Raw genomic sequence first — 67842 nt, forward strand, 5'->3', positions numbered from 1 at the left:
GCCCTGGATGAAGCCGCACCTCCTACACAGAGAACAACTCAACAAAGATGGCGACAACTCTGGCACACACTTCAAACACGTTTTCTCCAGCGGTGCTCTAGGTGTGCCGAAAGACTGTGGAGAAAATCTAATCTGGCCGAAGATTTCCTCCATTATAAATTTATGCTTAAAATCTATAACTCCGCCCTTCACCTCTCCAAACAAACCTACCTTAACAACCTCATCATCTCACTGTCCAATAATCCTAAACGCCTCTTTGACACTTTTCAGTCTCTCCTTAATCAAACAACAGAGGCCCAGACCACCGACCTCAGGGCTAACGTTCTAGCCAATTATTTCAAAGAAAAAAATGACCATATCCGACAGGAAATTTTCTTCCAATCCCCAAATTTTATTCATGCTCCTCCCTCCCACAGTGCATCTTGCTCAATTTCTTACTTCGAACCGGTCACGGAAGAAGATGTGACAAGGCTTCTTGCTTCCTTTCGCCCTACCACCTGCACCAGTGACCCTATTCCCTCACATCTCCATAAATCCCTTTCTCCAGCTGCCACGACTCACCTAACTAAAATATTCAACCTCTCCCTCTCATCTGGTATCTTTCCCTCCTCTTTTAAACACGCCAGCATACATCCATTACTTAAAAAAACATCCCTGGACCAGAACTGTGCTGCTAACTACAGACCTGTTTCCAATCTTCCCTTTATCTCTAAACTCCTGGAACGCCTGGTCCACTCACATCTAATCCACTATCTCTCAGATAATTCTCTTCTTGACCCTTTACAATCTGGTTTCCGCTCTTCACATTGTACTGAAACTGCCCTCACCAAAGTCTCTAATGATCTACTAACAGCTAAATCTAATGGTCATTACTCCCTGCTGATTCTCCTAGATCTCTCTGCAGCATTTGACACTGTGGATCACCAGCACCTGCTCACTATGCTTCACTCTATTGGCCTCAAGGACTCTGTTCTATCCTGGTTCTCCTCCTACCTCTCTGACCGCTCCTTCACTGTGTCTTTTGCCGGCTCCTCTTCCTCTTCCCTTCCCCTTATTGTCGGGGTCCCTCAAGGATCAGTCCTAGGCCCCCTTCTTTTCTCCTTATACACCACTCGTATTGGACAAACAATCAGCAGATTCGGTTTTCAGTACCATCTGTATGCTGATGACACCCAATTATACACCTCTTCTCCAACCATCACCCCTGCATTATTACAAAATACCAGCGATTGTCTTTCTGCTGTCTCTAACACTATGTCCTCCCTCTATCTAAAATTGAATCTGTCAAAAACTGAACTACTTGTATTTCCTCCCTCCACTAACCTACCTGTGCTCGATATTGCCATTCCCATTTGTGGCTCCACCATTACTCGCCAGCAACAAGCCCACTGTCTTGGGGTCATACTCAATTCAGATCTTTCCTTCACTCCTCACATCAAATCACTCACTCGCTCATGTCATCTACACCTCAAAAACATCTCTAGAATCAGAAGTTTTCTTACCTTTGACTCGGCAAAAACTCTTACTGTAGCTCTTATTCATTCTCATCTGGACTATTGCAACTCTTTACTAATTGGGCTCCCTCTTTCTAAACTTTCCCCTCTCCAATCCATCCTGAATGCAGCAGCCAGGATCATATTCTTCTCCAACCGATACATAGATGCCTCTTCCCTGTGCCAGTCATTGCACTGGTTGCCCATCCAATACAGAGATCAATATAAACTTATCACTCTTACCCACAAAGCTCTCCATGATTCACCACCACTCTACATCCCCTCCCTCATCTCAGTCTACCACCCTTCCCGTGCCCTCCATTCTGCTAATGACTTAAAACTAAAATCATCCTTAATCCGAGCCTCCCACTCCCGTCTCCAAGATTTCTCACATGCTGCGCCAATTCTTTGGAATGCACTACCCAGGACAATTCGATTAATTCACAATACCCACAGCTTTAAGCATGCCCTATCGCCTTAACAGACTTGTCTAACTATCCCAGTTTGGCCCATATCAAAATTTTCTTCAAAATCATGTTCATACCATCCATGCACTGATTAGCCTCTGTCTGTACTGTACACATACTGGCTGGCGACCAGTTCATGTAGTACTATGTACTTACCCCATTTAGCATATTATGGCTGTATTATACAATATTTGTACATTTTACCTTTTGTGTTCCCCCCTATTTCCTCATAGACTGTAAACCTGCCAGCAGGGCCCTCACTCCTTTTAATATCTGAGTTATGCTTATTTGGTAATGTCTTCTTGTCTGTTCAAGCCCCACCCCTAAAATTGTAAAGTGCTGCGGAATAAGTTGGCGCTATAAAAATAAAAATTATTATTATACTTCGCTATCCCTAAATATCTGAAGCATCTGTCCAACATGCCGCCGATGTGTCTCAAAATCAGATGAGTAAACCAAAACATCATCCAGATAGACCACCACAAACCTGCCCACCAAATGATGGAAAATATCATTAATGAAATGCTGGAACACCACAGGTGCATTGGTCAGACCGAAAGGCATAACCAGACTCTCGAAATGCCCTTCAGGGGTATTGAACACTGTTTTCCATTCATCCCCCTCTCTGATTCTAACCAGACTTTAGGCTCCCCTTAAATCCAACTTGGAAATCACCTTAGCACCCACAACCTGGCTGAACAAATCTTGAATCAGAGGAAGAGGGTATGGATGCCGGATGGTAATTTGATTTAATTCCCGGAAATATAAACAGGGACGTAGACCGCCATCTTTTTTCTTCATGAAGAACCCTGCTGCCACAGGCAAAGATGAAGGTCTGATATGTCCCTTTTCCAGGCTTTCCGCAATGAAATTCTTCATGGCTTGTCTCTTAGGGCCAGAAAGATTATACAGTATGGACTTTGGCAGTTTAGCTCCGGGGGTCAGGTTAATAGGACAGTCATATATGCACAATGAGGATGCAAATCCTTACACCCTCTCTCAGAAAAAACGTCCTCAAAATCAGATAAAAATGCAGGTAAGATTTCCGAAGAGACTGTAGAAAGGGAAATATTTCAACAGTTCTCATGGCAGTAATCTCCCCACTCAATGATCTCCCTGGCTTGCCAATCCACCAACAGATTATGTTTCACCAACCAGGGTAGACCCAATACAATTGGGGTGGGAAGACCGTCCAGTACATAGCAAGGAATTATCTCACAATGAACCAACCCCACCCTCAGTCTCACATTATGTACAATCTGAGTCATATCTTTCTGTGCAAGTGGCGCTGGTGAAAAGTCGATGGTGAAGATGGGAATAGGCTTAGCTAAAGTACAGAAAGCAAGACCATAAGTTCTCACAAACTCAGCATCAATCCTGCTGACTCCAACTCCACTGTCAACAAGCACAGAATGTTTCTTGGTTTTGCTCTCGAGCAGAACCTCTGCTGTCAGAACAAACTTGGAACTCCAGGATGATGATAAATTCACCCCTTGCTTCTCCAACTCCAGACTACCAAGTGTTAACAAGTTTCCTTTTGCAAGGACAGGACCCAATAAAATGTCCCTTTTTTCCCACAAAAAAAACACATGCATTTTTTTTTTGCGAAACTCCGGGGAAATATACGATGCAAATGCACCCCTTAACTGCATGGGTTCCTCCACCTCCCACAGTACAGGTTCACCACCAGACCGCTCCCCTGGCAAAGGGGCATAACCCTAACAAGAAGGTCTCAGAGAAGGTAGTCTTACCCACCTATCCCAAAGGCGTCTATCAACACGAATGGCCAACGGCATAGCAGCCTCCAAGGACTCAGGGGTTTCATACACTGCCAAAGCATCTTTCAACTTTTCAGTAAGGCCCTGACAAAATTGGCTTCTAAGAGCTGGGTCATTCCATTTTGTATTAGTTGCCCATCTACGGAATTCAAAGCTGTACATCTTCACTGACTGATTCCCCTGATGAAAGCGACGCAACCTGGACTCAGCCAAGGAGATTCGGTCAGGGTCATCATAAATGAGGGCTAGGGCCCCAAAAAAAACCTCCACAGACTGGAGACAAACTGAAGACTGTGGCAAAGAGAGAGCCCAGGATTGAGGATCTCCTTGCAGCAGTGAAATCACAATTCCCACTCATTGCTTCTCATTTCTGAAGGAGTAAGGACGAAGTTTAAAATACAGTTTGCAAGCTTCCTTGAACACAAAAAACTTTTGCCTACCTCCTGAAAACCTGTCCGGGAGGGCAACCTTGGGTTCGAGCTGGACCAGCCTACCTGCAAAGACCCCAACATTAGTGACCTGCAACCGCTGTTGCTGCTGCTGAACCCCATGGCGGAGGTCAGTCACCTCCAGAGACAGACAGCGCAGCTTCTCTGCCAGCTCTGCGACCGGATCCATAACCAAGGGAGAAATAAAAAAAAAAACACGCCCTAAAAAAACACATAAAACCATGTGTCAGGTTTTTTTTTCTAAATATGCACGGCCGGTGATAATGTCACTCACAGTGTGGGAAAGACTAAGTGTAACATGAAGGGATGAGGGGAAGGAAGCCCAGACACTAGGGAAAGGGGGAGTGGAGACCCCCTAGGCAGATCTAATATCACCCTGCCTGCCCTACCGTCCCTATATTGGTTCCACACTAATCACCGAACAGGAAACCTAAGCCCTGTATATCCCTAGAGCTAGGCCCTAGATAGGGAAGCGGGGGGTGAGCACTGGTCAGTCCCCACTACAAACTAAAGACAACAAGGGAGACAAACAAAAGGGGATAACTTAGCTTGAGCAGAAACCAGGGGAGAAACGCCAACAGTCTTCCAAGGGCACCAGAGAGGAAATTGCTAGTATTCCAGCCACAGCCAAGAAACATAGAAATATCACCGGTGAGTCCCTAAAGCAGACTTTGAAGTTTTAAACACCCAGAACAGGATGTGTTAATTAGAGCAGAAGGGAGGTAGCCACTGGGTCCTAGAAGCAGATGGATTAAGAAGGTGTCTGCAATGCCAAACTAAATGACCTTCTGCAGCCAGCTGCAAAGCGACTGTCTGTTACATCTGACACACCCGTGACAGCTATGTGCTTGCTAATTTCCAATCCATAATGCAGGCATGGATGTCTCCCACCCTGCACCTGCTGTTGCACATTTGCAAGCATCATCAGCAACCAAGTCCAATTCCTTGTCCCTGTGCAGCATTCAACTGTCCCTTCCCCAGGCCTTGGAACGCAAGCATACTTATCCAGCCACCCATCCACAGGCCCAAACACTAAACTAGAACATTTCCAGACTGTTTGCCCTGAAAATGTTGCCATTTAGGCTTGTGCCTTTCTGCAAACTCATGACAGCGGCTGTCCCTCAGTACCCAGCCACCACTATTTTTCCCGGCGTGCTATCCATGTCTTTCACCAGCACATGTACCATAACATCACCCGTGCCCAGACCAACGCAATTACTAGGAAGGTCCACTTAACGACCTACACGTGGACAAGTGCTTGTGGGCAGGGACGCTACATTTCCCTGACGGCACACTGGGTGTGATGCGGGGGGGTAACCCCGCCCACAACCCAGCAGCCACCTCGAGGACCTCAGCGCTGAGTCACGCCTCACTTGTCCTGGCGTCAGCTCGGGGTCACGTCATACCTGCTCACAGGCAGAAACAGCAACGTAAGGTATTTACAAGAATCCTTAGGGCCCCGGGGGGATACATTGAGGGGGGTAATATAAAGTACTGGACAACTTCTTTAGATGCCTTATGCCTTATATATTTTTTCCTGTTGATGATTTCCTGTTGATAAAACACAGATTTTATCATTAGAGGGCTAGTTGTATTTTGCCATGTAGAAACCATACTCTCATCATTGAGTTTTCTACCAATTTTCACTGATTAGAAATCAGTGGTGTGAGTGGGGTAATACTGAGCTCAGCGTTAAGAGAACAGGTAAATCTGCAGCAGAGGAAACAGTGATTTTATCTAAATGACAACATACAGACCAAGTGACACATTGATGGAATCAGGATCTTTGTCCTTATATCATGCTTCTCTCAGATTTCATAGCAAAAAGCTTGTGACAGATTCCCTTAGATCATTCATATTTTTTATTATACCTAAGAACCCTTTAATCCTCTTGGATATCCCATGTACACGGCGGCTTCCATGTTTATACTTTTGCACTCACAGCTTTGACTATAAACCTTTTCACACTTCTTTTGGAGTCATTGATGATAAATTGATAGCGTAATCTATTCTCTTCATATTCTCAATAACATTTTTTTCTTACAAAAATGACTTAGTTTAATCCAATCAATCATTATGTTTCTTTTTAAGAGAGCAATTCCTTCTCTTTGGTCATAGTCCCTTCCTACAAACTTACTGACATTACACCCAACAAATTCTGAAGTACAACAATATAACATGACAGATGAAAAAGCATTATTATGCTGTCATCTGCAATTTCTAAACCAGGTAACTCCACCTGTGATATAAATACACACTTGCTACAAAGAAATTTGTCTGCAACATGTGTTATTTAGCTTCTGGTGGTATCAATACCTTCAGAAGCTCAAGTCATTCAACTGTGGTCATCAAAAATTGGGTCATCCAACTATGTGGGTATTTATTAAAAGTAAAAATATACTTTAGGATGGGGTTACTCAGCAACTTTGGCCAAAGCCAAAAACCATTGCTATGTCTCAGCATAATGTAATTGAATGGGATCTAATTGTGACCCGCAAGGTGCAGTTATTTGGATAAGCAAGTCACAAATTTTCAAGTAGTTACAACGTTTTGTGACTTGCTTATAAGGAACCTACACAAATATGACTGAGACATTTCAATAGAAAATGACTGGGTCTCTCTGGTCAACTCTCCACCATAATCAAGACATAGGACTACAACTGTTTAGGGATGCTGGGGGGGGGGTCTCACACATTTAATACCTGTCAAAATAACATGTTTAACTTGAATCTGTCATTTAAACCAATTAACATGCTATGGGGGAACAACTGTATTACCAATACAGCGGTAGGTGTAATTGACAGCCTTATGGCTATGTGCAGGATTGCAGAAAACTTAATCTTTTATCCCTTACTATGGCTTTCTCAATATTGGTTCCACCAACATAACAAGTGAGGGGGGCTGCCTTTCCATATAGATCAGCACTGGTATTCTGCTGAATTCCATTAAAGGTACAGTATATTCTCAAGTTTTAAAGTCATCCCCCATCCATTGGATAGGTGATAACTTACCAATCGCTGGGGGCTAACCTCTGGGAACCTCACTGATCCCAAGAACTAGTGCTCTAAAGAGCCCCATGTGGAAGGAGATCATGAGCACTTCTGCTCCAATGTGCCCACGATGCATACCAGCCTGCGGCCCCGACGCTGTGGAATACCCGCCGCCAGCTTCCGATCATTATGCAAATGAGTGGCGTCATTTTTTTTTTTCACCTGCGGACTTTCCTCATACAAGTTAGTCTATCGGGAAAGTCCACATACGCAAGAGAAATTGACATGCTGCGGTTCTGAAAGATGCACCACATATCAGTTTCCACGGGTGAGCCGCAGGTGTCCAGAGACGCATAGTGGACATGGGATTTCTAGAAATCCCACCCACTATGCTGTAACATCTGGACGCTGCGGGTTTGACGCTGCATAAGCAGTGGCTCCGGATCGTTTGCACATACCCTTATGAGAGCGCTGAAGATCAGTGCAGCGCTCTGCTATCTCCAGGGAGCCCATTAAGAATGAATGCATCGACAGTGTACACAATTGACCATCGCTCCATTCACATGAAGCTCCTCAGAACCTCAGCAGATCAGTGGGGATCCCAGTGGTTGGACCCCCAGTGATCGGGAAGTTATCCTCTATCCATAGAATTGGAGATAACTTCCAAACTTCAGAATACCCCTTTAAATAGCTTTTCCACCTTTATTTTTTTTATTTTAAGGGCTTTGTAATAATACAACAAAATGAGTCTTATTTGCCCAATACCACTTCAATGCTGTCTCTCTGCTGCTGCTCCTGACATGAATACAGAAACAACGTCACATCTACAGCATGTCAACACTGCAGCCAATCACTGAGTTCTGTAAAATGAAATAAAAAAAAAAGTTAAAAGTAGAAACCCCTTTCAAAATATATTTACTAATGTCCACTGAATTTATAGATATATTTTTAATTGCCACATAAGACAATTGATAAATAATTCTAGGAACCTAATCATTATATTTTGCTTCAACGCCTGCTGTGTCACGCAAATGACTAGTGTGTAGTATCAAATTAGCTAATGACTACCGTACTTATACAGAAAGTACCTCAGTCTTACACCTTAGTGACCGACATGTCATTTTTGAACAATGACCAGTGTAAAATACTAAGTGAATACTATGACAAATCCAAACAGGTTTTCAATTACCAAGAAATAAGAACATACCAGTAATTGCTTTTTGTACACTACTCACAACATACGCAGCCGATGAACAGAATCTTAAAACCAAAACATACAGGTTTCAAGAGTGCAATCTCATAATATTTCCTACTTGTTCAATGTCTGCACAGAAACTTTCTCTTGGCAATTTGCATCTTATGAATAAAAAAAGTTGCCTAGATGTGATTATACCCTTAGGCTGCAGGTATATGGCAACCTTGGCTGCGACACCATGTCATGCAACCAAAGATCACTATGTATGTGCAGTGGATTTGATTCACAGCGGATTTTGCAAGTTTTCCCACCTACAAAGAATGGAGAGATCTGTAATTTTTATCATAGGTACATCTCAACTGTGAGAGACAGAATCTAAAAATGAAAACCAGAAAATCACATTGTATGATTTTTAAATAATTAAATTGCATTTTACTGCATGAAATAAGTATTTGATCACCTACCAACCAGCAAGAATTCTGGCTCTCACAGACTTGTTAGTTTTTCTTTAAGAAACCCTCCTACTCTGCACTCATTACCTGTATTATTGCACCTGTTTGAACTCGTTACCTGTATAAAAGACACCTGTCCATACACTCAATCAATAACACTCCAACCTCTCCACCATGGCCAAGACTAAAGAGCTGTCTAAGGACACCAGGGACAGAATTGTAGACCTTCACAAGGCTATGATGGGCTACAGGACAATAAGCAAGCAGTTTGTTGAGAAGGCAACAACTGTTGACGCTATTATTAGAAAATGGAAGAAACACAAGATGACTGTCAATCTTGCTCGGTCTGGGGATCTGACGCGCCCCCTGGGCCATATTCTTTAGGGGAATACCCGGAGCCGGATCAGATGGGAGTTGTAGTCTTCCGAGTGGCTGTGACCCGGTCCGTGCCCAGGGTGTCAAACTCAGTTGTATGTGGCAGTCCTACAGATGTTATAAGTTCTTTATTGTCGACTACGCCACCCGTTGTATTGCGGTCACTATGGCCGCCGCTGCAGCAGGGTCCGCTGAGGCTGATGGTGTAGGTGCAGCTTTTGGTGGTATAACCCCCAACGGGTGGGGTATAGCCTCAGGGGGTCAGGTGCAGAGGATGGGGGTTGTGGTGGTGCAGCATAGGTGTTAAAGGAAGACAGAGTCGGGTTGTGCAGTTTAGGGTATTTACTCACTGCTGATGTTCCGGTCACTCCAGCTTCAAGTGACCTCCCGAGCCGTGCTGCGTCCACCAGGTCCTGGATCCAGCCAACCCCCAAGCGAGTCCGGAGCGTGACCCTGAGCTCTCCTTCTGTCCTTTCTCTGGCCGTCCCCACTATTGATCCACCCAGGTCCAGCTCCCTCGGGCCTTCTGTTGGGTGACCCTTGGCCTTGGGTTCCCTGACCCTCCACGTGGTATGCCTTCGTGGTGGATGTGGTGGGTGGCCGTGGCAGACGCTGCCCACGGCCTCCGGTCTCTGGCTGGGGTGTGTTTTTGCCCCCACCAGCTTGGGTTCCGGTACCCTGATGCCGACTCTTCACCCGTAGCTTGAATTTGGGCTCTCAGAGTCCTCTCTTTGTCCCCTCTCTGGGTCTTTCCTTCCTTCTCCTCTCTCTCTCTTTGGATCTGCTCTGCTCCTCTTTCCGACTCTGACAGACTGACTCCTCTGCAAAGACTGACTGACCCTGTTCTTTGATGGTGCCCACCTTATATACATCCTCTATGTGTGAGCTCAGGCGACCAGCACCCAATGAGCTCCTATCTTTACCCAGGCTGCTCCCCCTATCTGCCCCTACACTACTGGGATGTACCACCCCCCTCCCACTCCAGCCAGGAACAGACTCGGTCGTACCTGCACATTTCTAAGTGGGAGTACCGTTGGTCTGTTCCTCGGAAATGGGATGTGTGTAGTGCATGCAGCCTACCGAGCTCAGGTCCACACTCCATCCTTACCCGGGAGTGGAATATCACACCTCTGGGTTGAGGTGCAATACCCCTGTAGCAGCCGAATCCTCAGGGTGCTACATTCCCCCCTGGTAAATCACAGCACGTCCTCGGGCTGTAAGACATAACACCAAAAACATACAAATTTTTGCATAAACATATAAGACATATAAAACAACATATATTAGCAGATAAAACATTCTTTCTTCTAAAACATTCTTGTCGCCTCTGGCTCCTCCTCCGGTCACTGTGCAACGTGTGACCGGGTAAAGTGCGACAGTCTCTCTAGAAAACTGGTTTTCCTATAAAACCGGTAGGGGGCGCTTTAGGAAGCGCAACTATATACAAGGGATATGGCCGCTCTCAGTCCTCGGCCAGGTATTGGGGAGGAATGACCGCTCTCAGTCCTCGGTCAGTGGGATTTAGGGGTTAAACGGGTAACAGTTCACACTTGCTGGTCCCAACGGGGACTATATTTAGCAACAGTTACAGTTTCAGTTTATGGTGCCCCGACGGGCAACTATATACAGCTCCTGCTTCGCTGTACTTAACGACGGCGTCCTCCTGCTCTTTCTTTATTGTTACCTTTGGCTCTAGTTTCAGACCCGTCCGGGTCCTCTTGTTCTTCCTCCTCACACCGCAGCTCTTCCTCCGTCAGACGATGCACATGGAGGGCGTAGGGTCCTTTGGCACACTTGTGCCGGGTGAAGGTGACCTCGTCCCCGATGTAAAGGTCACGACCTCTGTGTCCCTCCGGTAGGTGGGACTCAACGTCTCTCCTGGTCACGAAGACGTCGCCTAGGGTGCGGTGGTCTCGGATGAAGCCCCACCCATGCTGCATATTAAACTTTATCACAGTCCCGGTGGTGCGGGGACTATGCGCTGCACGGGGGTCTCTCCTGGCCCGGCTCTTCTGCTCCGCGCTCCTTACTTGAGCTTGCTGTTCCCGGACCCGCCTCTCTCTCCGCTCCCTCTCAAAGTCCTCGAGCTGTTGGCGGCAGCACTCAGCACGCTCCGCTGCAGCTGCCCGAGTCTCTTGAGTGAACCCCATGAGATCTTCTCCGGTGGGGTCCCACTCGAACTGCGCTTCTGCTAGCGGGGGCGAGATCCTCTTTACGGGCTTTGGAGCCGGGATCAGGGGTTCATCCAGGGGTCTCTCTCCGGAGTCGGGGATGGTGAAACTCCGGTGGCCATATAAATGGCTGCCCATCCGGGCACGTATGCTGGGCGTACAGGTCCTCTCCCAGATGCGGCACTTTAGGTCTTATGGGCGCGGTGGTGTTAGCGCCCGGGTTGCCCGGGCCTTGCGACCAGGCCTGGGGTATCTGGAAGGTGAAGGGCACCGTAAGGACGGCGGCGCCCTGGGCTACTTGGCCCTGCGACCAGGCCGGGGGCTCCGCGGAGGTAGGGGGCGCTGTTGGTATTGCGGCGCCCGGGGGTACTAGGCCTTGCGACCAGGCTGGTGGTACTTCCTGCTTGGTCACGCTCGGGGTCGAGGCGTGTGACGTCACAGGGGTCGCGGCTCCCGTTTGAGGCCTAGTCTGCGGCGGTGACGTTGCAGCGACGGGCACGGCAGGATAGACTTCGGGCTCTGCGACGGGGAGCTGGGGCAGGTTCGCGGTTTCCCGGTTTGGGGTATAGACGTCCCCTTTACCTGCCTCCACTCGTTCGGCTCCCTTTTCGGCGCCGTCTCCGGCCTTCAGTCCTCCCGCGCCATCCTCAGAGGCGGTCGGTCTCCTCGTCTTGGGTGGCGTGCTCCGCTGACAGGTCTCGGTCTGCTGGGCCATCTCTCGGCTCCACTCCGCCAACGTCTCTCGCTGCACCCGGGCCATCCTCCTTGCGAGGCCCTCCAGAGCGGTCTGCGCACACTCCCGGTCTCGGGGGAGCTGTGCTAGGACCTCCACTAGGCCTAGTGGGGTCGTTGTTTCCAGCAGGCTCCTGACCAACGGGTCGGTGCTGCTCTGCTCTTCTACAGTTGTTTCCAGCAGGCTCCTGGCCAGCGGGCCGGTGCTGCTCTGCTCTCCCTCTTCTGTTTCTAGCAGGCTCCTGGCCAACGGGCCGGTGCTGCTCTGCTTTCTCGCCATCTCCGGGTAAGCTCCTCCGATATTCTTCTCCCGGCTTCTTGCCTCCGGGTGCGCTCGCTCCAGACTGCTCCAGGCGGCACCCATCTTTGCTCTCTTCTTTCGTCTCCTCCCCCTTCGAGGGCGGTCCCGGGGCCACTTGGTGACTGTCAGCTCCAGGGGCTGTTCTTTCACGCTGACAGACACCTCTAGCATCACAGTCCCTGTTGGTGGGGGCGGTTTCCACTTTTGGCGCCATTTTCGGTCCTGGCCCACGATGGGAGGCGGCCTCTCGCCACCCTCTGGCACGCCCATAATGGCGTCCGCTCTTCCAAGGCGGGAAACCTTTGGAAATGGCGGGAATCGCTTCCCAGTGGCGGGAAACTCTGCAGATGGCGGGAAAAAGCTGTTAATGGCGGACAACCGGCTGGAATCGACTGGTGATGGGGTCCGATGGCGGGGACCCTCCGGAACCGGCAGGAGACTTCTTTTTGAGGTAAACTTGCACTTTTCTTCAGGCACGCAGTACCCGGGTGTTGCGGGCACGTAATCCTGCCGACTACGCCAAGGTTGACGCGCCCCCTGGGCCATATTCTTTAGGGGAATACCCGGAGCCGGATCAGATGGGAGTTGTAGTCTTCCGAGTGGCTGTGACCCGGTCCGTGCCCAGGGTGTCAAACTCAGTTGTATGTGGCAGTCCTACAGATGTTATAAGTTCTTTATTGTCGACTACGCCACCCGTTGTATTGCGGTCACTATGGCCGCCGCTGCAGCAGGGTCCGCTGAGGCTGATGGTGTAGGTGCAGCTTTTGGTGGTATAACCCCCAACGGGTGGGGTATAGCCTCAGGGGGTCAGGTGCAGAGGATGGGGGTTGTGGTGGTGCAGCATAGGTGTTAAAGGAAGACAGAGTCGGGTTGTGCAGTTTAGGGTATTTACTCACTGCTGATGTTCCGGTCACTCCAGCTTCAAGTGACCTCCCGAGCCGTGCTGCGTCCACCAGGTCCTGGATCCAGCCAACCCCCAAGCGAGTCCGGAGCGTGACCCTGAGCTCTCCTTCTGTCCTTTCTCTGGCCGTCCCCACTATTGATCCACCCAGGTCCAGCTCCCTCGGGCCTTCTGTTGGGTGACCCTTGGCCTTGGGTTCCCTGACCCTCCACGTGGTATGCCTTCGTGGTGGATGTGGTGGGTGGCCGTGGCAGACGCTGCCCACGGCCTCCGGTCTCTGGCTGGGGTGTGTTTTTGCCCCCACCAGCTTGGGTTCCGGTACCCTGATGCCGACTCTTCACCCGTAGCTTGAATTTGGGCTCTCAGAGTCCTCTCTTTGTCCCCTCTCTGGGTCTTTCCTTCCTTCTCCTCTCTCTCTCTTTGGATCTGCTCTGCTCCTCTTTCCGACTCTGACAGACTGACTCCTCTGCAAAGACTGACTGACCCTGTTCTTTGATGGTGCCCACCTTATATACACCCTCTATGTGTGAGCTCAGGCGACCAGCACCCAATGAGCTCCTATCTTTACCCAGGCTGCTCCCCCTATCTGCCCCTACACTACTGGGATGTACCACCCCCCTCCCACTCCAGCCAGGAACAGACTCGGTCGTACCTGCACATTTCTAAGTGGGAGTACCGTTGGTCTGTTCCTCGGAAATGGGATGTGTGTAGTGCATGCAGCCTACCGAGCTCAGGTCCACACTCCATCCTTACCCGGGAGTGGAATATCACACCTCTGGGTTGAGGTGCAATACCCCTGTAGCAGCCGAATCCTCAGGGTGCTACAGATCCATGCAAGATCTCTCCTCGTGGGGTAAGGATGATTCTGAGAAAGGTCAGGAATCAGACCAGAACTACACAGGAGGACCTGTTCAGTGACCTGTAGAGAGCTGGGACCACAGTCTCAAACAATATTCTTAGTAACATATGTGGTGCCCCTGAGGGTTCAGTCGCCACAGAGGTACTGCACCTCACTCAGAGGTGTGGTGCCTGCCTTCACTCACGTAAGGAGGGAGTGCTGCACGGAACCCGAAACACCTGCAACCAACACTACACTGCTCCAGGCCGGCTGGAGGGGCGACATGCAGAGTGCTGCTGCAGAGCCCTGTCCCTGGCTGGAGTGGGGGGAACCCAAAGGTAGGGGGAACCAGTAGTGGGTGTGGATGGAGGAAGTAGTTTAGGGGAGCACTCATACAGTAAAGATATAAACAGAAGCCATCTTAGAATAGTGCAGTCCAGTCAGTGAGAGGAGAGAGTGAAGACAGTCAGGGAGCAGAGTCTCTGTCAGAGCTCTGCTCCCCAAGCAGGGCCTAGCCTCAGAGGCCCAGGAGGGGAGCAGGAAGGAAGCTCCGTTCTGAAGAGGGGATCCTAGGGGGTACGGCGAGTGCAGGTGGCACCCATACACCCTGAACCTGCCAGGTGTCAGGAGGATCTAGGCCGCAAGAAAGGGACGGGACCCTGGCCCAGTCATGCAGCTTCAAGCCTCGGCTGGAAAAACCGGAGGCTTCTGACTTCTATAGCCAGAAGCAAAACCCTCACTTCAATCCAAGTAAGGTCAAGCAGGTCTGTGCAACTCCGACGGATAGGGGGGACCTCGCAGCACCCGAACAGGATTCACAGTGGGAAGCGCAGGGCTGGAGGGCATAAGACCCAGCGTGAAGTCGGTCTAGAGAGGCACATAAGAAAGTGGGGTTCTGCCAGGTACACCCGAGCTGCCTGAGGAAGGACTGAACCCCTGCCCGGTGAACACAGTGCGACGCGGGAGGCTTGCACTAGTACAGTGCACCTGTGGACCGTCTAAGAACTGTGAGTAAATCTTGGATGACTGCACGGAGCTGCCTCCGCTCCTTTATTTCGCCGGTGCCATTTCCCTCCCTGCACTACAACGCCCAGCGCACATACTCCATTTCTCTACACTGCCCTGAGGCCTGCTCCACCTGTGGGGAGCCGTTCCATCTCAAGCTGCCCTAACATCTGCCTCAGAGGACTGTTGCAGCGCTGGTAATCCTCACCAGACACCACAGGTGGCGTCACGAATAATCCCAAAATCCCCATATAAAAGTATTCCCCCATTTCACTGACCGCCCTGGGTCACGGACCGGGCCAGCCACAGTGATATCCCCCGGCAACCAGAGGCCCGGCTGCCGAGTAACCCACGGCCCTGGGTGCGCGTCACATACTGCGACATCATGGATTAAAATCCTGCAGGGCACTCAAGGACCCCCTGCTCACATCAGCACATGTCCAGGCCCGTTTGAAGTTCATCAATGACCATCTGGATGATCCAGAGGAGGCATGGGAGAAGGTCATGTGGTCAGATGGGACCAAAATAGAACTTTTTGGTATCAACACCACTCGCCGTGTTTGGAGGAAGAAGAAGGATGAGTACTACCCCAAGAACACTGTCCCAACCATGAAGCATGGTGGGAAAAACATCAGACTTTGGGGGTGCTTCCCTGCACAGTATTAAAGGGAGGATGGATGGGGTAATGTATTGCAAGATTTTGGCCAACAACCTTCTTCCCTCAGTAAGAGCATTGAAGATGGGTCGTGGCTGTGTCTTCCAGCATGACAATGACCGGAAACACACAGTCAGGGAAATTAAGGAGTGGCTCCGTAAGAAGCATTCCAAGGTTCTGGAGTGGTCTAGCTAGTCTACAGACCTGAACTCAATAGAAAATCTTTTGAGGGAGCTGAAACTCAATGTTGCCCAGCAACAGCCACTAAACCTGAAAGATCTGGAGAATATCTGTATGGAGGAGTGGGACAAAATCCTTGCTGCAGTGTGTGCGCAAACTTGGTCACAAACTACAGGAAACATCTGACCTCTGTAATTGCAAACAAAGGTTTCTGTAGCAAATATTAAGTTCTGTTTTTCTATTGTATCAAATACTTATTTCATGCAATAAAATGCTAATTAGTTATGTAAAAATCATACAATGTGATTTTATGGATTTTATTAAAGATTCTGTCTCTCACAGGTGAAGTGTGCCTACGATAAAAATTACAGACCTCTCCATTCTTTGTAGGTGGGAAAACTTGCAAAATCGGCAGTGTATCAAATACTTATTTTCCCCACTGTAGCTGCTACATTACAGTGCTATGCAAGTGAATGGGAACACATTCTGATTCCTAGGGTACCATGACCATGACAAGCAAGTTGCAAAAAAATCCAACCAGGTTAGTCACAATACTCTAGGAGGTGCAATGCGACCGCATTCACTTGCATTGCACTGCAATGTAGCAGGTACACATAGAGATCTTTGACCGCACAACTGGAGTCAAGGCCAAAGTCGCTGTGTACACACAGCATTAATCTTATTAAGGACTAGGCATGAGCGAACATTTCAATGTTTGGTTCGGAAAAGTTTGCAGAACAAATTGATATTCGCCAAATTTATTCGCCGAATGTTCATCGAACATTTCCAAATCCCATAGGAGTCAATGGGGGGGATCAAAAAAATGGATATACAACACTTAGAAACGAGACCAAAAGCTGCCAAAACACATCAAATTAGGTGTAGACACCAAGGAAGTGCTATAAATTGACCCAGAGTACAAGTACTATAATTATTATTACTGTGACAGCGACATTTATTCAGTTGCACTTTACATGTCAAAAGGGGTCACCGACTGCTACAACAGGAGAGAGGACGCACTGTCACAGATGTGGTTTGTGGAACTACTGTGCCATGGACCCCGGAGAGCCTGGAGGGGTGTGACTAAGCGAGCACCAAACTGTTCACTAGAGCCTCTGATGGTGAGGTTAGACTTGGCTCCCGATGAACGCCAGGTGCCACTCCAAGACAAACCAATGGACGCGCAGCAGCTGGACCCAGTAGGACAGACTAGATGGTGACGCAGGCAGAGTCTGTATCAGGAGTGCAGCAGGCAGAGTCTGTATCAGGAGTGCACTAGGCAGAGTCTGTATCAGGAGTGCACTAGGCAGAGTCTGTATCAGGAGTGCACTAGGCAGAGTCTGTTTCAGGAGTGCATTAGGCAGAGTCTGAATCGGGAGTGCAGCAGGCAGAGTCTGTATCGGGAGTGCAGCAGGCAGAGTCTGTATCGGGAGTGCAGCAGGCAGAGTCTATATCGGGAGTGCAGCAGGCAGAGTCTGTATCGGGAATGCAGCAGGCAGAGTCTGTATCGGAAGTGCAGCAGGCAGAGCCTGTATCGGGAGTGCAGCAGGCAGAGTCTGTATCGGGAGTGCAGCAAGGATTGGTACGCAACCTTACACAACTTAGACTGCAGAACAGGAAGGTTCCACTACAGACAACCCAATAGATTGAGACTAGTGTTGAACGAGCATGCTCGACACTGCTTGGTACTCGCCCGAGCATCTCACTACTCGGGATGTTCGGCGAGCACCGAGCATTTCCGGGTTACTCGGGCAGGAGCTCGGGTCTCCGCCCTGCACGTTTGGCGCTCTTTACAGAGCCAATGAACATGCAGGGATTGTCAGCCAGTCACTGTAGTGCCGCAGTCATGTTGTTTGTGGGCATTACAGTGATTGGCTGGCCGCACAGCGTCACCTCGAGTATTTAAAACCGGGCGCCGCCATCTTGGACACAGTCGCCCGGGATCAGACAGTGTAGGGTCAGTGCTGCTGAGTTAGGGAGAGATATATAGTGCGAAATAGGTAGTGTAGGGTCTCTAAAGCCTGCCAACTCAAACAAACAGTCCTTCTCAGGACTAATATCCATCCCAGATATCAGGCAGGCTGTATAGGAGACGCAGTGGTTATACCAACAAACACTGCATTACAGTCCTGTGTGCTACCGCTGCTCAAATTGCTAGACATAGCCCCAGGTCTCAGGGGCCAGGAAAAATCCTTTTTTTTTCATCTAAATCCTCTTTTTTTTTTCTCAGACTGTACAAACACTTGTCTTATTAACCTTTTGGTATCCCCCCCCCCCCCAAAGAAAAAAAAAATGAGTGTTTCTGTGAGTTTTCAGACACAAATATATCTGTTTAAAAGAGTCTGGTGTATGCCAGATAACTAGAACTGTGGTTTTCCTCTTACACGGATCAAATCTCCTTTTTATTACCCTTTTGCCATTGATAGATTGATAGTGCGAGTGTAAGCTATTTTACTTCATTTACAATGGGCAAGGTGCGTGGCAAGGGACGTGGAACTGGACGTTCTGGTGATGGTGCGTGCAGAGGACGGGGCCGTGGCCAAGGTGAAAATGTGTCACAACCAACAGCCACATCTTCTCGCTCCCAGTTCTTGACCGAATTACTAGGGAAGCACAGAACAGCACCACTATTGTGAACTGATCAGTGTGAACAGGTTATTAATTGGATAGCAGATAATACTTCCAGTCACCTGGGCACCACCACCTCTGGTCTGTCTTCCACACGGTCAAGTGTTAGTAGCCGTGAGTCTCGACTGCATACTCCTCCTCACCCTGATGCTCTTTCCACCCACCATGCCGAGTGTCGTCAGACAGCAACTGATCCCACAGTTGGACACTCTGAAGAGCTGTTCACTGGTACATTTCCATATTTGTGCCCCTCGCCTGCTCCGCTTCAAGTGGTGGAAGAGGAGATCCCATGTAGTGATGGCCAAATATTTAAACAGCCACGGCCACAGGAAGGCGACGCTGGCAATTTGTCACAAGAGGTGGATGATGACGAGACACAATTGCCAGGAGGAGGACCGTGGTGCGGAAATGGAAGAGGAGGAGGTGATGGATGATCTAGTAACTGACCCAACGTGACAGGAGGACACGCAGAGCGAGGCCAGCAGCACACAGGGGGAGGGAGGCAGAGTACCCCAACAGGCAGGAAGAAGCAGTGTGGTGGCCGCAGACAGAAGGCGGGCAACCGTTCCCCGTAACACCAGCACGAGGGACGTTGCCAGTACAACCGGTAGGTCTTCCAGAGTCTGGAATTTTTTAAAGACTCTGCTGATAACCCCAAAAAGGCCATTTGTACCACCTGCCAGGCCAGCATCAGCAGGGGTGACAAATGGCCTGACCACCACCAGCATGATCAGGCACATGTCAGCAAAACACCCGACTATGTGGGGCGAACCCCAGGGTCCACGACCAGTGTCAGCGGGTGTCACCACTGTTTCTTCCATTGTGTGTGTAAGAGAACCCCCTGTTGTGCATGCAAGGCAATCCCCTGTCCATACTGCATGCAAAGATGCCCCTCCTCTCAGTCTTCACTTATTATGGCAGTTTCTTAAGAAACAGCATCAACGTCCACATCCACGTCCACGTCCCACTGCTGTGTTCAATTGTCCATATCCCAGACCTTTGAACGAAAGAGCAAATTCGCAGCCAACGCCCCACAAGCCAAAGTCCTAAATTCGCACATTTCACGACTACTTGCGTTGGAAATGCTGCCTTTTAGGCTGGTGGAGACAGAATCCTTCAGCAACCTTTTGGCGGTGGCCGTCCCTCGGTACTCGGTCCCCAGCTGACACTATTTTGCCCGGTGTGCCATCCCCGCACTACACAAGCAGGTGTCCCAAAACATCTGCCGTGCCCTCAACATCGAAGTTACTGGGAGAGTCCACCTGACAACGGACACGTGGACAAGTGCTTGTGGCCAGGGATGGTACATCTCCCTGACGGCACACTGGGTAAACATAGTGGAAGCCGGGACCCAGTCGGACCTTGGGACGGAACACATCCTCCCCACACCGAGGATTGCGGGCCCTATGTCAGTCAGAGTTGCCCCCACAGTGTACAGCTCCTGCGCATCATCCTCCTCCTCCTCATGTTCAGCCTCCATCTCAGATATGACCCACATCAGTTGAAAGCTGGAAGCACTGCAGTACTGCCTCAGCCAAGCAGCAACAGGCTGTGCTGAAACTCTTAAGCTTATGTGATAAATCTCACACTGCTTTTGAGTTGTGGACAGCTGTGAAAGAGCAGGCAGATCTGTGGCTGAGACCGCTGAACCTACATCCAGGCATAGTCGTGTGTGACAATGGCCGTAACCTGGTGGCGGCTCTGAGGCGAGGCGAGATCACACACGTACCATGCCTGGCTCATGTGCTTAACCTCGTGGTTCAGTGGTTTCTTAAATCGTACCCCGAGTTGCCAGATCTGCTCGTCAAAGTACGCCGCCTGTTAGCTCATTTTCGGAAGTCGGCTACAGCTTCTGCCTCCCTTGCAGCAGCGTTTGCAGCTTCCGGCACACCGTCTGGTGTGTGATGTCCCCACACGTTGGAACTCTACCCTCCACATGTTGCAAAGGATTTGAGAGCAGAAGAGAGCAGTTGTGGAGTACCAGTTGCAACAAGGCCGTCGATATTCAGGTCAGACTCCACACATAAGACCTCAGGAGTGGACCTGGATATCTGACATATATGTACCATCCTGACAAACTTTGAGGAGTCCACCAAGATGTTGAGTGGCGATGAAGCCATCATTAGCGTCAGCATCCCACTTATCTGTCTTTTGCAACGCTCTCTGCAGAGAATTAAAGAGGAGGCATTGCAGCCAGAGTATGATGAGATGGATCAAGAAGCCATAGCGGTCGATTACACACAGCCCAGCCTCATCTCATCCCAACGTGCACTGGGGGACAATGAGGGAGAGGATGAGGAGGAAGAACAGGAGCTGGTATCATGCGCTGTAGACGGTAGTACCTGTACAACTGTCATACCGTCGGTTCAGCGTGGGTGGCCTGAGGACGGGAGGGAGGAGGAGGAGGAGGAGGAGAGCATGGTCATCACCATCGTCATCTTGGTGAGGACACGGAAGTCTTGCCCGTTACCAGTCTGGCATGCATGGCTGACTTTATGTTACGCTGCCTTAACCGTGACCCTCGCGTTGTAAAAATGTTGGGTGACAGTCATTACTGGTTGGTGACACTTTTAGACCCCTGCTACAAGGAGAACTTTCACTCTCTTATTCCTGAGGTGGAGAGGTCTACAAAAATGGGGCAGTACCAGAAGGCCCTTGCTGCAGAACTGTTAAAAAAAATCCCATCTGAACACGCTAGCGGCAGAGGTCACAGTTCATTGCCCAACCAAGGCGTACAGGCGAGAGAGACGCAACTCCAATCCAGCAGAGGCAGGGGAACACTGTCAACATTCTGGGACAGTTTTCTGAGACCCGCCCAGCTTACAGGCCCTGAGGCGCGGGGTACTCTCACAAGGAGTGGAAAAAGATGGTGAGGGAGTACCTTGCCAACCGTACCAGCGTCCTCCGTGATTCCTCTGTGCCTTTTAATTATTGGGTATCCAAGCTGGACACTTGGAATGAACTCACTCTGTACAACTTGGAGGTTCTGTTCTGCCCTGCCGCTAGCGTGTTATCGGAGCATGTTTTTAGTGCCGCTGGGGGAATTATAACTGATAAGCGCACTCGCCTGTCAACTGACAATGCTGACAAGCTGACCCTTATCAAAATGAACAAGGGCTGGGTTGGGCCAGACTTCTCATCACCACCAAATGACAGCAGAGTAACAAAGTCAAATCCACTGTTATTTCGGGAGGTGTATTCTCATGCACCACTTCACACCCACACATGGGTATACGCTTCCTCATTTCGGCTGTTTTTTGCTCTTCTCCTTATCCTCAGCCTCCACCACCACTATACCACCAGGGTGACTGTGGTCTATGTTGCCAGCATTGCAAGTTCCTCCGTCCTAATTTTTGGCAGCTTTTGCTTGGAAGGCATAGGCAAAGACTATGGGAGACCCACTCCCCAATAATCGGAATTATGTTTTTAACATGCTGTACTGCATGGTTCTTGTAAGGGGCATTAAAACCATCTTGTTAAACCACTCTGACCTCCACGTCTCTTCCAAGGGGCATTAAAACCGTCTTGTTAAACCACTCTGCCCTCCACATCTCTTCCAAGAGGCAATGAAATGTTGTTTTTAATTAACTCTAACCTCCACGACTCTTCCAACGGGCATTGCATTTCCTCCTAATTTTGCTTTTCAATGCATAGGCGAACACTAAGGGAGACCCACTCCCCAATAATGGGTAGAAGGTTTTTAGTATGCTGTAATCCACATCTGTTTCAAGGGGCATTTCAGTTCCTCATAATTTTTGGAAAGCCTTCCATTCACTGCTTAGGCCAACAGTGTACAGGAGACCCAGTTGCTATAAATGGAAAAAACGGTTTAGTTATAGCTCTCTGACCTCCATGTCACTTCCAAGGGGCATTGGAGTGCCTCAAAATTTTTGATAGGCATTGCACTCACTGTATTTCCTATAACTGTGTAGCTAAACCGCTCCTCTTGGTACAGAAACATATCCTACAAGACATGTGTGGCTGATTGGCCTGATATTGATGTGAATGGTCCCTATTCCTCCTGCTCTTTCTCCTTTGCCACCACCTCATCTATCATTCATCACCGGGAGTCATAGAACTGGGATAGTAGCAGGAAAACATCCAGCAATCCTTGGAGGATGTAGGATATGCGCCAAAACGCTGGCCACCTCAGGCCTGGCCGCTACTACATACATGCGCTTGCATTCCAAGGAACAGAAAGCTAAGGAGATGGATGGCCTCATGAATGATCATGAATAATTTACTCATTGTGTAGGAGGCCGACCACTGCTGCTGTCTACCTTCTGAACTTTGTGTTGAAGCCTGATTGACCCAGGACCCGCAATCCTCTATGTCTGGAGGGCGTGGTGCATCCCAGTGTCCAACTGTGTCCCGGCTTCCACAATATTAACCCAGTGTGAAGGCGTCAGTGAGATGGACCATCCCTGGCCACATTCACTTGTCCAAGTGTTTGTGGTTAGGACGTCCTTCCCACTAAATGCACTGGGGAGGGCACAGGTAATGTTTTGGTATGCACGCTTGTGTATAAGTCGCACCGGGACAAATAGGGGCGGCTAAAGACAGTTTATGGACACCCGGCCTCCCCCAGGCGGCTGGGGACCGTGTGTGGGCACCCGGCCGCGGGGCGGCTCGGGACCGAGTATGGATACCAGGCCGCCGACGCAGCCATGACGTGGTGGCCAGATTCTGCCTCTACATGCCTAAAAGGCCCAATTTTCGAGTGCAAGCAAGCAGTATGGTGTTGCAGCCTGGGGGAGGGTGGCAGGCTGCATACTTGTGCTTGCATTGCAAGGAATGGGGGAGGTACAATTGAACACTGCCCTGGGACAAGGACTTGTACAGGGATATTTGCAAGTCTTCATCTTCTGATGCGGCAAGGATCACTTCTGAAGGGCACACTTTTAGGCAGAGACCTGGGTGTCAGAGATGCTTCCAGGGGTCTTCCCCATGCTGTTCCCATGTCTTTTCAGCACTGTATGCATGTGTCACACAGCACATGGCCAGATAAGGTTGTAAAATGTTAAAATGACATTTCCCAGTGAATGCATTTGTCACGGTTGAAAGCAATACAAAAGTGCAAAAAAGCATAAAAAATTCTACTTGTTAACATAGCCCAAGGTGTGGAGGAGTATTTTTGTTTTTGGTTATTTATTTTACCTTATACACAAGCCTTTACCCTGGAAAGGATGTTCCTTAACATATTTCACAGGAAAGCAGTTTCAGTTTCGTTTTTGAACATTTTCTTGTGAGCCCGTAAAAGTGGCTTAATACCTCTGACCACGTTGTTGACAGCAGTGACCTGGGGGTTAGAAATGCTTCATGGGGCGATCCCCATGCTGTCCCCATGTCATTTGAGCACTGTCACTATCGTTTTGGGCACTTTTTATGCTTTCTACAGACTGCCGCGGGTGCCGCCGCAAAAATGCTCGGGTCTCCCATTGACTAACATTGGGCTCGTTGCTCGGGTCAAGCACCCGAGTATCACGGTGAGCTCGGCCCGAGCTTCGAGCACCCGAGCATTTTAGTGCTCGCTCAACACTAATTGAGACCCAATCAGGATTCCCCACATTTAAAAAAAATTGTGGCAGATGTCAGCAAAGTAGCATTAATTTCACTACAGTAGAAATGGTGTAAATAAGACCCACACCTCTTCCAGTACAGCCAACTCAGGAGATGGAGACCTAACCAGGAGTGTTCACATTGCCCTAAATGAGGGCCTAACACCACCGAAGGGGCATCAATGTCATCAGACTACAAGTAGTTTAACGCAGACCCATATCTGTCCCACTACAGCCAACCCAGCAGATGCAGACTCAATCGGAAGTGTTTACATTTAAAAAAATAGTGCCTAAGACCACAATTTCCGTGGCCAACAGATTGGAGATGATGTAGTTCAACCTCTTAGCTTTGTCATGTGTAGGATGAAACAATCTTTTACATGACCACAACAGCGGGATTGAGGGCTGGCTGCAGTGCTGAGAGAGGGCAGAGTATGGTGAAACGCACAAACTGATAGACAGTGAGTGAGGTGCAGGCGGAGATGTTACAGTGGATTGAGAAATATGCGGTGTGCTCGGTGAAACAAACACAGCTGAGTGACAGCTGATGGGCTGTCACTCAGCCTGACTGGAGCGGGTAAAGAACCGGAGTTTCTGTGATGGGAGACCTGCATGACAATATTTGGCACGTTAACAAAGGAGGAGGAAGAAGCAGCGGATGCGTTTGATGGGGCTGATGATGGTTGTTAAGGCGAGCTGGTCCGCATTTCAGTGCGGTAAGATTCCTAGCATAAAGAATGTTTGAGCATGTGAACGTTCATGCATGTAGTAGTCAAATTATTGCAGTTTTTCCCTCTACTGAGTTTTTTATCGCAAAGTTTGCAGATAACTTGAGTTGGATCATCCTTTGCAGTGACAAGAAAGGCCCATGCTAGGCAACGCTTGCTGCCCCTGCGAGCTGCAGACCCGTGACCGCTTCTGGCCACAGCCACAGTTGTGGTTAAGGATGCAGTTCTCCTCGTGCTTGCATCACTCTGTGTCTGCGCCGTATTGTGAAATGTAACCTCCTTTTCTTCCTCCTCCACCTCCTCAGATGAGCTACTCGGCTGCGTGACTCTGGGTTCACACCAAGTAGGATCTTCAACCTCGTCATCATCCAATGTGTTATCCCATTCCTCGCCCTCAGACTGAACCCTCTCCTCTTGTTGCCTTGACAGCACAGTACAGTCCGCATGAGCCTCAGGTATCTGAGTCTCATCGGGATCACCTCCCTCCCAGGTGGTTAACATCTGGTGACGAGGGTCAGGAACCTGCTCGAATCCTACTCTGTCCTGCCCCGAATCCAAGCTAAAAAAAATTTAGGCATCGGTGCAGATGCTTTCTTCCCCTTGACTCTGTGACTGTTTGGAGTACACTTCTGATGCCCAACTGAGATGTCCCCTGATGTATTACTTTAGGAACAGACAAAATTTTCTTTTTTTAATGTGAATGAGGCCAGTATGACATAGAATACAGTTATATGAAAAAGTTTGGGCACCCCTATTAATCTTAAGCTTAATGTTTTATAAAAATTGGTGTTTTTGCAACAGCTATTTCAGTTTGATATATGTAATAACTGTTGGACACAGTAATGTTTCTGCCTTGAAATGAGGTTTATTGTACTAACAGAAAATGTGCAATCTGCATTCAAACAAAATTTGACAGGTGCATAAGTATGGGCACCCTTATCATTTTCTTGTTTTAAATACTCCTACCTACTTTTTATTGACTTACTAAAGCACTTTTTTTGGTTTTGTAACCTCATTGAGGTTTGAACTTCATAGCCAGGTGTATGCAACCATGAGAAAAGCTACTTAAAGTGGCCACTTGCAAGTTGTTCTCCTGTTTGAATCTCCTCTGAAGAGTGGCATCATGGGCTCCTCAAAACAACTGTCAAATGATCTGAAAACAAAGATTATTCAACATAGTTGTTCAGGGGAAGGATACAAAAAGCTGTCTGAGATTTAACCTGTCAATTTCCACTGTGAGGAACATAGTAAGGAAATGGAAGAACACAGGGACAGTTCTTGTTAAGGCCAGAAGTGGCAGGCTAAGAAAAACATCAGAAAGGCAGAGAAGAAGAATGGTGAGATCAGTCAAGGACAATCCTCAGACCACCTCCAGAGAGCTGCAGCATCAACTTTCTGCAGATGGTGTCACTGTGCATCGGTCAACTATACAACGCACTTTGCACAAGGAGAAGCTGTATGGGAGAGTGAAAGAAGCCATTTCTGCAAGCACACCACAAACAGAGTCGGCTGAGGTATGCAAAAGCACATTTGGAGAAGCCAATTTCTTTTTGGAAGAAGGTCCTGTGGACTGATGAAACCAAGATTGAGTTGTTTGGTCATACAAAAAGGCGTTATGCATGGCGGCAAAAAAACACAGCATTCCAAGAAAAACACATGCTACCCACAGTAAAATTTGGTGGAGGTTCCATCATGCTTTGGGGCTGTGTGGCCAATGCCGGCACCGGGAAACTTGTTAAAGTTGAGGGACGCATGGATTCCACTCAGTATCAGCAGATTCTTGACAATAATGTTCAAGAATCAGTGACAAAGTTGAAGTTACGCAGGGGATGGATCTTTCAGCAAGACAATGATCCAAAACACCGCTCCAAATCTACTCAGGCATTCATGCAGAGGAACAATTACAATGTTCTGGAATGGTCATCCCAGTCCCCAGACCTGAATATCATTGAACATCTGTGGGATCATTTGAAGAGGGCTGTCCATGCTCGGCGACCATCAAACTTAACTGAACTGGAATTGTTTTGTAAAGAGGAATGGTCAAAAATACCTTCATCCAGGATCCAGGAAATCATTAAAAGCTACAGGAAGCGACTAGAGGCTGTTATTTTTGCAAAAGGAGGATCTACTAAATATTAAAGTCACTTTTCTGGTGAGGTGCCCATACTTATGCACCTGTCAAATTTTGTTTGAATGCAGATTGCACATTTTCTGTTAGTAAAATAAACCTCATTTCAAGGCAGAAACATTACTGTGTCCAACAGTTATTACATATATCAAACTGAAATAGCTTTTGCAAAAACACCAATTTTTATAAAACATTAAGCTTAAGATTAATAGGGGTGCCCAAACTTTTTCATATAACTGTATATGCTCCAAAATATTTCAAACTCCGATCTAGCCAGCTGTATCACTTTACTCAGAGCAAAAAATATTTTTGGGTTACTCTGCATAAGCTTTGCGTCTAGCTGACTTTGACCGCCGCCACTGACATAGTAGCTGGCTTATTGCACAGTATGACTTTTGGCACAGGAAGAAATATTTTTTGGACTGGGCATAGCAAGTGAAAAAATGTATTTTTTACCCTGAAACCACCTGAAGTTCAACTCCACTAAAATAGTATCTGACACTAAAAAAAAGTTAATGCACACAGCTTTCAATATTGCAATAGCAACAGAAAAAAAACAGATTTTGTGCTCTGCAATAAGAAGCTCCAATGTATACTGAGATATGGAGCCCTATATCAGCGGTGCACAGCACTATTGTATTGCATGGGCCCTCTGTTTCTGTCAGAATCTCAGTACTTGCACAAGAACACCAAAAATGTGCTGCACCCATGGTTTCAGAGGTATACAGGCCAGGAATTATCTACACTATCTGACTACCACGCAAGCGCCCATCTATCTAGCTAATATCTCTCATTACACAGGAGAACTCTGAGCTGCGTCTGTCTCCAGCAGTGACATGGATATAATGGCGCTGAGGAAACATGGCCGCTTTTTATATTGAGAGGACATGTGATTTCAGTGTAGATGCTTCCTGCGCTATGATTGGCTGGCCGCACTTTCCTCAGTTAAAGTTACCACCCACAGGAGAAAAAAAAAAAAACAGTGTGCCGCTGATCTGACCTGTTCTAAGCTCTTCACAGCTCCCACACTCACCTGGCACATGTCACCGCTCATCATACACTTGCACTATGCTAACAAAACTGTTCAAAATGCCGTGGTTGCCCTGTATTCGCAGTCCAGTGCAAATTTGTCAAACTTTTCAGATTTTAAGAAAATTTGCTCGCCTTTGCGATCACAAATCTGAATGTGCTATATTCGTGCCAAATTTGAAACTGCCGAACAAATTCGCTCAACACTACTTGCGACGCTGAAATTGCAGTGTTTAATTGCGACTTTATATTTAATGATTTGCTATGGTGTTGAGTTGGGACCTGCGACATACTCCGACTATGACACAGAGTCTCATATTTTATCAAATGCATTGGATTTTCTGTCACTGATCACAAGTCGCACATGACTCTCACTTGTCATCGACTTCAAAGCAAATCAAATGCGACTACAACGTACATGCGACTTATCTGCAGTTTGGCTATCTTTTAACAGCAAGTCGCAGACAATTTGCCTGACTTAGGTTATCTTTACACAAGTTTGTTGCAAAAATTCCATACATTCAAATAGGATATCCAAACCAGGTAGTAACACATTATTTTTGTCAAGCAGTTTTATCTGCTACAGAGAATTTGCTGATTAAATTGCTGTTGAGGAAGTTAAAGTGTCCCTGCCATTGTAACCTACAAGTTAGTGCATCAAACTGAGTGAAACCACAAAGAGTAAAATCTGTTAGGAGTTTTACTTCTTCCGAAAATAAAGATTTGTGCTTATTCAACTACAACTCTGTATGCCATTTTGGTCAACTTACAATGGTATGACTTTGCTGGGAATGTAGGTAAGAATATGGTGGAGATAGTGCATATGTGGTCTGGCATATGGAAGTATGGAACACGCAAAAATAAAACACCTTCAAAAAAAGTGATTTGACATTCATGAGGAAGGAATCGTTTGACATGTAGGATTGCAGAAGAAGGAAGTTCTGGTATAAAAAACATCTGAAGAAGAAGTGGTGTGCCATCCAGCCAGCAGGTATTAAAATGTGATTTGAACAGAAGACAGTTAATACATTTGCCAAAATTGTGGGAAGATTGCTTCCTTAAGGCTAAGTGCCCATGATGCAGAAATGCTGCAGATTTTTTCCACATCTCCCTGGCCGGAAAAAACGCATGCGGTTTTTACATGCGTTTTTCCTGCCAGGTAGAAGCGTTTGTCAAGCGTTTTTGCATGCATTTCTGCATGCGGGTTATCAAGCGCTTTTCCAAGCGATTTTAGCATCACTTGGAAAAGTGCTTGACAACTTGGTCACACTATATAAATCCATGCAACCGGCATGGATTTATATAGTGTGACCAAGTTAATAATTAAAAAAAAGAATAAAAATGGTGAAAAATAAAAAATAAAGATTATACTCACCTTCCGATGGCCCCCGGTCTTTTCTCCGCTGCGTCCGGTCTCTTGCACGGCTCGCGGTGGTGTGAAAGGACCTTTCATGACTTCATTTAGTCATGTGACAGGTCACGCGTCCGCCGACGTCAGCGGTCGCATGACCTGTCACATGACTAAATGACGTCATGGCAGGTCCTTTCACACCACCGCGAGACATACAAGAGACTGGACGCAGCGGAGAAAAGACCGGGGGCCATCGGAAGGTAAGTATAATCTTTATTTTTTATTTTAAATTCTTTTTTTCTACAGGTACCATTGTACCCGGGTCTGGAGGAGAGTCTCCTCTTCTCCAGACCCGGGTACCATCCGAACATTGAATCACCTAATATCCGCATGTGCACATGTAGTCATGCGGATATTATGTGATTCAATGCAAGTCAATGGCGGCAATTACGCTGCGTGTCCGCAAAATTAATGGACTTACTGCGTATTTTTCCGCAATGATAATCCGCAGCGGAAATTTCCACAACATGTGCACAGAACATGCGGATTATCATTGGGGACCATGGGTCACGTATTACCAAGCATTTTTTAAGCATTTTCGCTGCGGAAATTCCGCTGCAAAACCACTTGAAAAACGCATAGTGGGCACGCAGCCTTAATGTCAGGATCTCCTTGCGAACTGTGTATTCATCATTACAGATGTAGCAAATGTTCGCCCCCCCCCCCCCAAAAAAGCTAATTTTATCGAAGTAGATACAGTTATATGAAAAAGTTTGGGCACCCCTATTAATCTTAAGCTTAATGTTTTATAAAAATTGGTGTTTTTGCAAAAGCTATTTCAGTTTGATATATGTAATAACTGTTGGACACAGTAATGTTTCTGCCTTGAAATGAGGTTTATTGTACTAACAGAAAATGTGCAATCTGCATTCAAACAAAATTTGACAGGTGCATAAGTATGGGCACCTCACCAGAAAAGTGACTTTAATATTTAGTAGATCCTCCTTTTGCAAAAATAACAGCCTCTAGTCGCTTCCTGTAGCTTTTAATGATTTCCTGGATCCTGGATTAAGGTATTTTTGACCATTCCTCTTTACAAAACAATTCCAGTTCAGTTAAGTTTGATGGTCGCCGAGCATGGACAGCCCTCTTCAAATGATCCCACAGATGTTCAATGATATTCAGGTCTGGGGACTGGGATGACCATTCCAGAACATTGTAATTGTTCCTCTGCATGAATGCCTGAGTAGATTTGGAGCGGTGTTTTGGATCATTGTCTTGCTGAAAGATCCATCCCCTGCGTAACTTCAACTTTGTCACTGATTCTTGAACATTATTGTCAAGAATCTGCTGATACTGAGTGGAATCCATGCGTCCCTCAACTTTAACAAGTTTCCCGGTGCCGACATTGGCCACACAGCCCCAAAGCATGATGGAACCTCCACCAAATTTTACTGTGGGTAGCATGTGTTTTTCTTGGAATGCTGTGTTTTTTTGCCGCCATGCATAACGCCTTTTTGTATGACCAAACAACTCAATCTTGGTTTCATCAGTCCACAGGACCTTCTTCCAAAAAGAAATTGGCTTCTCCAAATGTGCTTTTGCATACCTCAGCCGACTCTGTTTGTGGTTTGCTTGCAGAAATGACTTCTTTCACTCTCCCATACAGCTTCTCCTTGTGCAAAGTGCGTTGTATAGTTGACCGATGCACAGTGACACCATCTGCAGAAAGTTGATGCTGCAGCTCTCTGGAGGTGGTCTGAGGATTGTCCTTGACTGATCTCACCATTCTTCTTCTCTGCCTTTCTGATGTTTTTCTTGGCCTGCCACTTCTGGCCTTAACAAGAACTGTCCCTGTGTTCTTCCATTTCCTTACTATGTTCCTCACAGTGGAAACTGACAGATTAAATCTCAGACAGCTTTTTGTATCCTTCCCCTGAACAACTATGTTGAATAATCTTTGTTTTCAGATCATTTGACAGTTGTTTTGAGGAGCCCATGATGCCACTCTTCAGAGGAGATTCAAACAGGAGAACAACTTGCAAGTGGCCACTTTAAGTAGCTTTTCTCATGATTGCATACACCTGGCTATGAAGTTCAAACCTCAATGAGGTTACAAAACCAAAAAAAGTGCTTTAGTAAGTCAATAAAAAGTAGGTAGGAGTATTTAAAACAAGAAAATGATAAGGGTGCCCATACTTATGCACCTGTCAAATTTTGTTTGAATGCAGATTGCACATTTTCTGTTAGTACAATAAACCTCATTTCAAGGCAGAAACATTACTGTGTCCAACAGTTATTACATATATCAAACTGAAATAGCTGTTGCAAAAACACCAATTTTTATAAAACATTAAGCTTAAGATTAATAGGGGTGCCCAAACTTTTTCATATAACTGTATAATTCCACTTGCTACAAATATTCCTCCTTTCCATATCCTTTACATTATATAATCAAACAGGAAAGTGTTTTGGATCTAATGTCTTGCTATAAGTCATTCGATATTAAAAAATAAGAAAAAAAATCATTCTAAAAAAATAGTAACTGGAAAAGTAATTCTGCTCAAAAATATTCTATCTGGGCAATATAATAAAATAGTAAGCAGAATAAATTTTTATGCATCTGGTAATAAATTCTACAAATAATTGTTTGTGCGTGAGGACAAACTTGTGCTAGATAAACTTTAGTAAAAGGACTTTAATGTTTTTTTTTTACCTGGCCACCACCCAGTATAATCTTCATGTAAAGTACACATACATAGCTTGAACAGCATGTCACAAGCTGTAAAATTCAGCTAGGACACGAGGAAAAAACTAGGACAGGAATGTTTTTAGGATTACTCTGAACCCTTTCCAAGACCTTGTAAAAATAAAAATATAATTTACTGTAAGGAATAGTTCAGAATGTAACATAGGTATTGTGTCACATGTTAAGTATTTACTCAGGAACATGCCAGGGTATTTTCATTAGCAAATAGTAGGATGCGTGCCAGCAAGATGGCAGATTGGCTGGAATCTCCTCTGGGCACTTCCGGTTAGCATGTGAGCAGCAAACCAGGAAGAGAGCCTTCCCTGTAAGCATTATGGCATGTCCCATTAACACTCTCATAAAACACTCAGTCACAGGAATTTTAATAGACAGGGTAGAGAGGAAGATACAAATAATGGTTGATTCACATCTATGTGCTAGTTTGTTGGAGCTCAGCCTGCACTTCACAACACACAGGCAGATCATCAAGTCACCATGGATGGTAAGTCAATGGATTTTTATAACCATTTCTGTACATTTTAGATTTTAAATGAGCTGATATAATACATAGAATTTCATTCTTACAATAGTAATACATAATGCTGTCAATGTTCAAACTTCTAGCACAAAGTTTTATGGACTCTTATCCAAGTCTTTGATGGCTAAGAAAATATTCTACTAAGCTAGGGCAAACCAGTCTGGGATTAAACATAATATTTATGGATTTTTTTTTATAATTTTACAGTATTACATTCTTTAAGAAACAATAGAGTTTTGTGCAGAGTTAACTTGCTTCTTTGTAATTTTTCATATATTTAACACATTTTACTTTTTCACTATAAGAGGGAAGATAGGATGCATGATGAGGTCATTTTTAACCTTCTAACCAGGATTTTGTAGATTGTTATGTGGATTCACCAGGGCATCCTTCAATGGATTTATAGGCACAGCCTCTACAATTGATACCAGTCTGAAATTTATTTTATTTTAAAATAAAGTTCTGCTAATTGGTTATGGACTACAACCACAAGATCTCTGTGTTGGGACTGAATCTGAATATACTATATATTTCAAAGTAAGAGACCAATTAGTGTTAAGGTAAATGAGACATACCAATAAAAAAAAAGTAGAAACTCTTTGCAAAGGGATAAACAAATGAAAAGATTCATATACATACACATATATATATATATATATATATATATATATATATATATATCTATATCTTGCATATTATACCTATATATGGAGTCGGAAAGCAATTTTCCTCTAATATGAGGCAATTAGCTTCTGCCTCTTGGGGTTTTTACCTTCCTCTGGATCAACATGTTACGTTATAGGTTGAACTCGGTGGACTTATATCTACCTGCAGCCTTAGTAAGTACAAAACTATGAAACTACATTATACAATAATATTTACAAATTGTGGTTTTATGACCTTTTATTCGCACTAAGTATGGCATATATTGGAAAAAAAATAGAGGAAACATGCCCAAAAAAAGGTTTTGTACAGTTTGAGACTAATTAGCCTGCATAGTTTAGCATGAGAAAATCACTAAGCTAACAAAGTTTGCCAAACATAATTTTCCCATAACGTCCAACAAAAATTCCTATATTTCCATTCAAACTTAATTTCCTGTTTTCTGCCTATTAGACATGTTTTAACAATCTTAATTATACTAATAAGTCTTTTTTTAAGTTAAGTGAGCTTTGTAACAGGAGCTAAAGTTATGGCTTTGAATCAATCCAACAAGTGTAATATCTGCCCTGAGCTTGCATGTATTTCACCCCTACGTTCAGGAGTTATTGGCTTCCTAATGAGCTAAGTAGCTTTGAAAATCCCCAAAAATTATTATAGTTGTTGTATAGTCACTAGAACAGACAGACTTTTTAATGGAAGGATGAAAGAACAATGAGAAGAAACTTTCTCAGATTTCACAAATGTGAAAGGCATAATTGTAAAAATTATATAGACAACCATAAAATTGTCAAGTTAGAGAGTAAAAGGAGTCGGGTGGATTTTGAAGCAAGTGCAACAGTTTATAGAGTTAGTGCAGATCAGGAGAGTGCTGCAGTATTCTGTTTCGGTCTTAGTTTCTTCTTGGTTATTGCTACATCACTGAAGAAGTAGGTGATATTTATAGTTTGAAATGACCAAGAAATTTGGGGAAATAAGAAAATGTGATATTTTTGCTATCATTGATCCTCTAAAAATATTAATTTTGAATACAGTTACCTAGGTGTATTGTACTTTTTGTATTTTCTAAAATGTCTGAAGATCATGTCATTCAGAATTTTAGACAAGAGGTCCCGTAAAGATGTTCTGGATGAGTAGAAATTATTACAGAATCATCTTGAGGAGGATAACTCAAAGAATTGTACTAAATCGTAATTGTTTGTGATATTTTAGGAAAAAAGCCTTCAGGATTTTTACATAGCTGTATACTACATAACAATATGAATAGAAAAATGTATAATACAGGGTGGGCCATTTATATGGATACACCTAAATTAAATGGGAATGGTTGGTGATATCAACTTCCTGTTTGTGGCACATAAGTATATGGGAGGGGGAAAACTTTTACAGTTTGGTGGTGACCATGGTGGCCATTTTGAAGTCATCCATTTTGGATCCAACTTTATTTTTTTCAATGGGAAGAGGGTCATGTGACACATCCAACTTATTGAGAATTTCATAAGAAAAACAATGGTGTGCTTGGTTTTAACGTAACTTTATTCTTTCATGAGTTTTTTACAAGTATATGACCAGGAATATTCGGACCTGACACACTGATAGCAAAACCTCAGAAGAAATGCTAGCACAGGCTTCCAGTATCCATTGTTTCAGATGCTGCACATCTCGTATCTTGATGGGATGGTGTGGTATATGGGGTACAAAGATAGTGGGGCCATTCTTCATCAATGGAAACCTTAATGCCACTGGATATCTGAAATTGCTACATGATGATGTGTTGCCCTCTTTATGCACTGAAGATGGCACATTCCCTGAGCTTTTCCAACAAGATGGTGCACAACCACATTATGGGTGTCAGGTCCGAACATTCCTACATGAACAGTTTCCTGGAAAGTGGATTGGTCGTCATGGGCAAGTTGAATGGCCTCCAAGGTCTCCTAATCTGCCTCCCTTAGACTTTTATCTTTGGGGTCATCTGAAGGCAATTGTCTATGCTGTGAAGATACGAGATGTGCAGCATCTGAAACAACGCAACGGATACTGGAAGCTTGTGCTAGCATTTCTTCAGAGATTTTGCTATCAGTGTGTCAAGAGTGGGAGAAGAGGGTTGCATTGACAATCCAACACAATAGGCAGCACTTTGAACATATTTTATAGGTGGTCATACACTTGTAAAAAACTCATGAAAGAATAAAGTTACGTTAAAACCAAGCACACCATTGTTTTTCTTATGAAATTCTCAATAAGTTGAATGTGTCACATGACCCTCTTCCCATTGGAAAAAATAAAGTTGGATCCAAAATGGCTGACTTCAAAATGGCCACCATGGTCACCACCAAACTGGAAAAGTTTTCCCCCTCCCATATACTAATGTGCCACAAACAGGAAGTTGATATCACCAACCATTCCCATTTAATTTAGGTGTATCCATATAAATGGCCCACCCTGTATAGAGACTTCAGAATTTGGAATCAGATTAAATCTAAGGGTATCATTGCTCAGTAGATTAGATATGCCTTGTTGCCTCACACATCATCTAATTTTAGATCTTACAACAATCATAAAAAAGAACTGTTAAAATAATTTGGTAATAATAAAAGTAATTATAGGTCACAAGATTAAAAAATTTTGGGAGGCAACTCAGACCATGCAATTAAGTGACACAAATCAACACTATGTGGTGGAAAATTTATTAAGTAAAAGGGACATCTATGTAATTCAGAAGGTTACATTCTTCTCAGTTACACATAGTATTGCTGAAATACAAAAAGGGTGGTTGATTAGTCAGTTAAATGTAAGTGCACTCAATCTGTTGATGTACAATACCATGGAATTCATCCCTGAGGACTCCTAAAGGACAAATGACAATGGAAACTCATGAGGAAATGAATAGCGTCCATAAATCATCATCCAAGGTTTAAAGATTCACGTTAATGGTGACCACTGTGGCCATTGTTTTTACTAGAACTACACAAACCATATGAAATTCTATCAGGTGGCTTATTTTAATTCACATCAGTTTTTCTCTAAAGAATAAAAACTCATGTGTTTTGCAAAAATAATAATACTGATAATATGGAAGAAATCAATTTAAGTAACAAAGTTTCTTTAACTTGATTGTCCTAAACCGATGAGGATAAGTTCACATTAGCATATGAAAAAATCATCCAGTTTTCATCCAGAAAAAAAGGAAGATTTTTATTCTATATTTGAATCAATATGCCATCTGTATAATATCTGTATTGCATTTATTTTTATACATCATCAGAGAATAACATTTACAAGACCAAATACAGTTTCCTATATATACAATTGCAATGTATCCATAAAAATCAGATGTCAATCAGTTGATCCGTATGGGATCACATTCTTTTATGTACCCATAGAGTTGAGTAGGCAAGTCTCATTCGAAACACAGAAGATAATAATGCATGCTGCGATTTTTTTTTCCACGCAGACATTTGGTCCTTGGATAGAAATGTTCATCTGAACAGCCCAATAACATTGATCTTATTGCTGCCTGTGTGTTGTCAATTTTTTCCTTGGGTAGCACTTGGACTGAAAATAGTTTGTGTGAATGTAGCCTAAGACTTGCATTTTTTCATACTCCTCTTAAAGTTACACATTTAAATATCCTAAAAATTTTTTTTCGATCTCCTGTTACTCTGTAATTGCAGTGTGTGGTATTTTTGTGGTAAATATTTGCCACTGACCTAAATAGGTAAAAGCCACAATAAATAAATGGCACTTTTTTTGTGGCAAAAAAAACACAGCAGCCAGGTGTTTACTGAGAGTCAGTAGAGAAATATGTACCACAATTCATACATTGTTATTCCTGTTGCACTTTCACTTTAAAGGGGTTGTCCACTACTCGGACAACCCCTTCTCAATCACTATGTTCTCTCATGTAAAATAATAACACTTTAGACTCACTTCCGGTGCTTGCAACATTCCATTCCATAACAATGGTACGCGAGGCCTACAGTCAATAATCGGCAGCTTTACTCTCACTACCTTCGAACAAAACTGTGATCCAGAAGAAGTGAGAGTTGCTGCTGCTCTCTGACTTTCTCCAGGTGTCAGTTTTGTCCAAAGGAAGTGAGTGTAAAGAAGATGCTGATTGGCTGAAGGGATCACTTGAAATTTCACATGAGCCCAGGGAGACCTGGCACACACATCGATTAAACGGTGCCTACATTGGAGATGATTATAAGTCATCTTTATTTTATACAGGTAAATATAGTGATTGAGAACGGGTTGTCCAAATAGTGGACAACCCCTTTAATTGCTTTTTTTTAGTGTTGTCGTTTTTTTTAAACTTTAGCATGTGCTAATAATAGCATTTTTTCATGATGTTTTTTTTCCATAGACCTCTTTTTTATGAGCATAGTGTTTTTTGGTGTATTTTTTTACTATAGAAATTATGTGAATTTAACGAGATCTTGAACTCGTATGATATTTGAATTAAAGCTTTCTATAGAAACAGTTGTAGGAACATTTAAGGATATGCAAGAGAAAAAAGAGTAGCACTCACTGGTAAATGCAAAAAACACTCCTTTATTCTTGATCCATGGTAAAAACAGTTGGGCAGGGGAGCATGTGAAGCCCTGTTAGGACGACGGCCTTTTCGCGCTCCGGCGCTTCAACGGGTCCCGTAACACCGAAGCGCGAAATGGCCGTGTCCTAACAGCGTTTTTTATATTTACCGGTGACTGATACTCTTTTTTTTCTCTTGCAAGGGCTTTGTCATAGACTTTTTTTATCTGTAGCACCCGGTTAAAACGGGAGGAGGTGTGTAATAGAATCCCATGGATATGCTGCAAGGGCTATGAAGAGGTGCCAGTATTTTTCAGCTCTTAGACTAGACACATTTAAGAATTTGCATTGGAATTTGAAGAGGTAGCCTCTCTAGCGCTATTGTAATGGCTACTAATGCATAAGGCTGGGTTCACATATGGTATATCCATTGCACCAGACTCAGTTTTTTTTCAGCCTGATGAAATTTAGCCACATCACAAGTGTATTAGTTGCCATCAGGCTTTTGCCTCATTTATCCCCAGGCAGTGATCAAGGACTGGATCAAAACTTTACATGAAATGCTGTAATCGGGCTTCCAGACCGGTATCTGCACCAGTCTGATGTAACAAATGATGTACCAGATAGTTGGGAACAATTCCATTGAAAACAATGGGATCAGATCCTCTATCATTTTCTATCTGGCACTTATTATGATCAAGTGGTGGATATCTGTAGACTCGTCCTTACCATGAGGTAGCACAGCAAGAGATTAAATAAACCCTTTTCTCACTTGAAGCTGATCCCAGAAGTTAGATATCCTGTGATCAGAATATTTTTAAGATACCCTTCTAATTTAAATGGATTTCCAATGCCAGACATCCTGTATAAAATCAAGAAAACTGTGACTAAAGTAAAGTGGATGGTGGCAACCAACTTAGTTCTCAAATTTCTTATTGGGAAAATGTACAGACAGTGTATACTTAGTGATAAAGGTTTCCTAAAAGTATTAGTGTACAGCATGTCTGATCTGTCCGACATGTGCTCAGCCGCTCTGTGACTCCTCAGTCTTCAGGATGTCATTGCTGTGACATCAGCCAGATCTATCATTACACTGGGCACGCACATGCAATACAAAGTAAATTAACGCCTAAGCAATGATACAGCAGCATAAGCACAGGGCGACTGGCAGGAAGGGTTCATTTATGTCATTATGTACATTAACGTTTAGTAAGTGACTTATGAAGATACATGGACAATACAGCAGCATTCCTCACATCACAAAAGAGTTCAAAGCTACCTGTCATCTGCCTTAAAGATGAAAGACCGGTAAAAGCTTTGAGGCTTCGAGAACATCTTGTCTACTAGAGTGTTTCCAGCAATTATGTGTTTTCATTTAGGGTGGAAAATAGAATAATATAATATGCATGTAACAGATAAAAAAAAATGTTATTCATCAGCCAGAAGGATTAATAAGAATCTGCAGTAATAATACAAAGACTTAGAATATATCAGGCATTAAAACACCAAAGTGAAAATTAAGTTTTAACGTGGATGAATGGATCCCTCAAGCTTTAGATCAAAGTTTCATTGTGTCGCTCAGTTTTTCATTTAAATTTTATGAAGGCAATTGATCCCATTCATTAAAAGTTCAAGTAAAGATGAAGCTTGCTGAACAGCTTGCAATAGTTTGTCTCCCTCCCTTACAGACCTACTAAATATATATTATAGACTTGACAAGCTACATAAAGAACATATTGCAATCCTTTCAAAATCGGTGGGTCACTGTCCTTGAGAAGTATAACAGCCATCTTGCGGTGCCCCCTAAATATGCGCAGTAGTAGACTATAAGAAGGAGGTTGATGAGCATAAAAAGGCGTTCTGAACATTTGTCCCTTCTTGGCCCAAATAATTCTTATGACTGTCTTGAATAAATTAGGTAACTAATGTTGTATCATATTTTATCTAAGTAAAGTACAGTTTTAGGTTGTTTTATTTTTACTGGTCAAACTGGTGTCTATATAGGTATTGGAACGTATATAGGCCTGACCCCATTAGGTTGTACTACAAATATACCGCTGATGGTTGCATTTGAAGAGTAATGACGTTATTTCTTTTTACTTGATACAGAATCCAACAAGAAGTCTCATCACACTGATATGTATAACAGCTCCGAGCTGATCCTGAGGAGGGGACAATCTTGCAGAATAACATTGGAGTTTAACAAACCTCTCAGGGACTGGCAAAGTATAGTGTTCACTGTGCAAACAGGTAATCTATGATAACGATATCCCCTTACAACTCAGTAGTAAAGACCCATTTGCTCTGTATGATTATTGTAAATGTGTGTCCCTAGGATTGCTCGTTTATCGATAATCGTGCAATATAAACAGCCTGTCGTTCTCGGTAGCACATTGTCCAGTTTAAACAGCTGCCGAGAACAATGGTAACCTATGTGCAGGGAACGATTTATTACAGATTGATCAGTGCACATCTGAATCACGGTCAGATTGCGTAAACTGGCTGATAAACAATCACCGACGGGCAAGCATGCTTCATTATATAGCATAAACTAAGCTCTAAGCCTGAATTAGACTCTTGAGTTTGCATGGCTGAAAAGGTGAACAATGGGGAATCCTAACATAGTGATTCAAATAGTCTGCAAAATTAAATTTAAAATAAATGTCTAGTTGAGAGAACCCATTTTTCAATTTCTTATTGGGTCATCTATTATCACAAGGTGTAACAAATAGCTATGAATAGCAGGTCTACAGTTGGTAACGTTTGTGAGAAGCCCTGCACAAAAGGGCAGATCTGGATGTACATATAGTGGAGGTGAATATACTGTAGTAAGCTGGAGATAGGACGATACTGTTACAGAGGTCCTTGAAGCTGGATGCAATGGTATGGCAAGAGTGTTCGATCTAAGAATATTAAAAGTGGGTAAAGTTGAAACCCTTGAATATAAGTAAACTGTCTATAAAAGAGGTGCACAAGGTCTTGGCGTGCTTTCTATGGGGAATGTCTGGCTGTCACTATACCAGTAAAGGGGGCTTTGGATGACACTACTGTGTGGGGGTTGAGGGCCTGCATGTAGCTCGCACCCATCTCTGTCTGAATGTGGCTCTCCAGGTAAGAAGGGCTGGGGTCCACTGAGCTATACAATGCTTCAATTGCCCTTGTTGACAGTTCTTGCACAGTTTACAGCTAATTATTGGGGTCAGCACAGAGGAACCCTGAGGTTAATTTATTTTTCAGTGGTGGCAGGGGTTTGTTACAAAAAGGATCGTTCAAAGAGGACAAGCCTTTATGAGCTTAATGAAATGCCAAAACCTTAGTAGTTCAGAACATAGTGGTCCAATCCTGTCAACCTGTCATCTTCACTGTAGCATTAGGCAGATTTTAAGAACACTGATATAGTCTTAGAAAACTATATACAAGACAAATAGTTTTTAATTTTACCCTTTAATACTGGATTTCAGTTTTAAACACCTATGCACAAACGTCAGTCATTTTCTTATGGTGCTTTGTGCTCTATGTTTTTTACTTTACTATTATAAAATATTCTCTATAATTGTTGTGTCTTTTCATTTTGTGAAGGTCCTTCGAACTCCGGTTATCACAACACAAACGTAGAATTTGCCCTGTCGAGCTCATGGAGCAGTGGGATGTGGAGTGCAGTTCTGGAGTCCAGCCCTGGGAATTCCCTGCGTATCATCATGTCCAGTCCAGCAAATGCCGTCATCGGGAGATATGACCTCAGTGTCCAGATATCTGTGATGGGACAAACTTCCACATACTCACTTGGAAAATTTATTCTGCTTTTTAACCCATGGTGTCTAGGTAATACACTAATCTGGACAATAGCTTGCCTAAAGCATATAATACATAGAATACATGGATGCCTGTTAATGATTCGTCTTAGTAAATACCACATTGCTATACAATTTACAACTATTTACAGCTGGGTGACTTGGCTTGGAATAATGTTCTTTTACAGAAGAAACTAGAAGGTAACCTGGCAAAAGGTTTTAAGCCTGAAAACAGCCACCGATCTGTTGTCTTGCATGTTAATAGGTTGAAAGTAATGTCCATAATATAAATTGTGGCTAGTGTAGAAAACTTACTTTAGACCTGTAATGAATCATAGGGATGTCTGAAGCACCATGCTGGCCAGTCATCATCTTGGCTTAATCGATATCCCAAAAAGTCAGGTTTGTCATTGCAATCCACCACCAGGGGTATCCTCCCCATGCACAGTGAAGAGAGATGTTCTGGCCTTGGCTTTATCTTGTACTGTGCATGTGTTGGATGGTGCTGGAGGTGGATTGTAATGATGTATCTGTGCCAGATCTGTGGGTTATGAATCAAGCAAGGAGATGAACCAACCAGCGTGAGTCCCTGGATTGAAGCATTTCAATATGACATCATAAATTCCCAACTTCTTAGTTGAAACATTATGTGATGGTTCCCACTGAATGTTTATGTCTATAGAAAATTAAAAGTCATAATACATTCTTAGATGGAATATAGTGCTTTACTGTCCTAAAGCCTGAAATCCAGACAACAGTTATGTTAGTTACCACGAATGCTTGACCCACATAGTAAAATTGTTAAGAAGACTTCTGATCATCACAAATTACAGTCCATGATTGGCAAGCCTTCTGAACCTCAGTTGTTTGACTCCTGAAGACTGGGTTTCATGACATCGTCCTGTTTAACTGTGGAAAATTAAGGAGGTCTTAGCGCCTGGCCATAGCACATACCAGAAGAGGGTCCTATGTAGATCTTAATTTTTATATCTGTTAATTTTCTTTGCAGATGATGAAGTGTACTTGGCCAATGAAGAAGAGAGGAAAGAATATGTTCTAAATGACCACGGGGTCATTTTCATGGGGAATGACAAATTTATTTCATCCATTGGTTGGAACTATGGTCAGGTAAAAAAAAATATTATGGACATACATAGAGATACAGCTGGTACAAAATGTATAATCCCTAATGAACAATGATATTGCAAATGAATCAATGTACACTAAAAATGAGGTCTTTAATTGTAGGGAAAAATAAGAGCCTCTAATTATTGGGCTTTGAGTGTAACAGCAACTGAATATATACCAATCCCTAAATAAATCTGAGTAATATCTTACATCTTATTTTCCACAGTTTGAAAACAACATTCTTAACATTTGCTTAAACATCCTGGACAGAAGCCTTAATTGTCAGAAAGATGCAGCGGCAGACTATTCCCAGAGACACAGTCCTATCTACTTGGGAAGGGTTATCAGTGCAATGGTAAGTAATGGTCGTCACTTATACACAAGTAATGCCCATGGAGATGCAGCAGAACCGTTATGAGGAATTCCACATCTGGATGCCAAATTAATAAGAAATCATCTTGACATGCAAAAGAAAGCAGATATCACATTATCACATAGACGCACACTATGACTTCATCTGTTTGACTTATATACATATTGTTTAGTGCTGTGGTCGATTTATGTCAGCTGAAAGTATATGGAGGTCTCATCAAAACTATCCTTTCCATGCCTTACAGAGGTAGGAGCAAAAAATATTTGTACGCATGATCTATTGTGACAAAGAAAGTCAGACAATTGACATTGACTGACTTGGTTATGATGGGAATCATTAGCATATATGTATTTTTCCAGTTGTAACAAAATATCTGTGTGTCAATGTGCAGCCTAAAGGGCTATCAATATTGGTTAACGGTGTGCATATGAATTAAATATCTCCACTCCTGTTCAAGAATAACAGCATCCCATTAGGACTTTAATCTTATCTATTTATAACCATAAGTATAAAATATCACATTATCCTTAATCTATATAAATAAAAATGTAAGAAATGAATTATGGCACTCACTCTAGTTAAACTCGCGGCACTTTATTTGCAGAGGACAGATGATACTAATAGTCTTATGATTGGGACCGTTTTATGTCTGCCTTGTGCTAATTAAATGCAGTGAATTTGATTTGGGGCGAGGGCAGCAATTCATTTCTTGTAGATTTTTTTTCACTAATTATTGTATGGTGAGAGCCATCTGATATATATCGGTAAGTTCACATGTTCATGATTAGCTATTAGCTGCATATTTGCAGTGAGGAATTTATACCACAAATTTGCAGCAGTTCACTGTAAATTACAAGTGAATGGTGTCTATAAAACTTAATTCACATGTTGCAGAAAAAAATCTGCATTGTTTTCAAATCTGGAGAATGCTCATTCTTAGGCTATGATCACACCTGGATTTATTCTCTGATCCAAGAAAATTAGGTCAAGTTATAGAAATTACACTCTGATCAGTGTTTGATCAGAGTGAGATCATAGTGTTCTCTCAATTCTCTCGGATGACGTAAAAAAATTCTCCATCTTCTCCATTCTGTCAGTCCGTGAACATTGGACTGCACTCAGATGGCATCCAGGTGCGGTCTGAAAGTTTCTATGGACTCATTGACTTGCATGGCCGAGTGCGATCCAAATATCGAATCAAACTCGGGCATGCAGTGATTTTTTTCCTCGGACCGGCTCGGTCCCAGAAAAAAAATTGGACTGGTGCACGGCCTCATAGAATAATATTGATTCGAGTGCAATCTGATATTTTGTCGGTTCGCACTTGGACTCGCACATGATATTGTGCACGAGCACTCATGTGGATTTTTCCAACAGATTTCACCCTATACAATGCTTATTAATAATGTAGGGTCAAATCTGCAACCAAATTTACAATTAATATAATTCAGATTTAACTGTTATGGATTTGTGACTAAATCTACTGAGGAAGTTTTCCACAACATATGAGCATGGACTAAAAGGTTCTGCGTGAGACTGAGAAGCACTTATGGATTTGACCTTTTCTTCCATATGTGACCATATAAATAAAATAAGGATCACTCCCATATTTTCCAAAATAGTAATAAAGCAGCAAAGCAGTGGTAGAGAGGGGTGTGAAATCCTCTTGACTCAGTCTTGGTTTTGTTTCACTTTGTACCTTTTTAATTAAAAATATTACTGCACTGATAGTCTCTCTTCTTCTAATTGTCCTAGGTAAACAGTAATGATGACTTTGGTGTACTTGAAGGAAGATGGGAAAAAGATTTTTTAGAAGGTGTTGATCCAAACACTTGGAACGGAAGTGTCGAAATTCTTTGGAAATGGTACAATGACAATTTCAAGCCAGTGAAGTACGGCCAGTGCTGGGTTTTTGCAGCTGTCATGTGCACAGGTAGGTTATTATACTGTAGAGATTTGAAAAACATCATAGAGAATCTTACTTTCTCTACAATATTCTTTCTATCCTATGCATCATTCAGGCTACATAATTAAAATCAAATGACGGATATAATTTTGGACTGATGGAGAACAGCTTTCAAAAAATCTTACTATTTAATGTTATCATAAAGGTTAATAATACCCTTCTACGGTATAATTACCCTTTAATCTTTTTTTTTCAACGTTTCAGAGCATGATAATTTGGAATTATTATGTTGTATTTATAGAAAGCGTATAAAGCTGTCATGAACCAGTTCACTTAACAGATGATATTAGATCAAATGTTCTCAACTTTGACCAAGTACCTATATGCAGTGCTAGGTTGGGATGATATGCATACCTTTCTAAAGCCCTACTGAATAGCTTGAGCCAAATTCTATCAAATAATGGTATCAAACCACCTTGCCCTCTGTTCGAATGCTGTAGTTATTGCCTCTAATTGACATTACATGACCCACAGACAAGTTTATATCTATAAGGAGCAAGTCAGATCATGACTCAATCTCATGATGGATGTTAAAATTCAAAGAAAGACGATAAGGAAACTGCTGTGAAGTCAGGGTACTTAGATACATGGTGTAAGGTGGCAGCTGGACAGGTCCTGGACGGGAGGTATTTGTCACTGAGTTGTCAAGTCTCAGTGGTGAAGGACCTGGAAAAGCAGGTTTCAGTATGTATATTGCTAAGATGTGTTTTTTTAATGGGTCTGGATTTTGGGTCCAGATTTTAGGAACAGACATAGAGCTGGGAGGGACTGGCCGTTCCCATACCTTCAGTTCCAGGCCTTGGAATGGCCTATTTAAAGCAGTTCAGCTGCCTCATTCCGTGTCTGTGTCTGGGAGAAGAGGTAGAAATACTTCTGGGACTTGGGCCAATGTGTGTAGGTGAGAAGTCCTGTGAATATTGCTTAATCTTTGACTGTGGTTCAGAGCTGGACTTTATTCTGTTCAGGTGAGCCCTGCACTGACATACCTGCACCTACTGCATGGACTGTTTTATTTCTATTTATCTTGGTGCCAGAAAGGCTGTTTTGTTTGGAGTCCTGTGGAAGTTTGTCCTTTAATAAATCTTCCTCTTGCCCCAAGAGACTTTATGAACGCTATCAGCTGCCTGAAAGCAAGTGAATCCATACAAGGGATAGAGCAGCAACCTGACTCTTTGCCCCGGAGCAAGAAAGCTTGGCTATGGCTCAACCTTTCTCCTCTCTCTTACACACATAGACATTGTTTTTCTGCTCCATCTTCTGCAATTATATAATGCCTTGTTTTCATTCTAGTCCTCAGGTGCCTTGGCATTCCAACAAGAGTCATCACAAATTTTAACTCTGCTCATAACACAGATGGAAACATGGCAATTGATATGCACTATGACACAGAAGGAAAATTTCTAGAGATCTCCAATGATAGTATTTGGTATGTTTCCCGATACACACAAGACAGTACACAATACAAAGAAATTCCTACTTGTTCACTTTTAGTAGTCACTGTAAGTCACTGCAGCCAAATTGTTTGACTATTGTACCATGTTTGATTGATTGACCCCCAAAGCAATTCCTATGCAGTAGAGTGGACTACATTGATGCTGATTGAACTTTCTAATAGCAGTAGTGCCAGTGTCACATAGTACAGCCTACAAGGAACTGCCAACCATAGTAGTAGGAAAAGTATAGACCAAAGAAACATGGCTACAGGCATACTGTTGTCCATATTGACTCCTTGAACAAACAGATCTCTTGTAGATCACATATAAGAATGCCATGGTAAGAGAGAGATTAGAGAACTAGTAGTATCATCTTCATCTCTTTTCCTACATTGAATCTAGAAGAGGTCAGTACAGGAAAGTGGTCACTAGACAGTTACATAGTAAATGTATATAATACTAAGTGTATACATCGAATGCTCTGGCAGAGCAAATAATGTTATAAAGGAGTCCTGAATTTTGAGTATCTCCATCTTGAGTGGTCACATGAACCATGTGATGGGACAGTTTAGATGTCAGGACATTTGGAGAGACATGCTGCCAATTTTCTTTGAAAGCAAATCTTTGACAATGAAAGTAAGGAAATCTTCACGTTATTAGTGAACTTCTATCTGTACAAATAAATCTAAACACAAAATTAATCCTAAATGAATGCATGACTTTCATAATAACACAAAGCCTGAAAGTAAGGTAAACCCCAGGACAATAAGGAAGAAAGCAACCCAATAAATAATGCCAATAAATCTTTATTAAATATGAAATACAATAAAAAAGGTGTCTCATCTAAGGGACACAGATGTGGCCAGAAAAATAGAATACTCCTATATTAACAACTATGGATACTGCAAGTAAGGGAAACAAAGCATGTGGCCTGAATGGATATACATATATTTCCATCAAAAAGAGCGGAATAATTCACTTAATGTGATATCTAAGTACCTAACTGCAGTGTAATCATATCAGTGTTTGTAAGGGATAACTACCTTTTGACAAAGTAAAGTGTCTCTACATAAGAAAGATCTGGCTTTGTGTCCCTCCATCCCGAATTGCGTTTCGCCTAGCTTCTTCTGGGGTCGTCACATATTTGTTAATCTAGCAGTATTCAATTGTTCTGGCTACATCTGTGTCCATTAAATGAGGCAACTTTTTTTTTACAGATGTTTCATATTGTATTTCATATTTAATTAAGGCTTATTGACATTTATTGGGTAGCTTACTTCCTTATTGTCCTGAGGTTTACCTTACTTCCAGGCTTTGTGTTTTTTTTGTCTTATGTTTATTGTAGTGATATGGTATAGTTATATCCTATGAGAAGGACTTTGTGTTATTTATATGTTTTATGATATTCACAATGCAGGAATTTCCATGTCTGGAATGAGTCCTGGTTCATCAGGAGAGACCTTGGTATTTTCTATAGTGGATGGCAGGTACTTGATTCAACTCCTCAAGAACAAAGTCAAGGTAAAGAATTTATTGAAACTCATATAAATAACAAAAAAATATATTTTTTGTGGTAAGTCAATTATTTGCCAGTGATGCATTATCTTACCAATTCTCTAATCGTTAATAACTTCTCCTATTACAAAACCAGTGGGCTCCAATGGGTTTGTTAAATGCAACATTAAGAAAATTTATAAAAATATCATTCCTTAATGGTTTCCATTATTTTTTACATAAAAATAATTCAGTCTGTTGACCTATTCTTGCCATCAAAAACACTATAAACCAGATGGAAGCCAGACTGACCACATAATTCCATGAGGTCCATCTGGATTCATTGAGATCTGTTTGTGGCATTACTGTCATGGCACTTTTAGAAACGGAAGCCATGATCCTAATGAGAACAGAGCCTTACTTGAGACACTCAAGATGATAGAACCCATGTTATATATTGCCTGTTTTAGAATGAGAATGTGTACAAACATAGACAAAAATGTAAACCCACTAAGGATTTTTGCAAATAATAATTAATGGCCAATTGTATTGCTTTCTTTCAGAGATGTATCGCTGTGGACCCACCTCAGTGATTGCAGTAAAAGAAGGAGATTTGCACGTTGGTTTTGACACTCCCTTTGTGTTTGCTGAAGTGAATGCAGATCGTATTAACTGGGTCACACATAAAGATGGCAGCAAGGAAAGAGCCCACAGTGATACCAAGTACGTTGGTCAAAACATCAGCACCAAGGCCGTAGGTAGTGATGACCGTGTAGACGTAACACACAACTACAAATACCCAGAAGGTAAAAAATAGAAAGATTTTCATTTTTTTGACGAACATTTATTCAATATTTTGTATTTTGCTCAAAATTAGCTATCAGATTCTCCAATACATTAGTGATGTTCTATGAGGTTGTTATAATTGTTGAGAACGAAGACTAATAACTATTGGAATAGTTACAATCTTTTTCACTTTTTCATCAAATTAATTTGTTGTAGTATGCTCATGCAAATTTAACTAGAAAGCAGTATTATCAGCATGGTAGTTGAGTGGTTAACACTGTTACTTTGCAGCACTGGGGTCCTAGGTTCAAATCTCACCAAGGGGAATAGTTTGCATGGAGTTTGTATGTTCTCCCCGTGTTTGCATGGCTTTTATCCGGGTTCTCCAGTTTCATCTTACATTCCAAAGACCTAGGGAATTTAGATTGTGAGCCCCAGTAGGAAGAGTGATGATGATGTCTGTAAAGTGCTGCAGGATATGATGGGAGTATGTAAAATAAATATAGTCCATTAGAATCTTGAAGGGGTTGTCTGTGTATCCTTTTTTCCTTAAATAGTGTTCTTCATAATAAATGCAAGATTTCCTACATAAAATATGTAAAAATGTAGTATTGGATTTTTCTTAATGTGCATTGTATTCTATAGTTTTATTAGCTTCATCAATCATGGTCTTCCACTGCTACAATTGAAGCAGGGAAAGAACCTCTAATAATGACTCTTACAACTCCTATATTGATTAGCAATCAAGTTTCCTCTGCGTTAGACCTAAAATAGCCTATACATCTGCACTGTGTTCATTGATTAAAGGCTCTCCCTCTAATAGCCAGACTGGAGCACCAGTCAAAAATACTGGTAGAACCAGTTCAGTCATGTGTTACAGGGAAGGCTATTCATTTCAATAGTTAACATGTCAAACTGTGACTCACTGTATTTAATTTCTCTGTGAATTTCTGGAGATGGTCATTTAGGCAATCTGTTGATCAATTTAAAGAGGATCCATCCTTATGGAAAAATCCTCACCAAGAGGGGAAATGAAGAATATTAATAGTAATACTGCAATTTGTTTGCATCACAATTTTAATTCTAAAATATATTTTGCATGTTTATCAAAACAGGATCTCCTCAAGAGAGAGAAGTATTTGAAAAAGCCACCAGAAATATGCCATTTTATAGACATCCTTCAGAAAATGTCATGGCAAATCGCTCACCCATGAGCAACAGACCAAGGAATAATAATCCACTTGGACGTTATTCTTCCTCTACACCAAATTTATCAACTTCTGTAAATGGAAGACCTGGAGCCATAAATGAAAATGCAAGACCACTTTCACCTTCACCTTCCACAGGAAACCTTTCTCGTGTACCACATACACGAGCAGCAAGAAATCCCTTCCGTCCATCATCTCCTTCACCAAATCCTTCACGCGCATCAACACCATCATTTGAGGGTCCTGACATTGCTGGGAAATTTAGGCTCCTCAATCCTGTAGTGATTGGAGAAGACATCAACCTGATTTTAAATCTACAAAATATGACACCTTATCACAGACCAGTTAAGGTGAATCTAAGTGCTGCGTCTATTCTGTACACTGGTAGAAGGGTGAATGACATCTTCACAGATCAGAAGTCTCTTATTATCAGTCCAAACCAAGGTATGTAAAAATATAGCACTAGGGGTTTAACAATCCCTCCATGGTCTAAATGATGATGATTGTTCTCCTGTACAAATGTCCATCATCTTTTCAATTACACTGTTACAAACTTTAGTAAAGAAACTTAAGATTGATATAAGAAAATTGTTGGGAAGTGTCACCTGGAAGTTTTTATAGTTTGCATATGGCTAGTTGGTAGCAGCCACAACACGTATTATTTTCCATATCTCATTTTTAGGTTTATATGAAGATACAAAAGACTTGGTTTTCTTCGAGTGGTGAAAGGCAGAAGTGAGCCTTTTATAAAACATATTGTGATGGTATTGCTTTTCAAGAATATAGGATTTGATAACCCTCGGCCCCCACTCAGTTATAGTTGATGGAATAGAAGCATTCACAGATGACCGTTCAAGAACTTTACTATCAGGAAGGCAACAAGCTTGATGATTAGAGTCTTTCAGGAAGCAACATACTTGGTGGTTTCAGAATCTAACATCAATGGGTTGACACTATTCCTTGTACTTGTAAAACTTTGGTTGTATTTATGAAAGATTGCAGCAAATCAATTTCCTAAGCAGCATCTCCTTTACTTTGGCACAGTTTTAGTATCTATTACATTGTAAAGTGCCCTTGTCATAGCCCTGAGCACAGTCATCTCTCTTGGCAACAAAACCTTCCTAGTTAATGTGTGTCAGTCCTTCACACTCTCGCACCAATCTCTAACTGTCTGTGATGTGGTAATGCTCATCACCTGGTAGTCCTCTCATGCAGGTGGTCTGGTCTCTTCCACCTGGGACAGAAAATATTGGCATACAGGGACTTTTCATTCTCTTCTATGGCCTTCTCTAATCCTTTGTGCAGGACACTTTAATAGCGTGTGCTATAGCATTACATAGCTATATAATAAAGGCATATATGTATTGCATTGTAAGCAAGCATAAAGTTACTTAACTAGAATTGATCAAATCAATTCACTGTGAATCGAATTTGAGTCAAATTTCCTGAAGTTTGCAGGTCCCACTGAATTTCTATAATATACAATTCTATTTGCACAAATTGCTCAAAAAAAGCCAGCGCAACTTCCCACGTTGTATGGCATGTTGTATGGCATTAGTCAGGCAAGGACTGCGTGGGCTTTCCCAAAATAGCTAACAGTTGAAAAAGTATCTATCTTGTTCCCTGCTGCTGAACTCTTGTTGGTTTTGTGTTCTCTGAGACTGAACTCTTTCTCACTCTCTCTCTCATTCATTGCTGCTGATCTGTCTCCCCGATCTTGTGTTCTCTGCTGCACAACACTCTCTTGTTCCCTGCTGCTGAACTCTCTCTCTCCCTGGCCTCATGTTCCTTGCTGCTGAACTCTCTCTCTCCCTGGCCTTATGTTCCCTGCTGCTGAACTCTCTCTCTCCCTGGCCTCATGTTCCCTGCTGCTGAACTCTCTCTCTCCCTGGCCTTATGTTCCCTGCTGCTGAACTCTCTCTCTCCCTGGCCTCATGTTCCCTGCTGCTGAACTTTCTCTCTCCCTGGCCTCATATTCTCTACTGCTGAACTCTCCCTTGTCGCTTGTTCTCTGCTGCTGATCAGTGTCTCACTCCGGGTTTCATGTCAACTGCTGCTAAACACTCCCTCCCAGCTCAAATGTTACCTGCTGCTGAACACTCTCTTGCTCCTTGCCTAATGTTCCCTGCTTCAGGATACATGCCAAGGAATAGGTATCGATTACCCAGTGAAGGCCAATTATACCTAATGACTGCATTGAGCAAACACAGGGGTCACATCTCGATCTAGAGTTACATAACTACTGCCAATTGTTCTGAACCAGAAGTGTGTCTGTCTCTCGTATCTTACTCCCAAATTACTCAGGCCCGTTAAACACATAAAGAAGCATTATACACTATAAGGAATCAGCAGAGTATTAGCCAGAACATTTCAGGACAATTTAACTACCTGTGATAATTTTACCACAAATTACATTTTTGGAAAAATTTGCCAAACCTGCCAAATTCAAATTCCAGAAGATTTGATCAACCTCTAGCATTAACACAGTGCTGGAAGTTTGTATATTATCTGAAAATAATCATCATTTATTTGCAGAGCACAAGTCTTTACTTGTAAAAGGGTAACTGCCTTATTTTCAGCCCTCTTAAATAACATGAAAAATGCTAATATGAAAAGTGAACCCCTATTCTCTGATAGGACTAAAAACTCTAAAAATGTTGGCCAAACTCGCAGATATCAATGGTTTTGACCAGCAATCTAATGTGTATGGGTGCACTGGCCATCTGATGGTCACGAAAGATTTCGATCAAGCATGTTCAATTTTGGACTGTTGATTACATTGTTCTGCCAGAGAGATAAGCCATCAGCCAGTGGCTGTCTCATAAAGAACACAAAGCAGCTCCTGGCCGAACAAGCAGCCCTGTGTATGGCCAGCTTTATACTGTTAATACAGAGAGCAGAAACAATATTAATTCAATCAAGAGCAAACACACTATTGGTGCAACCCAGCAGCCATATAGGGGCACAAAAGATGAAGTCGGTGGAATTGTACATTATGATGAGCTATTGGACTGCAAAGGGTCCATATACTGTTCTGACACAGGAGCCCTCTTCACCCCTGAATTAAATCACATTGTCACTAATAGAAGGGGTATTGCTAAGTGGAGAATGCATAAGTGCACACCTGGTCTCCTGTGCCCGATGGGACACTAAGATCACTCCACCACATGAGAAGATGCCAATATTATAAGTGACAAATGTTAGCTAGTAGTGATGAATGGACTCGTGCAAATTCAGGTTCTGGGACCCAACCCAAACTTTTGTCCAAAGTTCAGTTCGGGTACCAGAACTGTACCCAAGCTTGAACCAGAACCTGTGCCCCATTTTAAACAATGGAGACACAAACTTTGGATCTGGAAAAAATCTTTCTCGCTCTGCAACAAACTTACCCCGAAACTCCAAACATTCCAAAAGACTACAGGGAGAAGTCCATGTTAGGCATTTAGTACAGGACACTAACTGTCCGGTACGAACCCCGAACTTTTAAGTTCAAGTTCGCTCATCTCTCGTAGCTAGTGTCCTGTTGCAGATTTTGATTTTGGGTCCAAGAGTTTTAAGTTACACTTCTGATTAACTGATTAACATAATTCACTGTTTTAATATTAATATTATATGTATATTCACAAATACATTTTATTTATATATTTGTTTTAATTTGTTTACATTTTTAATCGAAGACTACATTATAGCAGATTCAATCGTTTAATGTAAATCTGAACGTGACCACAAGGAGGTGCTGTTTTACTTTAAATTATAGTCTAGACTTTTTATATAGCCACAAACTGGAACTGCAAATATTACATATATTGTTTACATATATTAATTACAACAAAACGAGAGGAAGTAATATGTAAATCATATAAAAGTGAAGACCTAAAAAGTTACAGTGCCTAGACTTCAGATAATCTTTCTCAAATCTGAGTCTATCTCAAGTTTTAGTGTAAAGCCGAAATGTTGCACACGTGGTGGTGAATAAACCTGTTAAAGGACTATCTGGAGTTAGGATGCTGTTACTTTCTATGTTTTTGGATTTTGAAGGGATTGTTCCAACCCTTTGGTTACATGTACTTGGCTTATCTGTGATGAACGATTAGCGATTATTGGAGTCAACATGCCTTTCTGAATTAAATTGGAAAAGTGATTGCCTTTCTTCTTGGCAAACGTAAATGTAATGCCATTTAATGTATTTTCCAGATGCACACATCTCCTTGCAGATTCCCTACTCCCACTACCATAAATACATCAAGGATGGGAACATGATACAAGTGGTTGCTCTTTGTGAATTACCTTTTGGTGATAAAGTTTTGGTTACAAAGGATCTTGTCTTGGAGAATCCACCTATTACTATCAAGGTAAGGATAAGACTGTAAAGATTAAATATACGACTTTAAGACCAAGCCCAGGCATGTGAATAGCATACTGCTATAAGGTTGCTGGTTCCTGTTAGAATATATTTAAAGGGAACCTGTCACCTGATATATGCTATCCAAACCATGGGCAGCATGAATCAGAGCCTGGCTGCAGGATTACAGGCAGGTATATTTTTTTTCTGAAACGCTCCAGCCTTTCAGAGAACATACTGTAAAAATCTGCTGGGACCACAGTAATAGACGGGACTGGTCCGTCTAGCCCTTGAACGGCTTTTCCCAGCACCACTGCATCTGATTGTTCTCTTGCTCCATTGTTTAAGAGAAAAATATACCTGGCTGCAATAGTACAGCCAAGCTCTGATTTATTTTGCCCTTGGTTAGGGCAGTATGAATCAGGTGACAGGTTCCCTTTAAAACCATTCATGTCCATCTTCGGCTGGTGGTCATGCCATCTTAGCCAAGAAGATTTACTGAGTACAACAGGGAGGTTTCTGGTAGAGCCAGTTACAGCCACAAAGAAGATAGTGAGGAAGAGAAGGACATTTCCAGAGACATTTCTTGATATATTTTTCAGTTTTAATTGTAATATCAGAGAAAATAAGATTAAACAATGGAAGGAAATTAAAGGAAATATTTTATATATATATATTCTTTATTTTGGAATGTAATAACAGTATGAAATTCTAGAATATTTTATGCTTTGTACTATCTATGTAGAGTATCCCTGGGATTTTGCGCTTTTGCATTTTCGTTTTTGCTCGCCTTGTTCCCAGAGCCATAGCGTTTTTATTTTTTGGTCAATATGGCCATGTGAGGGCTTATTTTTTGCGGGACAAGTTGTACTTTTCAACGCCATTACTAGTTTTACCATATCATGTACGGGAAAAAATTCCAAGTGCGGTGAAATTGCAAAAAAAGTGCAATACCACAGTTGTTTTTTTTTTGTTTTTTTACCACGTTCACTGAATGCTAAAACTGACCTGCCATTCTTATTCTCCAGGTCATTACGAGTTCGTAGATACCAAACATGTATAGGTTCTTTTTTATTTAAGTGGTGAAAAAAAATTTCAAAGTTTGGTTAAAAAAAAAAAAAAAAAATAGCACCATTTTCTAAGACCTGTAGCGTCTCCATTTTTCGGGATCTGGGGCTGGGTGAGGGCTTATTTTTTGCGCATCGAGCTGAAGTTTTTATTGATAATATTTTGGGGTAGATCCGATGTTTTTATCGCCCGTTATTGCGTTTTATTGCAATTTTGCAGCGACCAAAAAATGTAATTCTGGTGTTTAGAATTTTTTTCTCGTTACGCCGTTTACCGATCAGATTAATTATTTTTTTATGTTGATAGATCGGGCAATTCTGAATGCGGTGATACCAAATATGTGTATGTGGGGTTTATTTATTATTATTTTATTTTGAATGGGGCAAAAGGGGGGTGATTTAAACTTTTATATTTTTTTATTTTTTTTATATTTTTAAAAACTTTTTTTTTTCACTTTTTGCATGCTTCTATAGTCTCCAAAGGAGACTAGAAGCAGCAACTGTCCGATTGCCTCTGCTACATACAGATGATCAGCAGATCACGTGTATGTAGCAGAAATGGTCCTGTGCTATGAGCGCCGACCACTAGGTGGCGCTCATAGCGACCCGCTCATGACCACCACTGGTGTCGGCTGCAGACCCAGGGTTGTCATGATCACCCAACGGTGACCCGCTGTCACGTGACGGGGTCGCCGATGGGCGGGGTAAGTGACGCTCTTCAGGCGCGGCGCTGTTAAATGCCGCTGTCAGAGATTGACAGCGGCATTTAACATGTTAACAACCGCGGGTGGATCACAATTCCACCCGCGGCTGTTGCGGGCACATGTCAGCTGTAATAATCAGCTGACATGTGCCCAGTTCAGTGCGGGCTCAGCGGCGGAGCCCTCACTGAACCAGGGGATTACAGCCTGTGCGTACTAGGCACAGGCTGTAAAGGGATTAAAGTGCAAATGGAAAAGAGTTATTCAGATGGACACCTTGGTAGGTCACATATAGTGAGCAGAAATATAAGAAAGTGTACAAAGAAGTTTATAACTGAGCAACAATAATAAACATAATCTCAAAGACAAACTCAAGATTACAGGAATTTGTGATAAAATATTAGACTTAAGGTGAGCAAAACTGGCAGCTTCAGTGGGACACAAGGACCATCTAATGTGCATGGAGGCCTCTCACACCTCACTTGACAGATGATGTCAAGAGAGATAAGGATCAGGCCTCCTGAATTTATAGAGCAGACTCTTTTGTTGACCCTGGAGATAGGTTGTTGTCAGACATGTCTGGCAGCCACTTTCTTTCTTCTCTATCACTACCAAGGACACATGGGCACTTTGAATAGCTGAACATTCATATGTAGGAAGAAGGCACAAAAGAAAGCTTTTGGTTGACAGCTTTATATATGGGCACTTTTTAGTATATGGTAGAGGTTGGCACTTCTGTAACGCAACTTTTATTGAGTAGAAAAGTCCAGCTGAGGGAATTAGAAATCTCATCAGATTTATATCATTATCACATAACTGATTTATTTTACTCTTGGATGTGTATTTGTGTACCTGGAGATTATGACTTGTATAATGCCTTTCTTTGTTATTCTTTTTACAGCCTCTTGGTAACGCAATGCTGCACAAGACTATGGCTCTGGAGATAAGGTTTACAAACCCGCTTAATATGACCATCAATGACTGTACCGTGGTGGTGGAGGGCAGTGGCCTTATTGACAGGCAGCTTACTACAATGTAAGTATAACCATGAAGCTACCCTCACATGAACATGACTCGGAGCTTAGAAACCTCTGCCAAACCAATTCTAGATCTAATAGAAGAGGGCTGATAATGTTACCAGTAATAACAATTATACAATATGATTAACACAAAAAATACAAAAGTATAGATATATACTGTAGCCCTGTTCTCCATTACTCAGATATGAGTTTACTCATTCCACTAGGAGAGCCTTGTGAAACATTGACTATACTGGTAGGACTGGTTAGTTGACACCCTAGGCGAAGATACAGAACTGCACCCATATCTAGAGATCAAAATATCACTTTAATTGTATCTCAATTACAACAAGTAACTCTTATAGTATTTGAATAGACATTGATATCGGAGATTTTCATAACTTAAACTGGACATAAAAAACATGGTTCCACTCATTATTTAATATTGGAAATTCAGTATACAAAAAAAGAACATTATAAAGACGTTCTTCTTAGCTCAGCGACTTTGGATTATTGATCTAATAGAAATGTTGCAGCATTTCAGAGTCAAAAATATATGGCTGAAATCATACATCCAGTGTCTGATACATGTTGCCCGTGATTCATGTCATTTGTTAAGTGCATTTTAAGTGGTCATGCAATGATCAAACCAAGATCATATTCTTAACCATTAATGGGTATGTATAAAAAAAATCAGTTCTGGTGGCTGATATGAAGCCCCTTAGAAGGTTGGCCCACATTTTAATAGATACAAGGAGCCATTAAATGGATGTGATCGCCAATGTTGCTACAATGTTAAGCAAAATGGAAATTATCTGATGTTTTATTGCTGTCAGTAAAGCCCTACACATACATTAGATCTTTCCTGAGTCCCTCATAGTCAGGAGTATTTGGCCAGGCGCTCCTGTGTTCCCTGTGAAAGAGGGGCTGAGAGACCCAAATAGCAGGGGCTTATCTTCCAAATAACAAAAGGATCGGCCACTGGAAATCCGATGTGTTTGATCCTCATCTGCCCAAGATCATCTGAAGAAGGAGAGTTGGGAGGCCTCCATTAAAAGTAGACTGTTAGGTGGTCCTGCCAATGTCAACAGGTCTCACTGACTTTAGTCTTCTGTCTCCTGAAAGAGCTCTAATTTTTATTGTTGCCATGGAGCGCCTGTTCCCAATGTGTGATGCTATTGAGTAGAGGTATCACTTATTTTTCAATGCACCATGGTGGTCACTGGTAACATTTTCTGTCATTCACAGGGTGCCCTATCTAAAACCAAAGGAGAAAATAAGATTCAAAGTGGAGCTAACACCCTACAGGACGGGCACAAGGCAACTTATAGTGAATTTCAAGTGTAAAGATTTTTCAATTAAAGGATACCAACTGCTGAATGTGGAACCCTGGTAACCGGCCGGCCGTATCTGCCATTCATATTACCCCTGGTATTTGTGTATTTAACCGTGTACAATTTTAGGGCTCTCTATTAAAGGGAATGTAATATTTTATAATAAAATACCTTTGCAGTTGCCCAGTATTGGTGACTTAATGTCCTTTCTAATTAATTATGATAATGTATAAATAAAAATCATTAAGTAACTAATCCCTTCAAGTAGGGATTAACTACTTATTTACCCACCGGAGTGTTAACTGACAGAAGTTATAAATTCGGCAGTACATTTACCTGTCACCACACAGTAACACTGTACATTGTATGTCATTAAGGGATGAGCATATGTATTCTTTATGCAGTGTACTAAGGATAGGCTATACTCAGCACAGCTGTAGTTACATAATCATAACCTAGTTTCCATATATATATAGAATGCTAAGTTTTCCTTGACTACATACACGAGGTGATAACACAAAGAATTAAAATATGTAGCATATAGTTATTGCTTAATATCCAATCAGTCAACAATCATGTGCCTATGGCCAGCTGTGCCGGGGTAGATACAGTGATTGCCAGGAGGGACCACTGGGGTATGTTGTGAAAGATCATGGGATGCTCATGCTGGGGCTTGTCTTGCTAATGGAACTAGCAGCAGGCAGGGGGGATTGTAAGAACTATTTTTGATATTTATTACATTTAAAAGACATTTAAGAAACTGCAGAATTTTCTAGAACAGTTTATATCATTTCCATTTATTACAATGTATTTTCGGCTTTGTTGTATGTGTGTTTTGATTCCTTTGAACCTGATGGCAGAATCATACCAGCATCTGAGCCAATGGTCTAATGTGTATGGAGGTGGCCTGAATGTGCCTTTACAGCACGAAGGATTGGACATGTTTCCAATATTTGTCATCTTTTCAGCAGATAGACAATACATGCTTCGGATTGGAATACCACTTTAATGCAGGGACTGAGGAGGCGCGCGGTAATTCTGAATCCTCGTGTCATTCAACATTTTCTCAAACCCAGAACAAGCAGAAGCACAGTGTATAAGTTTTGCTTGAGGTGTTCTTTTCAAAAAAACAACTTTAATAAAATAACAACATTTATCATTTTAAAAAGTCAATATCTGAATTTGTAGACATTTTATTTGCAATATTGCATTTTCTGATGTAAGCCACAGCAGCAATCTGTTGATTGCCTCAAGCCTTAGCTTCTCTCACTCTGAAGAGCCGATAGATTTTACTAGGTAAAGTTTCAATTGATGATACAGTCCCTCAGCAGTGGCCACTAGAGGCAGAAGGTTGTATTGCACGGCAAAGATGTTAGTAGCTCTCTGTTCTAAAGCCACGTTCACATGTTCAGTATTTTCCATCAGTATTTGTAAGCCACAACCAGGAGTGGGTGATAAATACAGAAGTGGTGACGTGTTTCTATTATACTTTTCCTCTGAGTGTTCCAATCCTGGTTTTGGCTTCCAAATACTGATGTAAAATACTGACCAAATACTGAACATGTGAACATGGCCTTAGAGAGGGGAATATAAACTATGGGATCCCCTCTTTAATGTGAGACAACCTCTTTAATATAATGTTCTTAATGTTGTGATAAACTCATGCTAATATTCTTTGAAGGATGGGAAAACATTATCTGAGCAGTGCTGTAAGGGAATGGCTTGTATGCCATCTGTAGCCTTTTGAGTGTACCCTCGCTGGACATATACTAAACATAGTTATATTGTACAATTTGGTTAATACAGTAAATATATGGCAGAGTTACATGTTCTGTGCAAGCAATGTTATTTATATATTATTTATTATCAGAAATGTATCCGCCTACATCTTGTTCTGCTTCAATAAAATAAAATGTGCTTCTTTGCACAGTGGAAATAAAACATGGCCAATTGTTTTTCTTTATCAACCAATGTTACAGAAAGCAAATCCATATTAATGGACCTATAAAATAATGTATTGATATTGGAGCTTCACCATCAAGTCTTAGCGTAGCGTTTTTCAAGCGTTTATGCTGCGGAATTTCCGCAGCGTAAACGCTTGTTAAACGCTAGGTAATCCGCACCCCATGGTCCCCAAGGGGATTCCGCATGTTCTATGCACATGCTGCGGATTTTTCCGCAGCGTTTATGCTGCGTACAAAAATCCGCAGCATGTCATTTAATTTTGCGGAAGCGCAGCGGAACTCCCGCCATTGACTTGCATTGAAACGCATAGAAACCGCGACTGTACATTTGTACAAGCGGCTTCTATGCGTCTCTATGTGCGGATGGTACCCAGTTCTTGAGGAGAGGAGACTCTCACCCAGACCTGGGCACCATTGTACCTGTAAAAAAAGAATAAAATAACAAATAAAGTTTATATTCACCTGTCCGGCGGCTTCTCTCTGAATGCCGGCATCGCTTGAGGACCTGCGGTGACGTCACAGTCATGTGACCGCAGGCCCTTCACCGCTCTGTCTCGCGATATGCCGGCAGCAAGGAACGAGCGCTGCAGCACACGCCGGGGCCTCGGGGTGAGTATAGCTTTATTTGTTTCATTTTTACGGTTCACACTGTATAAATCCATGCTGTTTGCATGGATTTATACAGTGTGACCTAGTTGTCAAGCACTTTCCAAGTGATGCTATCGCCTGGAAAGTGCTTGTCAATCTGCATGCGGAAACGCATGTGAATCCGCATGTGGATCCGCATGTATTCTGCAGGAAAAACGCATGCACAATCTGCATGCGTTTTTTTCTGCCAGGGAGATGCAGAAATGCTGCAGAAATTTTCTGCTTCATTTCTGCATCGTGGGCACATAGCCTTATAGAACCATTATGAGTTATTTTCTCCCTGGCAATTCATATAATCATTCTATCCTTTTTTTTAAAAAAAAAAAAAACATGCTGTAATGTCTATATACTCCCTTCTGCTCTCCCCCTGCCCAGGAGATGTGGTATGATCAGACCATGTTCCTGCACAGTCAGACACAGCCATTAAACAGCACACAGCAGGGGAACATTTATAAGATTATTCCTGCACAGGAACATTTTATTTAAACACATCTAATAGTGGAAGTTATTATTATTCCAAGATCTATTGATTAAAATGTACTTTATTTGTGGGAAAACCTCTATAAATAAAATTAACATAATATCCACTATCAGAGTTGCAGGGTAATGGATGGGGGATTGACATAACAGAATCCTGAACTTCTAATAAAACAGCTGTAAGGCGGCGGTGTTCACACCGTGCAGTAACTGAGGCAGTGACCCAAGCAAGTCCAACTTAAACGGCTTTTATTCAGCAACTCCCGGTTAAACAGAAAGTCCTCCGGTTCGCAGCCGGGTTAACATGAGTCCATAAACAACGGTTGCCGGGGACAACAGCCACGCCGGGCCGCGCAGAGCCTGACAGGTGCAGAGCCTTCCTAGGCGGTGGTTCAGCCACACTCAGTCCTGCTGAGCTTTCCTGCAGTGCTCCTAGCAGGTTGCAACATAGAACAACACTAATAGTTAGTGAAGGAGTTTTAAAGGACCTGTGGTAAGAGCCACTGGATAATCCGGGTTGGAGGGAGGAGGCCGTCCCACTGCCTCCTGAGACCTCCTCCAAGAAATGAAGGCCCTGCCGGGTTTTACTTAATCTGCCTTGGCCAGGTAATCTGACCAGGTGATTGCTCACCTTCATTCCTGCATTGCAGCTGCAGCTGTGTCTGTGACTGCAATGCACTCCAATGGATTTTATAGGTCTCTGTACACATTCTGGGGGATATATAACGTCCCTCGTATATGATCCCCGTCACTGCCTCACATATCCCCCCCCTCTGTTCAAACTTGTGGGGTTGAACATTTGCCACCATACAGGGTGCCCGGGACAGGGCATCCACGTTTCCCTGCGACTTCCCAGGGCGATGTTCTACCGAGAAACTGAAATTTTGCAGTGACAGGAACCACCTAGTGACTCGCGCATTCCTCTCCTTAGCATTCCTCATCCATACCAAGGGTGAGTGGTCTGTCACCAAGCGGAACTGACGCCCGAGTAAATAATAACGTAGCGATTCCAAGGCCCACTTAATAGCCAAGCACTCCTTCTCTACCACGCTATAGTTTTTCTCTGCCGGGACAAGTTTTCTACTCAAGTAGGTGACCGGGTGCTCTTCACCATTCACTTTTTGTGACAATACCGCCCCTAGGCCTACCTCCGAGGCATCTGTCTGTACAATGAAGGTTTCCTTGAAGTTGGGGCTGATGAGGACCGGCTGTCCACACAGGGCCAGCTTCATGGACTGAAAAGCTTCTTCTGCCTGAGGGTTCCACCGAACCATTACCGATTTTTTTCCCTTCAAGAGATCGGTCAGGGCCGCCGTTCGCCCAGCAAAATTAGGTATAAACCGGCGGTAATACCCAAGGATGCCAAGGAACGCCCTCACCTGTTTTGTACTTGATGGTTTAGGCCAGTTTTTTATAGCCTCAACTTTATTGATTTGGGGTTTGATAGCTCCTCGGCCTATCACATACCCCAAATATCGGGCTTCCTCTAGCCCTATCGCACATTTTTTTGGGTTTGCCGTTAACCCTGCAGCTCTGAGAGAATCCAGCACCGCTTGTACCTGTGATAGGTGCGTATGCCAGTCGGTGCTAAAGATGATAATATCATCTAGATACGCGGACGCGTACTCCTGATGAGGCTTGAGCACTATGTCCATCAGCCTCTGAAATGTAGCCGGGGCCCCATGTAACCCAAAAGGTAAGACCACATAGTGATATAGACCCTCTGGAGTTACGAAGGCGGTCTTTTCCTTCGCTGAATCTGTGAGAGGTACCTGCCAGTAACCCTTGGTAAGATCGAGCGTGGTAAAGTACTGGGCCTGCCCCAGTCTCTCAATCAGCTCGTCCACCCGGGGCATTGGATAAAGGTCAAACTTTGACACTTCATTCAATTTCCGGAAATCGTTACAGAAGCGTAACGATCCGTCTGGTTTTGGGATCAGTACGATGGGGCTAGCCCACTCACTCCTTGATTCCTCTATGACGCCTAACTGAAGCATTTGTTTTACCTCAGCCATGATGGCTTGCCTCCGGGCCTCGGGTACCCGGTACGGTCTTATTCGTACCCTTACCCCAGGTTCGGTGACAATGTCATGTTTGATAACCGTAGTCCTACCTGGTAGCTCTGAGAACACGTCGGTATTGTGCTGCACCAGCGAGCGAGCCTCCCGTCGCTGCTGTTTAGTGAGGGCATCACTTATCCTGACCTCCCCCTCGTATGCTTCCCTGGCTGAAGGTGGAGAATTCTCTGGTGATATGCCCGGGGTGACGTCTGTAACTAAACACTCTCTGTCTTTCCAAGGTTTTAGCAGGTTTACATGGTAAAGTTGCTCAGGTTTCCTCCTTCCGGGCTGATACACCCGGTAATTTACCTCCCCCACTTTTTCTCGAACTTCATATGGCCCTTGCCACTTGGCCATGAGTTTACTCTCGGTTGTGGGTACCAGAACTAACACCCGATCGCCCTTGTTAAAAGACCTGACTCTGGCTCTTTTATTATATGTGCGCCTCTGGGCTGCCTGGGCATCTAACAGATGTTCTTTCACGATGGGCATGACCGCCGCGATCCGGTTCTGCATACTAGCCACGTGTTCAATTATACTCCTATGTGGAGTCGGCTCTTGTTCCCATGTCTCTTTGGCTACGTCCAACAGACCCCTAGGGTGTCTGCCGTACAATAACTCAAAGGGAGAGAACCCTGTGGAAGCCTGGGGTACCTCACGGACGGCGAACATCAGATAGGGTAGCAACATGTCCCAATCCCTCCCGTCCTTAGAAACCACCTTTTTTAACATGGATTTGAGGGTTTTATTGAACCGTTCTACTAGCCCGTCGGTTTGAGGGTGGTACACCGAGGTGCGCAATTGTTTAATTTTTAGTAATTTGCACAGTTCCCTCGTCACTTTGGACATAAAAGGGGTCCCTTGATCTGTCAGGATCTCCTTAGGTAGTCCAAGGTGACAGAACATAGCAAACAGCTCCCGTGCAATCAGTTTTGCTGATGTGTGGCGTAGTGGTATAGCCTCCGGATACCGGGTTCCATAGTCGACGACCACCAGTATATGTTGGTGGCCACGGGCGGATTTTACAATGGGCCCTACCAAATCCATTGCAATCCGTTCAAAAGGTACCTCTATCACTGGCAGGGGTACCAATGGACTACGGAAACTTGCAGTGGGTGAGGTCAACTGACATTCGGGGCAGGATTCGCAGTACCTTTTGACCTCCGCGTAAACCCCCGGCCAAAAGAACCACTGCAAGAGACGTTCTTGCGTTTTCTTTACCCCTAAGTGTCCACTCAGCAAGTGTGTGTGTGCCAAATCTAGAACCACCCGACGGTACGACTGAGGTACCACCAACTGTTTCACGACCTCGTCCCTGATCTTATCTATCCTATAGAGCAACTCACCGTTGACTACCATGCGTGGAAATACAGTATCTGCATTGGGCTGTTGGGCTACGCCGTTTACCTCTAACACCCTTTCCCGCGCCTGAGTCAGGGTGGGATCCTGTAGCTGAGCCGTCCCAAACGTATCCCGGGACACTTCCAGCTCAGGGATCGATGGGGTCTCCTCGACCTCTCCTGCCAGCACCTCTAAGGGAAACCTATCGGGTTCACACTCTGTCCCTAGGTTGGACACCCCTACGGCAGGTTCGTCGGGTACAGTGTCTGTAATACAGTTTACCGGGGGAGAGTGGATTTTGTTTTTCCACAGAGTCCAGAACAGGGGCAAGTCTCTTCCCAACACAGTCCCATAGGGAAGAGTTTTTACCACTCCCACCACATGTTTTATGTCTCCACACGGCGTGGACAAGACTACCTCCTCAGTTGGGTACTCTCGGAGGTCCCCATGGATACACACAACCCCGACGGGCCGTCCACCGGGGTTGTCTCCTGCCACCAGCGACCCATGTACCAGAGTCACGAGGCTCCCTGAGTCCAGGAGAGCCTCCGTGGGGTACCCATTAACCAGTACCTGACATATTTGGAGTTCATTGTCCCGGGGTTCGGGGCTCGCTGTGCAGACGGTCTGGGCGTACATTGAGACACGGCGGCTATATCCGCAGTCCATGGGTTCTGTAGTCAGGGGACAATTAGCAATCACATGTCCCGGCCCCTGACACCGCCAGCACCTAAGGGTGGAGGTACTGTTAGGTTTTATGGCAGTTTGGGAGGGAACCAGTCTCCTGCCGCTCTCACTCCGGGGTTCCCCTTCAGCACGGGCACGGTGCTGACTGTCCCCAGCAGAGGGACGCGACCCCTTCCCCGACTCCTGTGTTGGCAGGGATCGGCGTGACAGACGAGAGGGGGCGGAGTCTCGAATGAAGTCCTGAGTAGCTGAGTAGCGCTTGACCAAACTGACCACCTGGTCGAGGGTGCCGGGGTCCCCTTGCCCTACCCAACGCTGGATAGCGACTGGCAGAGTCCTCACCAGCCGGTCAACCACCACCCTCTCCACTATCTGGGCTGGGGACAAAGTCTCAGGTTGGAGCCACCTCTTTACCAGCTGCAGGAGGTCATAAGCCTGAGACCGGGCAGGTCGGGTCTCCACATAGGCCCACGAAAACACACGCTGAGCCATCACGTATGTATTAACCCCCAGCCGGGCAAGGATCTCACCTTTGAGCCTCTGGTAGTCCCGGGCGTCCTCCTGACTGAGGTCGAAACAGGCCTTCTGGGCATCGCCAACCAAAAACGGAGCCACCACTTCCGCCCACTGGTCGGTTGGTAGGTTTTCCTGCTCTGCTGTGCGTTCGTAGATGGTAAGGAAGGCTTCCACGTCGTCCTCCGGTCCCATCTTCCTCAACGCTGATCGAACCTTGTCCCGGGCGTCTCGACGCTCCGGGGCTGATGCAGTCGGTGTCTCCCGCAGGGCAGCAATCTGTTGCATCATCAGTTCATTTGTTTTTTGCTGCTGCTGGTACAGTAGCTGCTGCTGCTGATTGTGCTGCTGTTCCCGCTCCTGCTGTTGCCGCTGAGACTGCAGGTGCTGCTCCTGCTGTTGCCGCTGAGACTGCAGCAGCTGCTGCTGGGCGAGTGCGAGCTGCTTTAATAGCTCCTCCATTTTGTCCATGGAGAGGAACTGAAAGGTGGCCGGCCGGATTGTGGTCATGCAGCGGCCTGTGGGGTATGCCTCAGTCACTATGCCCGCATTCTCCACCAAGCTGTAAGGCGGCGGTGTTCACACCGTGCAGTAACTGAGGCAGTGACTCAAGCAAGTCCAACTTAAACGGCTTTTATTCAGCAACTCACGGTTAAACAGAAAGTCCTCCGGTTCGCAGCCGGGTTAACATGAGTCCATAAACAACGGTTGCCGGGGACAACAGCCACGCCGGGCCGCGCAGAGCCTGACAGGTGCAGAGCCTTCCTAGGCGGTGGTTCAGCCACACTCAGTCCTGCTGAGCTTTCCTGCTGTGCTCCTAGCAGGTTGCAACATAGAACAACACTAATAGTTAGTGAAGGAGTTTTAAAGGACCTGTGGTAAGAGCCACTGGAAAATCCGGGTTGGAGGGAGGAGGCCACCCCACTGCCTCCTGAGACCTCCTCCAAGAAATGAAGGCCCTGCCGGGTTTTATTTAATCTGCCTTGGCCAGGTAGTCTGACCAGGTGATTGCTCACCTTCATTCCTGCATTGCAGCTGCAGCTGTGTCTGTGACTGCAATGCACTCCAATGGATTTTATAGGTCTCTGTACACATTCTGGGGGATATATAACGTCCCTCGTATATGATCCCCGTCACTGCCTCACACAGGAGACAGATTTCAAACTACTTCAGAGTCCCTTATAGACATTGCAGTGAAAAGGGTTGTCCAGCACCGATCACTTCCATATCAGCAAGTGAAGAGTAGTGCTGATGACGTCATGTCTGCACATACCTTCCAGAATGCATTCACCATCAGCAGGTGGACGCATCCTAGTAGGTATGTTTCGATATTAAATCATCATTGCTGCTTGCCCTCCAATGCAGAAGTGAGTGGCACTGGAACATTAAAGGAATGTATGATCAGATTCTTGCTGCCCGCTCCACGGACCACATGGTTCCGAAATTTACTGCAGCCTTGTATGGTTTACTTTGAAACACTGCGAGGTTTAAGTAATCATAATTGGAAAAGCCGGCAGGGAGCATGTGTCTGAGCTGACCAATCCAAGGCAGGATGCCTTTATCTTCTCCTCGCCCTGCTCCAGTTGACTAACACGTATCTCCCTATTTGTATACATATGGAGAGGA

General features: G+C 43.7%; 1 protein-coding gene across 1 annotated transcript; it reads left to right on the forward strand.

Moving 5' to 3' along the window:
- The first annotated feature begins 32540 nt into the window (after window positions 1-32540).
- LOC141272799 (protein-glutamine gamma-glutamyltransferase E-like) lies at window positions 32541-60341 on the forward strand. Its single transcript, XM_073683866.1, has 13 exons — window positions 32541-32655; window positions 39994-40134; window positions 41464-41706; window positions 42685-42803; window positions 43030-43158; window positions 44932-45109; window positions 46433-46568; window positions 47993-48096; window positions 48633-48875; window positions 49971-50507; window positions 54258-54415; window positions 57075-57208; window positions 58441-60341. The coding sequence occupies exons 1-13, from the start codon at window positions 32649-32651 to the stop codon at window positions 58586-58588; spliced, it is 2277 nt and encodes a 758-aa protein (XP_073539967.1). The 5' UTR covers window positions 32541-32648; the 3' UTR covers window positions 58589-60341.
- Window positions 60342-67842: the final 7501 nt, after the last annotated feature.

The sequence above is a fragment of the Phyllobates terribilis genome, unplaced genomic scaffold (genome assembly GCF_046119375.1).
Source record: "Phyllobates terribilis strain yellow unplaced genomic scaffold, ASM4611937v1 Scaffold_5__5_contigs__length_657084704, whole genome shotgun sequence".
NCBI classification, from domain to species: domain Eukaryota; kingdom Metazoa; phylum Chordata; class Amphibia; order Anura; family Dendrobatidae; genus Phyllobates; species Phyllobates terribilis.

Bases quoted from the DNA above. Each gene is read 5' to 3' on its own strand.
- LOC141272799 (XM_073683866.1), top strand. The intron at 40,135-41,463 runs GTAATCTATGAT...CATTTTGTGAAG, and splicing joins AGTGTTCACTGTGCAAACAG to GTCCTTCGAACTCCGGTTAT. The intron at 42,804-43,029 runs GTAAAAAAAAAT...TATTTTCCACAG, and splicing joins TTGGTTGGAACTATGGTCAG to TTTGAAAACAACATTCTTAA.